Source organism: Caretta caretta, chromosome 26 (genome assembly GCF_965140235.1).
Source record: "Caretta caretta isolate rCarCar2 chromosome 26, rCarCar1.hap1, whole genome shotgun sequence".
In the NCBI taxonomy this organism is placed as follows: domain Eukaryota; kingdom Metazoa; phylum Chordata; order Testudines; family Cheloniidae; genus Caretta; species Caretta caretta.
Window position 1 is genome coordinate 16,082,946 of NC_134231.1, and position 58,825 is coordinate 16,141,770.

The 58,825-nt window shown below is 57.6% G+C and overlaps 1 protein-coding gene across 7 annotated transcripts; it reads right to left on the bottom strand.

Moving 5' to 3' along the window:
• Positions 1-498: 498 nt before the first annotated feature.
• PSD4 (pleckstrin and Sec7 domain containing 4) lies at positions 499-39,992 on the bottom strand. 7 transcript variants are annotated; one of them, XM_048829603.2, is made up of 16 exons: positions 39,692-39,992; positions 26,179-27,335; positions 19,328-19,406; positions 17,403-17,856; positions 10,877-11,056; positions 10,522-10,602; positions 9,895-10,007; positions 9,070-9,128; positions 7,236-7,325; positions 6,400-6,443; positions 5,968-6,134; positions 5,282-5,352; positions 4,703-4,848; positions 3,905-4,049; positions 2,803-2,946; positions 499-1,198 (listed from the first exon to the last, which is right to left on the bottom strand). In XM_048829603.2, the coding sequence occupies exons 2-16, from the start codon at positions 27,175-27,177 to the stop codon at positions 947-949; spliced, it is 3,024 nt and encodes a 1,007-aa protein (XP_048685560.2). In that variant the 5' UTR covers positions 27,178-27,335; positions 39,692-39,992; the 3' UTR covers positions 499-946. The 7 variants fall into 7 exon arrangements, with proteins under 7 accessions (XP_048685560.2, XP_048685559.2, XP_074979583.1 ...); XM_048829602.2 differs by lacking the exon at positions 39,692-39,992 and adding an exon at positions 35,740-35,911; XM_075123482.1 differs by lacking the exon at positions 39,692-39,992 and adding an exon at positions 32,811-32,939.
• Between the last annotated feature and the right edge of the window lie 18,833 nt (positions 39,993-58,825).

Here is a 58,825-nt window from a genome sequence, read left to right on the forward strand (position 1 = left end):
CCTGGCTGCAGCTGGTTCAGCCCAGATGCCCAGGAACCTCCGAATTCCCAGCGGGGCTCTTCAGTCCATTAGTAGCTGGCCCCACCCCCCTTCACACTGCCCCTGCCCCCGCAGCTCGGCTCCGCCCTGCTGATCACTGGAGGGCTCTCCAGCCGGGGAGGGGCCCAGGCACCCGGCTCCGGCCCAGTGGGGGCAGAGTGGGGCGAGGGTGGGGAGTCCGTATCCATCTGGCACACATCACCAGGGCATCGCAGCACCCATAGGCCCATCGCCCATCAGTGTGACGTGCTGCCCAGCCCTCGCTGCAGGACTGGGTCCATGGCAATGGAGCAGCGTGGGAGTTTGCCAAGGCAGGTCCATGGGCTGACCAAGCTCCTCCAGAGCGCTGGCTGTCCCCTCGCTCCTCCCCAGCCCCGCTGCCCTGCATTATGTGGGGCATGCTGCCCAAGGAGGGAACAGCCCCGTGTCCCCGCCCCTCCCCATGCAGCCTGGGCACGGTTCCATGGCTCGCTCTGGTTTATTGCTCTGGCGGCTGCCAGTCTCTGAGAACAGGAATCAGGAGACGGTGTGGGGGGTGCAGTGCCCTGGGGGGGGCCCCAGAGCCCAGCTCAGCCGGCGGAATGGACCGTCCTGCACCAGGCGCCCCCCAGTCCAGTCCAGGTCCATCGAGCAGCGCTGCCTCCTGGAGGGGACACATGGACAGAGCCCGGTGCCCTTCCCTTTCCAAGGGCAGGGTGGCTCAGAGTCCTGGGCTGGGACCCCCGGGGGTGCACCCACCCTTGGTGCCTTCATCACGCCCCCATTGTTGAGATGCTGGCGCCACCTGGGGGCTCCGTGCTGTTGGTGCCATCGTGTCCCTTGAGCCATGGGTTCAAGTCCGGGCGACAGCTCGTACCTTGTGCTGCGGCGAGTGCCCGGGGGGTGTCCCTGGGCGCCCTGGCGGGGGTCACAGCAGCTGCTTGTTGCGCTTGGGGATGATCTTCCGGACCGTCCTGCGCTCCGAGATGTTGCGTTTGACCTTCACGCCGGCAGGCGGCGGGTCCAGGTTGAGCGAGGGGCTGGAGTGCGACTTGATGAGGCCGAGCCCCTCGTCAGCCGAGTCGGAGCCCCCGAGCCGTGCCTCCCACTGCTCCAGCTCCTCGGAGCCCCCGCACAGCCGCGCCTCCAGCAGCTTCACGTAGGTCTCATAGCGGCGCTTCTGCAAGGGCGAGCGCAGCGTGAGCCCTGCCTGCAGCCAGCTCTGGGGGGCAACACGCCAGGCAGGGGAACAGCCACACAGCATGGCGGGGGTGGGGCACAGGTCCCCAGCCTGGGGTGCCCTGAGATCTTCCCTTTAGTGCTAGTCCCCTCCCCTGCAGCACAGTGCACCCTGCTGAGCCCCTACCTCACCCCCTTCCACCCAGCACCCCCTGCTGAGCCTGCCCCCCCGCAGCCCGGTGCCCCCTGCTAAGGCCCCATCCCACACCCTGCTGAACTCCTGCCCTTCCCCCAGCAGCACAGCGCCCCCTGCTGAGCCCCCACCCTGCCCCCTGAAGCCCAGTGCCCCCTGCTGAGCCCCCACTCTGCCCCCTGCTGAGCCGCCCACTCCAAACCCTGCAGCACAGCACTCCCCTGCTGAGCCCCCGCCCACTGCTCCCCGCAGCACAGCAGCCCGGTCGAGCCCCCTGGCTCTGAGCTGTCCCTACTGAGGACACTATAAGGTGGATAGAAAGCTGGCTAAATCATCGGGCTCAACGGGTAGTGATCAATGGCTCCATGTCTAGTTGGCAGCCGGTGTCAAGTGGAGTGTCCCAAGGGTCGGTCCTGGGGCCGGTTTTGTTCAGTATCTTCATAAATGATCTGGAGGATGGTGTGGATTGCACCCTCAGCAAGTTTGCAGATGACACTAAACTGGGAGGAGTGGTAGATACGCTGGAGGGGAGGGATAGGATACAGAGGGACCTAGACAAATTGGAGGATTGAGCCAAAAGAAATCTGATGAGGTTCAACAAGGACAAGTGCAGAGGCCTGCACTTAGGACGGAAGAATCCCATGCACCGCTACAGCCTAGGGACCGAATGGCTAGGCAGCAGTTCTGCAGAAAAGGACCTAGGGGTTATAGGGGAGGAGAAGCTGGATAGGAGTCAACAGTGGGCCCTTGTTGCCAAGAAGGCTAACGGCATTTTGGGCTGTATAAGTAGGGGCATTGCCAGCAGATCGAGGGACGTGATCGTTCCCCTCTATTCGACATTGGTGAGTCCTCAACTGGAGTACTGTGTCCAGTTTTGGGCCCCACACTACAAGAAGGATGTGGAAACATTGGAAAGAGTCCAGTGGAGGGCAACAAAAATGATTAGGGGACTGGAGCACATGACTTATGAGGAGAGGCTGAGGGAGCTGGGATTGTTTAGTCTGCGGAAGAGAAGGGTGAGGGGGGATTTGATAGCTGCTTTCAACTACCTGAGAGGGGGTTACAAAGAGGATGGCTCTAGACTGTTCTCAGTGGTACCAGATGACAGAACGAGGAGTAATGGTCTCAAGTTGCAGTGGGGAAGGTTTAGGTTGGATATTAGGAAAAACTTTTTCACTAGGAGGGTTGTGAAGTGCTGGAATGGGTTACCTAGGGAGGTGGTGGAATCTCCTTCCTTAGAGGTTTTTGAAGTCAGGCTTGACAAAGCCCTGGCTGGGATGATTTAGTTGGGGATTGATCCTGCGTTGAGCAGGGGGTTGGACTAGATGACCTCCTGAGGTCCCTTCCAACCCTGATATTCTGTGATTCTATGACACAGCGACCTCTGTGCCCGCCCCCAGGGCAGTGCCCACCTCATAGAGCAGATACTCCTTCTTGAGCCGATACTCCTCCAGGTCGCGACCCCGGCCCCGCTTGTCGGGCAGGTTCCGCTGGTGCTCACCCAGCTCGTCGGAGAACTTGTCCATCCACCCCTCGTGGGCCTGGTGCTGCTCCTCCTGCCGGGACACGGGCTCAGTCAAGGGGTCCCCCACACACGCCAGGAACCCTCCATGGGAACCACAGCCACTGAGGTGGAGGGGATGCCACGACAAGCAGCCAATCGATGGGGCACAGGGCCGCCATGGGCTGAGCCGGGAAGCTGATCAAGCCACCACCTATGGTGCTCTGATGGGCCCACAAATCCACGAAGGGGCAGAGCCCATGGGGGGTACTTGGGGGGGGGGGCACCAGGGGGCAAAACTGAGCCAAGGAAGATGCCCCTGTCAGTGAGCCCCTCAGGCTGGGGAGAAAACCACCAGAGGGCCTGGGGTCCCATGGCTGGGAGTCGCTGAGGGCCCTGGGGGTCCCATCACTGGGAGTGGTTGAGGGGCCTGGGGGTCCCGGTGCTGGGGAATCAGTGAGGGACCCTGGGGGTCCCATCATTGGGGGATCCTGTGGCTGGCAGTCGCTGAGGGCTCTGGGGGTCCTTTCACTGGGGAATCGCTGAGGGCCCTGGGGGTCCCATGGCTGGCAGACGCTGATGGGTCTGGGGGTCCCATCACTGGGGGGTCCCATGGCTGGGAGTCGCAGAGGGGCCCTGGGGGTCCCGTGGCTGGGGGGTCCCATGGCTGGCAGTCACTGAGGGCCCTGGGGGTCCTGTGGCTGGCGGGTCACGTGGCTGGCAGTTGCTGAGGGCTCTGGGGGTCCTTTCACTGGGGAATTGCTGACAGCCCTCGGGGTCCCATGGCTGTCAGTCGCTGATGGGTCTGGGGAGTCCCGTGGCAGGGAGTCGCTGAGGGCCCTGGGGGTCCCGTCACTGAGGGTTCCATGGCTGGCAGTTGCTGGGGGTCTGGGGGTCCCATGGCTGGGGGTCCTGTGGCTGGCAGTCGCGGAGGAGCCCTGGGGGTCCCGTCACTGGCAGTCACTCGGGCAGCCCTGCCCCATACCCACGGGTGTCGGCACCGGGGAGCTCACCAGGGAGCTGCGGCTCTGTGCTGTGGGCAGGATGGGCCGGATGAACTTGCGCTGGGAGCCCACAGCCGCCGGGAAGGGCGGAGACGAGAACATGGCGGCCACCAGGTTGATGCGGGAGATCCAGGAGCTCATCTCCTCGGCGCTTCTGGGGAGGAGAGAGGGAGAGACTGGGGTGTGGGTTCTGGGAGGAGGCCACGCCCTGGGCCTGAGCGGGAGCAGAGACTCTCAGGGGTGAAGGCTCCAACTGGCTGCCCCTGGCTGGGTCCCAGTCTGTGGTCAGCTCCCAGGGCAGATGCAGTGGGGGCTGTGGGTCGGGAGTGAGGGGCATGGGCAGAGCTCCCGCTAGGAAGGCAGAGCCATGCAACATGCAGTGCTCCCGGGGTGGCATGGGCAGCAGGCCCCAGGACAGGGGGGACTGAGGTAAAGGAGCAGGGAGAGTGTGCCTCAGAGTGTGGGGGAGCGGGGGCAGCATGTCCAGGACAGGGTGGGGGGCAGTGTGCCCTGGCCAGGGAAGAAGGACAGGGCGGGGGGGCATCATGCCCAGGGCGGGGCAGGGGGCAGCTTCCCCAGGGCAGGGGGATGGGGCTGCATGCCCAGGATGGGGGCAGTGTACTCAGGTGGGGAGGATAGTGTGCCCAGGTGGGGGGGGCAGTGTGCCCTGACCCAGGGGAGAAGGGCAGGACGGGGAGCATCGTGCCCAAGGCAGGGAAGAGGGCAGCATCCCCTGGTTGGGGGGATGAGCCCGGGATGGGGACAGTGTACCCAGGGCGGGAGATCCCATGCCTGGGGGGCACTCACAGCGCCTGGAAGAGGAAGATGCGCCAGTCGGCCGTCTGGAGGCGGAAGACATGTGGCCGCTTGTTGTACTTGGAGGCTCTCTCGGCTAGTGCATGGTGCACCCCGATCGGCTCCTCCATGCCTGGCACGTCAACCCGGGTCTCATCCTGTGAGGAAGGGGCACATGGAGCATGAGCCAAGAGGCGGGAGCAGACAGCCCTGCCCAGAGCCCTAGCCCCCGCCTGGCACAGCCCGTCTGCCCCCACTGCCTGCCCCTTGTGCCCCCATGCCAGGGACCTGCTCCCAGGGCGCTCCTGCTCCGTGGGTTGGGCCAGGGGTGCTGGGCCTGGCTGGTGTCTGCCGGGGGCTCCCACTGGCCATCAGGGAGACACAGATCTGAGCCACAAAGAGCCCCCAAAGCCACATTAGATATGGTATCCTCCAGGCACGGGATGGGGCTGGGGATTAGACCCTTAAGGGCTGCTCTCCCCATGCCTCCAGCCCCATGGCGCTGCCCACCCCCCTCCCTGCACCCCCAACCCCATGGCACTGCCCACCGCTCCCCACACCCCCAGCCCCAAAGCAGGACCCCAGCATTACCTTGAGGAAGTAGAGCACCATCCCCTTGAGCACCGTGTAGAAGGTTTTCCAGCCTCGCTTCCCCCAGGGTGCTGGAAGGGCAAAGGTCATGCAGGGTGAGACCCCAGCCCCTCCCGCCCCAGGGAGGGTGAGACCGCCACCCGCCCCAGCCCGTGATGGGTGTCACCCTCCAATGCTGGTTTCCCGGGGTGACAAGCGTCACATACACACGCGCACATGCTGGTTGCTGGGGCGACAGGCATCACCCCTCCCCCCTGCGCTGGTTGCCAGGTGATGGGTGTCACTGTCCCGCGCTGGTTGCTGGGGCGACAGGCATCACCCCTCCCCCCTGCGCTGGTTGCCAGGTGATGGGTGTCACTGTCCCGCGCTGGTTGCTGGGGCGACAGGCATCACCCCTCCCCCCTGCGCTGGTTGCCAGGTGATGGGTGTCACTGTCCCGCGCTGGTTGCTGGGGCGACAGGCATCACCCCTCCCCCCTGCGCTGGTTGCCAGGTGATGGGTGTCACTGTCCCGCGCTGGTTGCTGGGGCGACAGGCATCACCCCTCCCCCCTGCGCTGGTGGTGTCACTCCTGCCCCCATGCTGATTGCCAGGCAACGGATGTCACTCCCCCCCATCCTGGTTGCCAGGCAATGGGTGTCACTGCTCCGCCCCCTGCTGGTTGCCGGGGAGACGGATGACACTCACTCTTCTTGCCATCGGCTTCAGCGTGCACCTTGCGGGCGAGCTGCCCCTCCTTGTACGTGGTGGCCTTGGCGTCCTGGGTCAGCGTCAGGAAGGGGTTACTTTTCTTCCGGCTGGACGGGGTGCTGGGCGGCCGGGGTGTCAGGGCACTGACCAGCTCCTCCTCGTCCCTGCAGGGGGAGCCACAGTGCCCGGCATTACAGGCTGGGCTGGCAAGGTGCCCCCCCGGGGTCAGAAAGGAACAGGCCGGGGTTTGTGCCCCCCCCTCGCCTCCCCACGGTCAGAATGGAACAGGTTGTGGCTCCCCCCCATCAGCATGGAACATGCCATCGACCAGCGGGTGGAATGGGGGCTGGACCAGGCTGTACGGCTCCCGGGAGGGACCATTGCAGGCAGCGGGGGCAGTGGGAGGCTGGCGGGGCCCCGGGTACTCACATGGCCCACTCCAGCTTCTCGTTGCGGATGGAGTAATACAGGGCCTGCCAGGAGAGCAACAGGGCGTCAGAGCGGCCACGCCCCCCTGAGAGCCCCGCCCCCCTAGCAGCCACAGAGCCGGGGGTCCCTGCCTCCCTCTGGCGCTACCCTGGGCAGGGCTCTTCCTTCCGCAGCCAGGCTCTGCAGGGACAGCCCTCGCCAGGACTGCTGGGCACCCCCATCGGAGGGGGTGTCACCCTTGCTGCAATCACCGCGACCCCACGTCCGTTCCCTGGGCTGTCTCCCCAAGGGCATGGCAGGAATGGGCCTGGGCTCTGGGATTAGCCGGGTTCCTCCCCCACACAGGGCCACGCGGAGCCCTGTCACCCTCCCCACCCCATGCAGCACAGACACTGGGGGCAGGGTGCCAGGGATAGGTAGAGATAGCTAGAGGGGGTGTATGTGGATAGATAGATAAGATAGAGGGGGTCGATGGGGATAGCTAGATAGATTAGATAGAGGGGGTCGATGGGGATAGATAGCTAGAGGGGGTCGATGAGGATAGATAGCTGGATAGCTAGCTAGAGGGGATCGATGGGGATAGATAGATTAGATAGAGGGGGTCGATGGGGATAGATAGATAGATAGATAGAGGGAGTGTGTAGGGTAGATAGATACGGGGGTGGATGGACATATTTGTGGCAGGATGGACAGACAGACAGGTGACCAGATGGAGGGTGCAGTGGGTGGACACACAGCTGGGTAGGTATTGGGGCCCGCCAGGCCCTCAGCTGGCATGCAGGCCAGAAGCTCTTGACACCAGCAGCACCAGCTCGCCCGGCTGAGGGGTTCAGTACCTTGAGCTGATCTTTGGGGAAGTTCTGCCCGTCCCTCATACCATCAAGGTTGGTTACAAACTCGTGGCAGGTCATGCTGCGGCCGATGTTCTGCAGCCACAAGGGGGCGATGGTGCGACGCACACAGGGGTGGGAGACGCACACAGGGGTGGGAGAAACGTGGATCACAGTGAGAACAGGGCTGGGTTTGTGCCCGTGTGGCACTTCGTGCTGCCCAGCGCACATGGCTCCCACACATGTCCTCCCCACCCCAGGCCAGGGCCAGCACCAGGGCCAGGGGCACTGACCCCACACAGCCTGGATAATGGAGCCAAATGATCTTTCTAGCACTCAGAGCCTGCTGCTCCCAAAGCCCTGGAGGGGAGCTGCGCCGGGGCTATGACACACTGTTACATGGTGCTACATCCAGCCAGCAGAGGGCAGCTGTGCCATGTCTGGCCCCCTGTAGTGCTGGCCAGGGCCACAAACACAGGCTGACGGAGGAGGCGCCCATGGTTCCATCCTGCCGGCTGACAACTCAGCTGGGGGGTGGGCCCTGCGCCCCTCTCACTGCTAGCCTGCCAGTGACAACATGGCTATCCTAGTGACGGGCAGCCTCCCCTTAAATCACTCCTTGCCCCTAAGAATACAAAGCGAGGGGGGGTGGCAGGAAGGAGCAGAACCCAGGAGTCCGGGGGCCAGGTCTGTGCTGGAGCCTGCTTGGGCACATCCCTCCAAGCCCGTGTTTCTGCACACAGGCACTCCCCTGTTCACACACATGCTCGAGCTTGGGCAAACAACCTGTGTGGATTCACATGCGTGCATACCCAGGACCTTGTGCCCACACTCACACAGCATTTTGCCCTGGAGCTGCAGCATGGAGCCATGATGCATCTGGGCGGGGGTGCTGTTCTCAGGGGTGACCTTCCCCCTGCCCCAGGGTGAATCACGGGCACAGCTCCTCCTGGGTACGAGGCCTGGGGTCCCACACAGAACAGCTGCCGGGGCACAGCTGGGCACGGTCAGGCACCAGGGGTGACTCCCAGAGCAGCAGGAGAAGGGGAGTTTGCAGGACCAGTCGCTGCACTACCCAACCCCCCAGATCAGCCAAAGGCTAATGGGACCCTTGAGCAGTGCTGGGATTAGAGTGGGTGTCCCTGGGGCACCCACAGTGTGACCAGGGACAGCTAGGTGAGGGCCAAGGAGACCCACCCAGTAAAGTGAAATGCCAGCCAAAACCAGTGGGCAGCCCCAGCTCCAAGGATTTCCCTCCCGCGTGACACGGGCATACTCTAGCATGCACAAACCCATGAGCAACGGCTGGGCACACGAGTATGTGTGAGATCACGGAGCCTGTGTCCACGCATGTGCGCGCTAACTGGAGGCCTGTCCCGCCCCGGACTGAGCCTGCCGATTTGCTAACAAGCTTTTTAGCCTTGCTTTTTCATGCAATCGGTTCCCTTAGTGACTGGCGCTGGCGAAAAGGGCCAGATGGACGGACCATCACTTCCCCCCGCTGCTGAATCCCAGAACATGCACAGCCATCTGACCCCAGTCCTCACCCCGCCCTTCGAGGCGGAGCTCTGTCTCCATGGCCCAGGACCTTGTGAGCCCTCCCTGCTGGAGATGGGCTGAGCCCCCCATCTCATTGCACACTCGCACCAAAGCACTCACCGATGGGAACCACCGGGGAGAGGGCACGTCCTGCTACCAACCCCATTCCCCTTCTGTGCCCAACTGCACGAAACAGCCCAGCTCTGGACACCGCCTTGGCATGGCCAGTCGGGCCACACTCTGGGCTTGGTTGGTGAGATCCCCATTGAACCCCCCCACCCCTCCGTGCCCCTGGGCTTACCTGCCCATGCAGGTCCGTATTGAGCAGCATGACGGCGCAGGTCAAGGTGTGCACAGCATCTAGGGGCAGAGAGGGAGCGTGTTTGGCATGGAGCCGGCCTGGGGGTCCATGGCAGGAGAGATCTGCAGAGCCCACTGGGTGTGGACAGCAGGGGTCCCACACCCCTCCAGAGCACAGATCGCCCCACCCGGCACCTCTCCCAGGCAGGCACTGTGGCAACCTCCCGGCAAGCGATCCCAGCTCTCAGTGGCACAGCTCCTCCCCCGCCATCTACTGAGTGCTGGGGTGGAGGTAGGGCAGGGCAATCATGGGCATTTGTGTGGGGGCAGTGGGGAATCCCAAAACACCTTCATCCCGGGGCTCCGAAGAAAACCTGGGCATCCCAGCCAAACTCCAGCTCCATTCATCCCCACCACCCCTAACCCTAACCCTCACCCCTCCCTCACAGCTTCCTGTGAGCGGCACTCTTCACTTCCTGTCTTAAACTGGCCTGCAGCCTTGTGGTACCGTTAAACAGCTGCCTGGTTCCAGCCCATAGGTGGCAGGTGCTGTGAGCACTCTGAATGGCCCAGGAGCTGGGAGGGTTCATGGCTGCCAGGCGCTGGCCTGGGTGCATTGCCGCTCTTTAGAAGCATGGTGGTCCTGCCTCTCAAGCACCCTGTAGAGGAGGGATGGGAATCACTGCCTCCTAGTGGGGTGGGGAAACTGAGGCACAGAGCAGCAGCGGTCCCGTGGGGAGTGAGTGACAGTGTCAGGTCCAGCATACGTCAGACCCTAGGGTGCCTGTGAGCCGGGGCGGGGATGTGGGGGGCCCGGGGAGCTCACCTGCCGAGGGGAAGGCGTCGGGGTTGCTGAGGTGATAGCGCTTAGAGAAGTGTCTGAGGATCCGCTCCCGCTCCTGCGTCTCCCCAGTCAGCACGAAGGCCTTGAGGAAGGACCTGCCCAGCACACAGGAGACACCACCCGGGGAGACTTGCAGCTGGCACCTAGACTGGCTGGATCCTCTCCTCTCCCCACCCTGAGCATGCCGCTCGTCTGCTGCTCTGCAGCCCCAGGTATGTTTGTACAGCCCCTGGCCCCCTGTGGCCCCAGGCCCGTGCAACAGGGACTCTGTCTCCCCGGACCCAGAGATGTGTAGCCTGGGGGCTCTCTCTGCCTGGGGCTGATCAGCTGTTTGCTCCAATCCCCACCCCCCCTCCCCACATCTGCCCTATTTAGCTTGTCAGCTCTTTGGGGTGGGAACTGTCCAGTACGCTGTGTGTCCAGGGCCTGGCACCACGGGGCCCTCTCTGGCTGGCCTTAGGTCCGGTCATCAGCAGCATGGTCCGATGCTGAGATGAGGAATTAATAGCACTGCCCTGAGCGTCCCCTCCCTCTGCCCCCCTCCCTGCAGGCTTTCGTCCCACGCTGCTCCCCTGGGAAACGCTCTGGACGGGTCTGTGGTGCCCTTACCTGAGGGCCCGGTCCAGAGTCTGCCCGCTGAACTGGAAGAAGGCGAGGTACTCCTCCGCCACCTGCCGGCTGAACTCGTTGCTGGGAACCAACACATGCAGATCAGAGCAGTGCAGAGCTGAGCTCCGGGCTACTCCAGCCCCAGCCTCTCCCAGCAGGGGGCGCTGTGGGGGGGGGCGGGGCAGGGCACTGGCTGTGGGGGAAGCTCCCAGCTACTCCAGCCCCAGCCTTGGGCACTGTGGGGAGTGGGGCAGGGCACTGGCTGTGGGGGGAGCTCCTGGCTACTCCAGCCCTCCCAGTAGGGGGCACTCCAGAACACCATCCATCTTGCCCGAAACGTCACTTAAGTCCTTACTTCTTCCTGAGGTAGGAGGCCACCTGCGACCTCTTGAAGCCGTCCAGGTGGTAAAGCCTTGCTGCCAGCCGCTGAGCTGCCCCCTGGTCCCCAGAGGCCCCGTTGGCAAGGAGGGCCCCGTCGGGCTGCAACACTTCCGGGTCTCCTGGCTTCTCCCCTGCGTCCTCCTCCTTGGGAAACCTGAGGGGGCGGACGGCGGTGTCAACAGCAAGGGGAGGCCCCTCCCATCACTGCCCTCCCCATGGCTGAGTCTAGCCCTCTCCTGCAGCAGCCTGCTGGGAGGGGAGGCACTGGCTGCGAGGCCCAGCTCTGCCCCCCGGCTGGGCAGTGTAAGTGGCGCGTGGGGCCTTGTGATCTGCCCCTCTGTGCGCGGCGCTCAGACACGGGTCTGTGGATAAGTGAGGTTAAGAGTCCTACTACGGCGGCTGCTGCCTCTGAGCTCTCTTTGTTAGCTCATGGGGCCAAGGCCGCGGTTTGGAAGCTGGGTTCTCATCCTGCTTCCCCATTAGGGGTGAGCAAATCCTATATCAGCTCATGTGTGCATCAAAGAGCTGTCAGGGAGTAGGGCTGGGAGGAGCGCACACCTGCAGTCTGTGAAAGGAAGGCTGGTCAAGTGGTTAGCCTGAAACCTGGGTTCAATTCCCCATGTGACCTTACTTAGACCCAGATCCTCCATGTTAGGCTCCTAATTCCCCTTGGCAATCAGGAGCCTAAATATCTCTGAGGATCTGGGCCTCAGGCCCCACTAGGGTTGCCAACTTTCTAATTGCACAAAATCAAACACAAAACACAAAAAAGAGGCTTACAAGAAGTGGAAGATTGGACAAATGACCAGGGATGAGTATATAAATATTGCTCGGGCATGTAGGAATGAAATCAGGAAGGCTAAATCACACCTGGAGTTGCAGCTAGCGAGGGATGTTAAGAGTAACAAGAAGGGTTTCTTCAGGTATGTTAGCAACAAGAAGAAAGCCAAGGAAAGTGTGGGCCCCTTACTAAATGAGGGAGGCAACCTAGTGAGAGAGGATGTGGAAAAAGCTAATGTACTCAATGCTTTTTTTGCCTCTGTCTTCACGAACAAGGTCAGCTCCCAGACTACTGCACTGGGCAGCACAGCATGGGGAGGAGGTGACCAGCCCTCGGTGGAGAAAGAAGTGGTTCGGGACTATTTAGAAAAGCTGGACGTGCACAAGTCCATGGGGCCAGATGCGTTGCATCCAAGAGTGCTAAAGGAATTGGCGGCTGTGATTGCAGAGCCATTGGCCATTATCTTTGAAAACTCATGGCGATCCGGAGAAGTCCCGGAAGACTGGAAAAAGACTAATGTAGTGCCCATCTTTAAAAAAGGGAAGAAGGAGGATCCTGGGAACTACAGGCCAGTCAGCCTCACCTCAGTCCCTGGAAAAATCATGGAGCAGGTCCTCAAGGAATCAATTCTGAAGCACTTAGAGGAGAGGAAAGTGATCAGGAACAGTCAGCATGGATTCACTAAGGGAAAGTCATGCCTGACTAACCTAATTGCCTTCTATGACGAGATAACTGGCTCTGTGGATGAAGGGAAAGCAGTGGACGTGTTATTCCTCAACTTTAGCAAAGCTTTTTGACACGGTCTCCCATAGTATTCTTGCCAGCAAGTTAAAGAAGTATGGGCTGGATGGATGCACTACAAGGTGGGTAGAAAGTTGGCTAGATTGTCGGGCTGAACAGGTAGTGATCAATGGCTCCCTGTCTAGTTGGCAGCCGGTATCTAGCGGAGTGCCCCAAGGGTCGGTCTTGGGGCCGGTTTTGTTCAATATCTTCATTAATGATCTGGAGGATGGTGTGGATTGCACCCTCAGCAAGTTTGCGGATGACACTAAACTGGGAGGAGTGGTAGATACGCTGGAGGGTAGGGATAGGATACAGAGGGACCTAGACAAATTGGAGGATTGGGCCAAAAGAAATCTGATGAGGTTCAACAAGGACAAGTGCAGAGTCCTGCACTTAGGACGGAAGAATCCCATGCACCGCTACAGACTAGGGACCAAATGGCTCGGCAGCAGTTCTGCAGAGAAGGACCTAGTGGACGAGAAGCTGGATATGAGTCAGCAGTGTGCCCTTGTTGCCAAGAAGGCCAATGGCATTTTGGGATGTATAAGTAGGGGCATTGCTAGCAGATCGAGGGACGTGATCGTTCCCCTCTATTCGACGTTGGTGAGTCCTCATCTGGAGTACTGTGTCCAGTTCTGGGCCCCACACTACAAGAAGGATATGGATAAATTGGAGAGAGTCCAGCAAAGGGCAACAAAAATGATTAGGGGTCTGGAGCACATGACTTATGAGGAGAGGCTGAGGGAACTGGGATTGTTCAGTCTACAGAAGAGAAGAATGAGGGGGGATTGGATAGCTGCTTTTAACTACCTGAAAGGTGGATCCAAAGAGGATGGATCTAGACTATTCCCAGTGATAGCAGATGACAGGACAAGGAGTAATGGTCTCAAGTTGCAGTGGGGGAGATTTAGGTTGGATATTAGGAAAACCTTTTTCACTAGGAGGGTGGTGAAACACCTAGGGAGGTGGTGGAATCCCCTTAGAAGTTTTTAAGGTCAGGCTTGAGAAAGCCCTGGCTGGGATGATTTAGTTGGGATTGGTCCTGCTCTGGGCAGGGAGTTGGACTAGATGACCTCCTGAGGTCCTTTCCAGCCCTGATGGTCTGTGATTCTATGATTCTGTGAAACACCCCTGCCCCGAAGCCCTGCCTCCATCCCTCCTCCCTCCTTCAGTCGCTCTCCCTGACCCTCACTCACTTTCACCGGGCTGGGGCATGGGGGTTGGGGTGCGGGCTCTAGGATGGGGGTGCAGGCTTTGGGTGGGGCCAGAAATGAGGGGTTCAGGGTAAAGGTGATGGCTCTGGCTGGGGGTGCGGGCTCTGGGTGAGGCTGGGGAGGAGGGGTTTGGGGTGCAGGAGGGGACTCAAGGCCTGGGGCAGGGACAGTGGCGAATTAATGATTTTGCTGCCCCTAGACCCTGTAATAATTGGTGCCCCCCCGCCCCACCCCAGCTCACCTCCGCTCCGCCTCCACCCCTGAGCACGCCACCGGGTCCTGCTTCTCCCCGCTCCCTGCCAGGGCTTATGCGGGAAACAGGTTTGCGAAGGGGGGGAAGGCAGCGCACTCAGGAGCAAAGGTGGGGCCGGGGTGGGGATCTGGGGAAGGGGACCAATAGGGGCAGGGACGGGGTGGGGAATGGGGGCGGGGAAGGGGTGGAGTTGGGGTGGGGCCGGGGGCGCAAACCGGTGCCAGGGGAAGCAGCCTCTGGCTGCTCTTATAAATTTGCTGCCCCTGCAAATTTGCAAGCCTAGGCGTTAATAAGCCGCTGGGCAGGGGGTTCGGGTGTTGGGGGGTGTGGACTCCGGAGGCAGTTTGGGTGTGGGAGGGGACTCTGGGCTGGGCTGGGGGTTCGGGGTGCAGGTCCTGGCAGCACTTACCGCGGCTCCCAGAAAGCGGCCGCCAGGTCCCTGCAGTGCAGCCCTAGGCGCATGGGCAGCAGGGAGGCTCTGCTTGCTGCCCTTGTGCCTGCAGGCACCGCCCCTGCAGCCCTAGAGCCCTTTTTAAAATTTGGCGTCACATTAGCTAGCCTCCAGGCATCTGGTCCAGAAGCTGATTTAAATGATAGGTCACAGACCACAGTTAGTAGTTCTGCAATTTCACATCTGAGTTCCTTCCGAACTCTTGGGTGATACCATCTGGTCCTGGTGACTTACTCATGTTTAATTTATCAATTTGTTCCAAAACCTCTTCTAATGATACCTCCATCTGGGACAGTTCCTCGGATCTGTCACCTAAAAGGAATGGCTCAGGTTTGGGAATCTCCCTCACATCCTCAGCTGTGAAGACCGATGCAAAGAATTCATTTAGTTTCTCTGCAATGGCCTTATCGTCCTTGAGTGCTCCTTTAGCATCAAGATCATCCAGTGGCCCCACTGGTTGTTAAGCAGCTTCCTGCTTCTGATGGATTTTAAAAAAAACCTGCTTTTACTTTTTGAGTCTTTGGCTAACAGAGAGAGCTGTCTTGCATCCACCCTCACAGCCCTAGCCTGGCTTTGTGCTCAGCCCTGGTGTTCTGCCTTGAGCTGCCCTGAGAAGGAACTCACAGCGATGTCACCTGGTGTTAATCTCCCCTCTCCACCCAGCTCAGCTTGTGAGCCAAGTAAAACTGGGGAGGGCAGGGGACAAAGTCCTGCCTGGGAGAATAATCCTAACAGCAGCAAAGCCCCTTCCCCCGGCGCCCTTCTGAACCAGCACCATGCGGTTACACTCTGGGGCGTAACCAGGGATTAGAGCGGCAGCCAACAGAGGGCTGGCACCGGCTGGGGTGGATATCCCAGAGAGAAAGCAAAGCTGCTTGGGTCACCCGGCGCTGACTCAGGGATCTGGCTGACTGGTTTGGACGTTAACCCTTGCAGCGCATGCGTAGGGCTGCTGGGGGCGCTCTGTGCCCTGCTGGACCCGGTGGGAGCTCTTGGCATCGAAGGGAGGAGATGCGGGCTACCCACTTTGCCAGGATGCATGGGCATCCCCCACAGCCTGGGCTAAACCCACATGGCCCGCAGCTGGGTTCTTGGGCTGGAAGGCCCCAGGACACTGCATGGGGGCCAGCTGTGGGGCGGGGGCTGGACCCTCTTGAGGGAACGTGGGGGTGAAGAGGTGGGCAAATGGCTGGGAGCAGGGGAGGGGTTGAGTGTGCGGATTTGTCAGCAGCTAGATCAGCAGCGTGGCTGGGGGCTGCGTGTGGGGTGATGGCCAGAGGCAGGCTGGTGAGGGAGAAGAGGGAGCCCAGCCCTGGGGTGGGAGCATGGCAACCCTACGCACCATGCTCTCTACGCCCCACTTCCAAGGTGCACCAGCTCCAAAGGGTTAACAGTCCAGGGCCGCAGGGCTGGGCAATGCACTGGGCAATACACCGGGCTCTGGGGAGGAGCATGGCCCCACAGGCAGGGGGTAGCAGCACTGCTGGGAAAGGGCTGGGTGCTGCCCCGCTTCACAACTCTAGTTGCCCCTCGGCCTGGCCTGGAGGGCCGGGCTCCCCACACACCATCCAGCCCGGGGGGGCTCATGGGACCGGCTCCCCTCCTGGCATTCCCAGAACTCTGCACAGCACTCTGGATGGGTCCTGTGCACCATAGCGCAGGGCCTGTCAGCTCTCAGGGCGGGGACCGTCTCTGCTCTGGGTCTGTTCAGCGCCCGGCGCCATGGGGGCCTGGCCTGTGACCAGGGCTGCTAGGCACTACCTAATACACCTAACAATGTACAGTGCCAGGGGCCACGGGGGACCTGGCCTGGGCACTGCCGTAATACACCTAATAAATCACCTACAGTGCTTAGCACCATGGGGGCATGGCCTGGGGCTTAGACACCTGGGCACTACCGTAATACACCTAATAAATCACATGTGTGGGGCTGCTAGGCACTACCATCATACACCTAATAAATCAGATACAGTCCTTGATCTATGGGGGCCTGGCCCTTGACTGAGGTGCCTAGGTGCTACCCTAATACACTTAGTAAATAAGAACAATAACCTCACTGGTGCCAGGGGCAAGGTGCTGAGCATGATGCCAGCCCAGTGAGTGACCTGTCCGTACCAGTCTGGCTGGTGGCTGACAGCCCCCCAGCTGAGGGGATTTGCACTACAGACAGCGATGCAGTGGCTGGGAGCGTGGGGGCTGGCTGGGTGCCCTGCAGCACCCTACGAAGTCAATGCTTGAGGCTGGAGTCAGTGAGGCATCGTCTGGCAAAGCCCACAGGGTCAATGTCTCCTGGGAGCCCACAGCTCAGATTCACTGCCCTGGAAGGGCTTGGCCAGGACAGCCTGCACCCGCCCACAGCCCAGCCCAGCAGGGACCAGCAGCCAGCCCGGAGGTTGCATCAGGCTGGTCAGATGTGAGGGTGAGACAGAGCCAGGGAGAGAGAAAGAGCAGCAGAAGGTGAGAGAAAGCAGAGAGCTGGTCATAGTGAGAGGCAGCAGGGCTGGAGCCCAGAGGCCCCGGGGATGGGCACCTCATTAGAGAAAGACAGATGCATTGGATAGCTAGTAACATAGAATCATAGAATATCAGGGTTGGAAGGGACCTCAGGAGGTCATCTAGTCCAACCCCCTGCTCAAAGCAGGACCAATCCCCAATTTTTGCCCCAGATCTCTAAATAGCCTTCTCAAGGATTGAACTCACAACCCTGGGTTTAGCAGGCCAATGCTCAAACCACTGAGCTATCCCTCCCCCATGTGATAGCTAGATCGAGGGGCGCGGGGTCTGGGGATGGCTGGATAGACAGATGGATGGACGGATGGGTAGCAAGTTCCTTTAGCTCTCAGCTATCTCTACCCTCTTGGAGCGCTCGCCAAATGGCTGCTAGCTCTCATCTCAGCCCTCACAGTGCAAAGCTCAGCTCAGCCCCGGTGCCTAACCACAGCCGGAGGATGTCGTGGCTGCCAGAGCCCCACAACCTCCCGCCTGGTTCCCCGTGGCCAGACTCGCGAGCTGGCTTACCCCAAGGTGGGCTCCGGCCTGCCCTCCTCCTCCAGCACAGGCTCATCTCCAAGCGCGGGGGATAGTTCCTCCATCTCCTGCCCCTGTGCCGCGCCGCCCGGCTTCCCCTCCGCTGCGTCAAGCGTCTCAGCCGGGGACTCAGTCTCAGTGACTTCCCCTCGCGGGCAGGAAGTGCTCTGGGATGCCTTCGCCACCAGGCAGGGGGGAGCCGGGCTGCCACAGCCAGGGGCTGGCAGCCCCAAATCCACCTCCTGGCACTGAGCAGGTTCCATGGTGTGCTGCTGGGAGACCTGGGGGCTCCGGCTGCCTCCGCCCGCAGGGGGACTCGGGGGCCGGAGCTTGCAGGGGCTGGGGTGGTCCCAGTCTTCCTCGTGCAGCAGGGCCGATATCACAGAGGTGCCAGAAGCTGAAAACAGCAAGCCACCCTCAGGTGGGTCCAGAGCACCACTGAGACCTGCGGGAAGAGTCCACTTACCAATGATCCCAGCACAGCCCCTGCACCCCCACTACTGTGGCCCCAGCCAGCCTCCCACCCGCCATACGGGGCCAGACCCCTCCTGCCGTGGCCCCAGCCAGCCTCCCGCCCGCGATACGGGGCCAGACCCCTCCTGCCGTGGCCCCAGCCAGCCTCCTACCCGTGATACAGGGCCAGACTCCTCCTGCCGTGGCCCCAGCCAGCCTCCCGCCCGCCATACGGGGCCAGACCCCTCCTGCCGTGGCCCCAGCCAGCCTCCTACCCGTGATACAGGGCCAGACTCCTCCTGCCGTGGCTCCAGCCAGCCTCCCGCCCGCCATACGGGGCCAGACCCCTCCTGCCGTGGCCCCAGCCAGCCTCCCGCCCGCCATACGGGGCCAGACCCCCCTCACTGGCGTAGCCACAGCCAGCCTCCCGCCTGCCATACGGGGCCAGACCCCCCTCACTGGCGTAGCCACAGCCAGCCTCCCGCCTGCGAAATGAGCCAGACCCCCAGCTGGCGTGGCCCCAGCCAGCTTCCTGCTTGCGATATGGGCCAGATCCCTAGTGGGTGTGGCCCCAGCCAGCCTCTCGCCTGCAATACGGGGCCAGACCCCCAGCTGCTGTGACCCCAGCCATCCTCCCGCCTGAGATATGGGGCCAGACCCCCAGCTGCCATGGCCCCAGCCAGCCTCCCGCCTGCGATACAGGGCCAATCCCTAGCGGGTGTGGCACCATGCAGGAGGGTATGGGTCCAGCCGGAGAGCAGTGGCTAGGCCAGAGGGGTCAGATCAGGCTGCAGGGATCCAGCCCCCGTCTCTCCACTAGCCCCACCCCAGCCATGGAGCTGTCAGGGCAGGGAGCAGCCAGGGGCTGGGCTCACGGAGCCATAGACCGCACAGCTACATCCCTGCAACTCCAGCCAGCTGAGCCCATGCCAGCCCTGCCCGGGGACACTCGGACTGGCTGCTTTCCCCTCAGTACTGACTCCTCCACAAGAGCAGCCAATAGAAATCTGGCAAAGCTCTTCCCCCCGCCCCCCAGGAGCTGACACCATTCTCATATAAGGGCAGGGGGCAGCTAAAGAGCCCTGCAACCCTTCCCCAAAGTGGGGGGGCAGAACAGATGAGGTGGAGGCAGGACAGAGGGGAAGTAGGGAGGCAGGCAGATGTGATGTCCCTTTCTTTTCCGTAGAATATGACAGACCCCCCACTTTAAGCACGGCATACAGGCCTGGCCCGACTGGCTCAGACCCATGGCCCACCCAGCCTAGTGTCGTCTGGGACAGGGGCTGCACCAGCTGCTGCAGAGAGGCCAGGAACCAGCAGCAGCAGGTGGGGTACAGTCTCCCCCCACATTCGGTCTCACAGCCAGCCCCCCACCCCCTGTAGGCCAGGTAAGAGCCATCGCGGAACAGCTGGGTTTCACCCGTGAGTCAGCCGGCTCGTCCCCGAATGGTCCCAGGACTCACCCGACTCCACACTGCACAGGAGAACCGGGGGGCGGCAGACGGCTCCATCTGCCAGCTGGTCGGGGGAGCGGGGCGGGGCCTGGAGAACAAGGAAAGATGCATTAGAAGATCTGCAGGAGCCCAAGAACTGCCGGGAACAGAGCAGGGGCCAGGGAGTTGGCTGGTAAGGCCGGGTGCGGCTTCTCTGATCCAGCCTGGCCTCCTGCACAACGCAGGTGGACAATCCAGCCCAGGGCACCCAGATTTTAGAAAGAGACGCCCAAGCTCCATTGGAAAACACTGTGGGGGGATCCATCCCATCCCCACGCCTGCTTAACCCTCCTGCCCGGGAACGACGTGCACTGGGCCTCCCAGCCCACGCTCCTGGCCCCGACCATGGCTGGCACCAGCGAAACTTCCACAATAACCGACTCTGAAATCACCAACCCGGAGGGGAAGTTTCTGCCAGGCCCTGATGCAGGAGGGTTTATAACATGACTGAAGGTAACCAAGCCTGATTTGCTGCTGAGCCTCTTTTGTTTGTGATCTCTTGTGGCAGGGAATTCCACAGGTTAACTAGGCAGTGTGTGTGTTTTTCATTCGCTGCCTTTAACACTCATTGATTGTCTCCTGGCAGGGGCATTACGCAAAAGGGCAGGTCCTGCTGTTCTCCCCATCTCTCTCTCTCACTCTGTTTTACAGCCCTCTGCCATCTCCCTCCTTCTTCTCCTCTCTAAAGCAACAGCCCAGCCCTTGCCTGTCTCTGTTTCTGCTCTGTACTCTTTGGCGACAGGCTGACCTGACCCACAAGGCTGGATGGGAGCTGAGCAGAAATCCCAGTATCCTGGTATTTCGACATCGGTTTTGCTCCTGAATTGGGATAGAAGGCGAAAATGCTGACGTTTTTTGCAGACTGAAAAGGTCAGAAAAATGTCAATTTGGAAATGCTGAAACATTTCGGGTCGGTTCAACATTCAACCACATCTGTCTATGGAGCCATGGTGCCTCATGGGAATTATAGTTCTGGTACCTCTTGTTCAATTGTGCTGGATGGGCGGGGCTCCCTGGCTGGACTACATCACCCAGCATGCACCTGAACTCATATGATTCCCATGAGACAGCATGTGGTTCAGTCAGAGGTGAAACCATGATGAATCATGGGAGATGTAGTTCATCCAGGGAGAATCATAGAATCATAGAATATCAGGGTTGGAAGGGACCTCAGGAGGTCATCTAGTCCAACCCCCTGCTCAAAAGCAGGACCCATCCCCAATTAAATCATCCCAGCCAGGGCTTTGTCAAGCCTGACCTTCAAAACTTCTAAGGAAGGAGATTCCACCACCTCCCTAGGTAACGCATTCCAGTGTTTCACCACCATCCTACTGAAAAAGTTTTTCCTAATATCCAACCTAAACCTCCCCCACTACAACTTGAGACCAGTACTCCTTGTCCTGTCCTCTTCCACCACTGAGAATAGTCTAGAACCATCCTCTCTGGAACCACCTCTCAGGTAGTTGAAAGCAGGTATCAAATCCCCCCTCATTCTTCTCTTCCGCAGACTAAACAATCCCAGTTCCCTCAGCCTCTCCTCATAAGTCATGTGTTCCAGACCCCTAATCATTTTTGTTGCCCTTCGCTGGACTCTCTCCAATTTATCCACATCCTTCTTGTAGTGTGGGGCCCAAAACTGGACACAGTACTCCAGATGAGGCCTCACCAATGTCGAATAGAGGGGGACGATCACATCCCTTGATCTGCTCGCTATGCCCCTACTTATACATCCCAAAATGCCATTGGCCTTCTTGGCAACAAGGGCACACTGCTGACTCATATCCAGCTTCTCGTCCACTGTCACCCCTAGGTCCTTTTCCGCAGAACTGCTGCCTAGCCATTCTGTCCCTAGTCTGTAGCTGTGCATTGGGTTCTTCCGTCCTAAGTGCAGGACCCTGCACTTATCCTTATTGAACCTCATCAGATTTCTTTTGGCCCAATCCTCCAATTTGTCTAGGTCCCTCTGTATCCTATCCCTGCCCCCCAGCGTATCTACCACTCCTCCCAGTTTAGTATCATCTGCAAATTTGCTGAGAGTGCAATCCACACCATCCTCCAGATCATTTATGAAGATATTGAGCCTGGCACATGGGGAAAATGGAACATACAACGGGGGCCTGGTCTGTGACTGGGGCGCCTAAGCACTACCATAATACCTCTAATAGCAATAGAAAAGTACAGCGCCTAGCATAGAGGGGTGCTGGTCTGTGACTGGGGCCCCGAAGGGTAATGGTAATACAAACATGACCAGTCCTGGTGGGAGTGGTGAGAACCAGCTCTGAGGAACTCCTCCCCCCACTAGCAATCCTGGGTCAGTAGCAGCTCGGGGGATATGTCTGGTTTCGACACCCTCGGGTTTTACCCAGCAGCATCCCTGTAGACTGACAGACGATGGGCAGCATCATCTCAGCCTCATGCTGGGGCCTGAGCTCCAGAGGCGCTCAGTGCCCGCTGCTCCTCTTGGTTGAGAACCAGGCCCCTGAACCAAGCGACCCATCACTCCAGCCTCAGCACCCCAACCTGGTCATCCCCCTCCCCCGGTCACTGCAATGGCAGGAAAGCCAACACTGGAGCTATCCCAAGCTCCTCCTGGTGCTGCTCCCGGGAAATAGTCCAGAAATGTGTCACCCTGCCCCTGACGCCCCCCTGCCCCGGCAGGATGGCTGACACTCCACCCCCACGGCAAAGCCTGACGCACGAGGCCGGCTGCCTCATCCCCAGCCCCACGCCGGAGACTGGCCAGACGCCAAGCCACCGGCTGCAAACAATCCACAGGAAGGTTAAAAAAGGGAAGAAGGAGGATCCTGGGAACTACAGGCCAGTCAGCCTCACCTCAGTCCCTGGAAAAATCATGGAGCAGGTCCTCAAAGAATCAATCCTGAAGCACTTGCATGAGAGGAAAGTGATCAGGAACAGCCAGCATGGATTCACCAAGAGAAGATCATGCCTGACTAATCTAATCGCCTTTTATGATGAGATTACTGGTTCTGTGGATGAAGGGAAAGCAGTGGATGTATTGTTTCTTGACTTTAGCAAAGCTTTTGACACTGTCTCCCACAGTATTCTTGTCAGCAAATTAAGGAAGTATGGGCTGGAAGAATGCACTATAAGGTGGGTAGAAAGCTGGCTAGATTGTCGGGCTCAACAGGTAGTGATCAATGGCTCCATGTCTAGTTGGCAGCCGGTATCAAGTGGAGTGCCCCAAGGGTCAGTCCTGGGGCCGGTTTTGTTCAATATCTTCATAAATGATCTGGAGGATGGTGTGGATTGCACTCTCAGCAAATTTGTGGATGATACTAAACTGGGAGGAGTGGTAGATACGCTGGAGGGGAGGGATAGGATACAGAAGGACCTAGACAAATTGGAGGATTGGGCCAAAAGAAATCTGATGAGGTTCAATAAGGATAAGTGCAGGGTCCTGCACTTAGGACGGAAGAACCCAATGCACAGCTACAGACTAGGGACCGAATGGCTAGGCAGCAGTTCTGCGGAAAAGGACCTAGGGGTGACAGTGGACGAGAAGCTGGATATGAATCAGCAGTGTGCCCTTGTTGCCAAGAAGGCCAATGGCATTTTGGGATGTATAAGTAGGGGCATTGCCAGCAGATCGAGGGACGTGATCGTTCCCCTCTATTTGACATTGGTGAGGCCTCATCTGGAGTACTGTGTCCAGTTTTGGGCCCCACACTTCAAGAAGGATGTGGATAAATTGGAGAGAGTCCAGCGAAGGGCAACAAAAATGATTAGGGGTCTGGAACACATGACTTATGAGGAGAGGCTGAGGGAGCTGGGATTGTTTAGCCTGCAGAAGAGAAGAATGAGGGGGGATTTGATAGCTGCTTTCAACTACCTGAAAGGGGGTTCCAAAGAGGATGACTCTAGACTGTTCTCAATGGTAGCAGATGACAGAACGAGGAGTAATGGTCTCAAGTTGCAGTGGGGGAGGTTTAGATTGGATATTAGGAAAAACTTTTTCACTAGGAGGGTGGTGAAACACTGGAATGCGTTACCTAGGGAGGTGGTAGAATCTCCTTCCTTAGAGGTTTTTAAGGTCAGGCTTGACAAAGCCCTGGCTGGGATGATTTAACTGGGAATTGGTCCTGCTTCGAGCAGGGGGTTGGACTAGATGACCTTCTGGGGTCCCTTCCAACCCTGATATTCTATGATTCTAAGGTGGATGCTGGGCAGTGCCCTGTTGGAGCCAGGCTCCAGCCACACCGGCCACCTTTAAACTTAGAGCCCTGGCCAGAGGGGTTGCGGAGGGGCAGGGCACCCCGGCCCTCAGGGAGGGCCGAGCACGCAGCCCGACAGGCACGGCGATCTGGGCCCTCCATGGAGCTGAGGTCAGAATTCAGCCCAGGCAAGCCGCGCGTCAGGGGCTGCCCTACGGTGCCGGTGCTGAGGGGCTGGCCCAAACCCCATTCCCTGGCCCGGTTTCCCCTCGCACTGGTTTGACACACTAAACAGGCCTTAGGGTGGGTGTAAATGGCCCCCTCGGGCTCCCACCTCTGTAGGGGCCTCCCCAGCTGGTGTGGAGCCCTGCCCCTAGGGCCATAGGGGGCGGATCAGGGTCATGGCTGGGGCACCCTGCGCTGTGGCTATTCCCTGCCCCCCAGGGCCCATAGGGGGTGGGTCGGGGGAATGGCCAGAGCACCCTGTGCTGTAGCTGTTCTCTGCCCCCCAGGGCCCATAAGGGGCGGATCAGGGGTGTGACTGGGGGGCACTGCACTGTGGCTGTTCTCTGCCCCCTAGGGCCTATAGGGGGTGAATGGGGGCATGGCCAGTGTGGCCTGCACTGTAGCTATTCTCTGCTCCCCAGGGCTCATGGGGGTGGATTGGGGATATGGCCGAGGCACCTGCACTGTATCTGTTCTTGAGCCCCCAGGATCCCTAGGGGGGCAGATCGGGGGGGAAGGGGGGCACACTGCACTGAGGCTGTTCTCTACCCCGAGGGCTCATTGGATGCTATGAAAAACAGATCATGAGTTGGAGCAGCCTGGAGGTTTCTCTAACCGACCCCAGGGGCTGGGCAGGTCCCTGCATGGCCCCAGAACCTGGGGGTTACAGTGACCGAGAAGCTGGATATGAGTCAGCAGTGGGCCCTTGCTGCTGAGAAGGCCACCGGCACATTGGGCTGCATTCGTGGGGGCATTGCCAGCAGATCGAGGGACGGGATCGTTCCCCTCTATTCGGCCCTGGCGAGGCCTCATCTGGAGTGCGGCGTCCAGCTTTGAGCCCCCTGCTACAGAAAAAACATGGACAAATTGGAGAGAGTCCAGCGGAGGGCAATGGAAATGATCAGGGGCTGGGGCACACGGCTGGCGAGGAGAGGTGGAGGGACCTGGGCTTGTCTAGTCTGCAGAAGAGAAGCGGGGAGGGGTGACAGCAGCCTTCACCCTACCCTCCGCCCCGCATGTGGCCAAGCAGAGCCCAGGCCCCCGGCAAGAGCTGGGGGGCAGCAGCACAGCAGCCCGTTTGATTGGTCCTGCAGAACCCAGCAGGAAGGTGCCTGCTCCAGAGCACCCCCTGCTGGCACCTTCTCTATTCACCATTTACCTGTACATGGCCCCAGAATGCCCCTGTAATGTGGCAAAGAAAGCCACTGACAGGAGGGGAGGTAAGGGTGGGTGGGCTGAAGTGGTCTGCCCTCCACGTTACTCATACCGAGCTCTCATCTAGCTTCTCCCAGCAGTTGATCTCCAAGGAGGTCAGCGGCATCAGCTTCACTTCACAAGTGGGGAATTGAGGCACAGCGAGGGGCCATAAAAGTTATGCAGCAGCAGAGCTGGGGCTCCCAAGTCCCAGTGTAGTACTCTGTCCGCTAGGCCACGCTACTTTCCACCTTCTCAGCAGGGACATTACTCCAGCCTGCCTCCCTTGCATGCTGGTGAGCCTGTGTGCACCCGAGGGAGTTTGGACCTACGGTGTAGTTTTACACGCAGTGTATATCCCCATTCCCCAGAGCCCGTCCTCTCTCTTCCACCAATGTCAATCAGGAGTCACTCCACAGAAAGCAAGGGAGTGACACCAGTGCAAGCGAGAGGGGATGCAACCCCCAAGGCATCCACACCCCACAGCAGCACTGCAGTGTCTGCATGGATGCTGCCGTTCACACCCCTCATGAGCACGAGTGTGAGGGCAATGCCATGGTCTGGTCTGTGAACACAATCGTGGAAGATGCACGAGCGAATCCATGTGCAAAGTGGCTGCTCCTATCCCAGGGGCCAGGCCCTGGAGCTGGTCCCAGAACATGCTTTGACTGCGCTGGCCCCTGTCCAGGGTGCCCTGGAGCACTGCATCTTGGGACATGTAGTTCCCACGGGCCACGCCTCCAAATTACTGAAGCTGTCTACACCCAAGATGCAGCATGCTGCCTACGCCAAGGGGAGGGCTTTTCCCACTGCTGGAGGTAATTCACCTCCCACCAGACCCCGGCAGCCTGGTTTGCGAGGCTTATGCAGAGCAGGGAAGAATAATTCCCTCTGGCAACGTTCCCCGGCCAGGGTTATGCAGCCGGTCGGATGGGATGGGCTGGTGGGGGTCAATACTGCAGCTCAGTACGGACCTAGGCGGGCACAGCCAGTGCCCCTTCGTGCCCCCCATCTCATAGCTCCGCAGTGCCGGGAGTGGCCGGGCAGGCCAAGGGGGCTTTCTCCAAACTGCGATCACTCAGTTTGGCCTGAGCGGGCAGGGTAAAGGGGGAGACATGGGCCATCCTTCCGCTAAGCCGCTCCCTCCAGCCTGGCCACCAGAGACGGTCCCCCCCAGGCTGGCCTCCAGAAGGAGGTTGACAAAAGGCGAATGGGCTGCTCGCTGCTTACCTCCAGGTCCTCGGCCATCGAGCAGGACCCGTCGATGTCCCGTTCCGTGATCACCAAGGGGGTCCAGGTGCTGCAGTGCGTCGTGTAGGCGGGGACGTCGCACGGCACCTCGTCCTCAGCTCCTGGTTCATCCGCCTCGGCCAATGGGCACCAGAGCACTTCCTCCCGCTGGCTGCCCGACACCGGCTCGTCCTGGGGAGCCCTGTGGGTCTCATCGCTGGACCCAGCGTGATACCCCTCAGCAGTGCTCCACAAGGCAGGGCTGTCAGAGGGGCTGGGCCCTGTGGGGCACGGGCTCTCCTGGAAGAGTGGGTTGTTGTAGAAGAGGCACTGTTCTTCCTCCTCCTCCTCCTCGGATGACAAGCTCTCCTCCTCCTGCCTCCCCGGGCCAGCCTCTTGCCCATCATCGCTGTCACTGGCCGCGGCGGCTCTTTCGTCCAGCGGCTCCCAGGAGATGGGCAAGCCCTGTGCAGTTGGGGCGCATCTCTGTGCATTCTCAGGGCCCCGGGACCAGCTGCTTAGCTCCGCGACAGGCTCTTCTTGCTTCTCCAGCTCCCCTTGCAGGTCCAGCACACACAGCTGAGCTTGGAGGATCCCAGCCCAGAACAGTGCTTGGGCAGCGTCATTCTTCTCCTCGTCCTGGGCATTCAGGTTCTCTGCTGGAGGGGGTGGAGATTCCACAGCGGGGATCTCCGAACCAAGTGCATTCCCCACGGCGCCCGGCGTCCCTCCACCTCCAAGGCCAGCAAATTCTTCCAGAGAGGTCTCGCAGGCCCCGGCAACGACTTCCAAGGAGGAGCTGCCAGCACTGTGGCCCTCCGGGCCCTCAGGGCACTGGGCGTATAAGGCACTGCCCGGGTCTGTGTAATTATCAGAGAACACAATTGCATCTTGAATCCTAAAGAGGCTTTCTCCAGGCCTACAGTCTGGAGCTTCTGCGGCATAAGGAGCCAGGAGGTCCACGGGCTCCATGTGGCTGGAAGGGCCGGCCGCATCCATGTCACCATCCACCAGGAAGCACACACTGGGGTTCCCGATACGCCTGCCTTTGCTTTGAAAGGTTCAGTTAAGCCAAGGTGGGCTCTTCTCCCATCTTGTTTGCTAAGCAGTGAGCAGCCGGCTCTCTAGAGAGGCTCCCCATGGCACTCGGGTCTACCCTGGAGCAGAGGAGGGCAAGCAAACAAAACCACAAGTTAACGTTCAACGAAATGGGCTGGAAATGGGCACGTTAGACAACCCCAGGAAAGGACAACACAAGCCACTGGGGGCAAGAGACGCTGCAACCTGGATCAGGAATTACAAGCAATACCAAAAGTAGGGAAATCCATCTGGAGGTCACAGGGTTTGTACAGTACAAACGGTGGTGACGATTTATTTATCACACCAGGCACCCAGACACGTGGGGGCACAGCAGACAAACGGGGGCAGAACAGAGGGGTTTTTTCTGTTTGGTTAGCAGTGTCTGCTGATGTCAAGGGCTGCGTGGGAAATTCATTTTTAAAGGAAGCGGTTCAATTCCTAGCTGAGCCACTGGCCTGGGTGACCTTGGATAGGTCACAGCCCCACTTCTCGCCTCAGTTTCCCCATTTGGACATTGATACTGAGCTCTTTGGAATCCAATGAGGAAAAGAGCTAGGAATTGGCGGCACTCAGAGTGTAGGCTAGTGAGTGGGGCACACACTTGGAAGACTTGAGTTCTAATCCCAGCTCTGCAACTGACTCTCTGGGTGACCATGGCCCTGCTCTGTGCCTCAGTTTCCCCATCTGTAAAAGGGGGATAATGACAACGGCCTGCGTTGAAGTGCTCAGACGAGGAGTGTTATCTGGCATGCTTCTGGCATGCACAGTGTGCTTGGTGCTGTACCACACAGGGAGAAAGGACCGCCCCTAAGAGTGTAGAAGCTACATACAAATGTGCAGTAACTTGGAGGGGAAATGCCTGGCATCTGGGCCAAGGATGGAGATCACCCTGGTGCAGGACTGCACAAAGCCTAGATGCTACTTAGCATGACTTGAATCCCGCCAATCTTGATTTAAAAATTGTCAGTGATGGAGAATCCACCATGACCCTGGGTAAAGTGTTCCCATGGTTAATTACTCTCACCATTAAAAATTTACACCTTATTTCCAGTCTGTATTTGTCTAGCTTCAACTTCCAACCCTTGCATCATGTTACATCTTCCTCTGCTAGACTGAAGAGTCCAGTATTAAATATTTGTTCCCTGATAGACAGTGATCAAGTCCCCTTAACTTTCTTTGTTAAGCTAAATGGATGGAGCTCCTTGGATCTCTCCCTCTCAGGCAGGTTTTCTAATCCTTTAATCATTCTCATGGCTCTTCTCTCACCCCTCTCCAATTTATCAACATCCTTCCTGAATTGGGGACACCAGAACTGGACACAGGATCCCAGCAGCAGTCACATGAGGGTGAAATACAGAAGGAAAATAAGTGCTCTGCTCCTACCTAAGATTCCTCTACACATCCCGGGATCACATTTGCCCTTTTGGCCCCTGCATCGCACCTGCAGGCCTGAGTCCCTGAAGTCCACAGAGTTCTCCCATCCCTGAAGCTGGCCATACACGACAACCTGCGGACACACAGATGCCTCTGACCTAGCATCCGTGGGCTCCATTTCTGCTCGCCCCATTATCACTGAGAGCTAGCTAGAGACTAGACCACAGAGGGGCCCGCCCGCACACACTCAGATGCTGGGAGAGTGACCACAATTGCAAAGCCCGAGCCAGAAGAGTGTTACACTCAGCCACAGTATTTCCGGTGTCTGCTTGATGCATGTGAAGTCACAGCTTACGCAACTGACCAGAGACATATAGGACTGACGCAGTCACATGGAAAAGATCCCCATAACTGACTGATCAGGCTTGCTAATCTATATGTTGCTCATTAAAAATCACTACCCAAGAAATTCTGTTATTAGCACTTGTGTACTCGTCATCTGTATTAGGGTAGCACCCAGAGCCCCCTCGTGGCACATGGCCCCGGTGTGCCGGGTGCTGTACAAAGAGAGAGCGCTTGGAGCCCCTAGCCAAGGTTGCAGTGCTGCTCAAGCCAGGCTTGTGATTTTCAGGGTGTCTCTAGAGCCGGGGGGCGGGGGGAATGGTTTTTCCAGTCCCATGAAAAATGTCCAGACTGTATATATTTCTCCCATTCTGGATGAACATGAGACCTTTCCCAGAAAACTAGCATGGTTAGGGGGCCCTCCCCTGCGGGGTGGGAAAGCTGGGTTCAAACCCCTGCTCACGGGGAACGGACAGCTGAACCCGCATCTCCCACCTGAGCATCCTAAGCACCAGGGTCCAGAATCTGTCCATCACTGAAGTTCCATAACAAATACTCACTGGGCCAAAGAGAGACTCTACAGCCCCGGGCTTCAGGCATCCACCCCGTGTCTCTGACCTGCCTGGTGAGTGCCACGAGCACTGGGCTGCTGGCTCTTCTGGGGCTCGCTCACTGCTGTGACCTGACCAGAAATTCCATCCTGGGTCTGAGAAGTGGCACGACCAAAGTGTAATCAAACCCGTTACATTCCTGCGAAAAGTCTGGGTGCTGGCAAAGAGCCCGTTCTCCTGCAGGCTCACTGCTCCATAAAGCCCCAGCTCCTGGAGTCACGGGAGCACATCAGAATCGCAGCGTTTGTGAAACTAGCGCGGGTTGGGCAGGCCTAGCTGCACAGCTAACGAGACAGAGCAGCACAGGGAGAGAGTCACCTCTGGATGCTGGCACTTCACTTGGGGCTGCTGCCCCCCACCCCAGCTCTGGAAGGGGAACGTCATGGATTCGGCAAGGCTGAGGGCGTATGGGGATAGCTAGAGGGGGTGGATGGGGATGGATAGATAGGTAAATCGATCTCCCAGAAGTGGTCAGTATGGGCTCGATGGTTTGATAAGAGGCAGCGTGGTCCAATAACTAGAGTACTGATTGGGGAGTCAGGATTCCTGGGTTACTTTCCTGGCTCTATCACTGACTCCCTTTGTCACCTCAGTGCAGTCCTTGTCACTCTCTGTGCCTCAGGTTCCCCACCAGCACAATGCGGGCATTGAGTATGAAGGGGTGAGGCTGGGTGGAAAGCCAGAGTTCACTGTCACTGGTGGGAGCGAACCAACCCCCCCGAGCAGCCAGACCAAAAATGTCTGGCTTCCCCTCTCTGTATCTGTCTGTCTGTCTGCTTCTGGGGACTGTCGTCCAGGTGCCCCTGAGCCCGATTTCCAGGGCGCTGGCTCTTGCTAATATCCATGGGTGTCATGAGTGCCCAGCCTTGCTGTGTGTGTCCATGTCTGTCTGCGGAGGTGCCCATGGGTGTCTGTGTGCATCTGTCTGTCTGCAGAGGTGTCTGTCTCTGTCGGCCTGCAGAGGGGGGTGTCTGTGTGTGTGTCTGTCTGCGGAGGGGGGCGTCTGTCTGTGCGTGTGTGTGTCTGTCTGAGGAAGGGGCATGTAAGTGTCTTTGTGTCTGTCTGCGTGTCTGTCTGCGGAGGGGTCTGTGTGTCTGGATCTCAGTTTGCATGGTCTGCACGGGCGCTGGCTTGGGCAGCATGGCCGTTGCGGCAGGGGTGATGGCAGGGGCTAGCCACCCGAGCACAGATCCGGGGGGCAGGCGGGCTGGACCTTGAGTGGCTAACCCAAGCCACCCCCCGCTTTGTTAGCTGAGCTAGCGTGCAGCTGGTTCCCCAGGTGGGCAGCTCACTGCCAGCCGGACTGTGACAGCCCCAGCCAGCCCTGGGCCTGGGTATGTCGGGGGGCGGGCTGTCTGTCTGTCTGTCCGTCTCTTTGCCCCGTGTGAGTCTTGTCCGGCCCCACGCCCGGCTGGGCAGGGCCAGCAGAGGAACAGACGCCCCATTCATAGACAGGGACACGGCTCCCCCAGCCTCCTCCCGTCCTTCCTGAGTCGTGTCACAGCCGTAAGCTCCGGGGAGGGGGGGCAAGCAGCGCCGGGGTGCATGTGCCACCCCCTGGATCCCACCCCCTTCTGGGGTCCCCACAACTCGCTCCAAGCTCCCCCCACGCTCCTGCCAGGGCTTTCCCCTCCAAGCCAAGCGGCCCGGCGCCTTCCCCAGCCCACTCCCACTGGCTCCCGGCCCAGCAGCCCCCGCCAGAGGCACCTACCCGGGGCTCCTCTCTGCGCCGGGGAGCGGGCCAGCCCCTGCCCGAGGGGGGGAGCCTGGGGACACCCCGCCATCCTTGCTGGTCCGGACGGCTGGGACTCTCTCCTCCCGCCCCCCCGCATTCGCTCTGCTGCTGTCACTTGCCTGCACACTTCCTGCCCACAGGGTTTAGAAACGGGGGGGAGCGCCCCCCCCCGCAGCCAGGCCCAGGCCCTCCTGGCCTCCCACTGCTGGCTAAGCTAAGGGCATGCAAACAGCTGCACAGATGGGGGGGCATGACCCCCCCCTTCCGCCACAGCCAAGCCCGCAGCCCTGGGGCAGGGCCGGGGGGGGGGGGCACGGGGCTGGGGAGTTCTGCTTCACTTCCCTCCCCCACTCGCTGACACACTCCTCTCGGCAGTTTCCGGCGCGTTTGGTTGCAGCTCCGCAGCAGCGGGGCGCTGAGAGGTGCCGAGGCGGGGGGGGTCCCTCTCCCAGGGTTGGCGCTGGCCCCCGCCCCAGGGGCGTGTCCCAGGGTGGAAGCGGGGCCTGCTGTTTGGCCAAGACCCATGGCTCAATCCCCCCCTCCCCCCTCCAAAAAATTGCACCATGAAAAAGAAATCCAGGCAGGGTTTGCGGCGGGGCTAATTCCTCCCGCCCCGCCCCGCCCCGCGCGCCGGCGTCCCTTCTCACAAGCACCGGGCGCGCGAGGGGATTTCGGGCTCCGCCGCGGCAGAATGGGGCGGGGCGGAGCGGGGCCCCGCCGCGGTCAGGCGCTGTACAGACACCGGGGCGCGGGACCCTGCCCAGCTGAGCGCCACGCGCGGGGCGTTTGGCACCTGGGCCGCTCACAGAGGGGCCCCGGGGAGGGAGAGGGAGAGGGAGAGGGAGAGGGGCCCCGGGGAGGGAGGGGGGCCACTGGCCATGCGAAGCCCGGCTGCGTTCAGCCAGGGGCCTGCGGGAAAACGGCTCCAGCCCCCGGAACCGCCAGTGCACCGCGGCTGCTGCCTGGGGCGAGCTGGTTACATTCTCTCCGGGCGCCCCCAGGCAGGGTCTCCCCGCAGCTCCGGCCCCAGCTCGCCCTGCAATCCCGCGCCCCACCTGGCTCGGAGGGGGACAACTCCTGGCAATGAAAGAGCAGCAGCAAAGCCCGCCCTGCGCCGGGCCCGAAGTCCGCCCAGGCCGCCGCCGGGCCTTGCCCGGGCGCTATTTTTACCGCGAGATTGGCTCCCAGGCGGGGGAAGCCGGCCGGTCCCCTGCACGCCCGGGACGGGATGGACACGTGCGCCCGGCTGGGCTCCCCAAGCGTGGCCCGTGGTGCCACCCCGGGTGGGGACCGATCGCGGGACTCAGCCGCTCGCTCACGAGCTGCCCTGGCACCGAGCAGCAGCCGAGTCCTAGCCGCGGCAGGGGGGCTGCGTTACTGTGGGCTAGGCAAGCACCGAGTGCGATGCCTCCCTTCTGCAGGGCAGGGTGTCCTGCCGGGCTCGGCCCTGCTCTCGCAGCAGTGCCGCTCCCTGTCCGTGCCTGGCTCACCTGGGGAAGGTGCCCGCTGCCCCCCAGGCCTCAAACCTCCATTGCTGGTGATGCGTGAAGCCCAGAGCCGTACCAGCTGCCAGCATCAATTCTCAGGGCCGAATCTAGCCTGAGCCCCTCACACCACCCCTCCCAGGGCCTGGACTTCATCCCTGTTCGAACTCCAGCAGATCCGCAAGAAAACATCCCAGCCTGGTTTGAAATGGTCAGTGAGGGAGACTCTGCTCTGACCCTTGGGAAATTGCTCCCATGGTAATTCCCCTCCCTGTTAAACATTTACGCCTCGTTCCCAGTCGGAATTTGTCTAGCTTTGACTTCCAGCCTTTGGTTGGTGGCCTGCTAGACTGAACAGCCCTTTATTAGACAGTACCCGGTGGAGTAACCGAGAACACCGACCAGGGAAATAACCCACTTCCTTCCCTGATGAAGGGAGGGACGCACCCCACCCATGCACTTATTCTCTACACCGGTACTGACTTGGACTCTTAATACATTCCATGGGTGGCGTACCCGAGCCCATTTATCCACTGATGCTTTAAAAACTCCCACACCTCAATTTGGATCTGTGCTGGTTATGTGATATGTATGTACCTCGTGAACCTTGCAACCGATATTTGCAATTCCCCGTAACCCAAGCCCGACACCAGATGTACAGTACCTTCCCTCTTAACTTGTGTAAATTTGATTTTAAACATCAACTTTCTGTTCCCCACCTGTAGACACTGCTTCTCCGTCTCTGTGCTAGGCTAAAGAGATTGAGCTCTTCGGGTCTATCTACACAGCACCTAGACACCCATGGCTGGCCTGTACCAGCCGGCTCAGGCTCATGGGGCTCGGGCTGTAGGTCTGGTTCATTGCTGTGTAGACAGCCAGGCTCTAGGACCTGCAAGATGGCAGGGTCCCAGAGCTTGGGCACAAGCCCGACCCCGAAGTGTACACAGCGATGAAACAGCCCCGTGAGCCCGAGTCTGCTGGTTTCCCTTTGCTGTGCAGACAGGCCCTCAGAGCCTATCACTACAAGGCAGATTTTCCAACCTTTTAATCCTTCCCATGGCTCTTCTCTGACCCCTCCCAGGCACCAGGACTGCAGCCGTGCCAAATCCAGAGGGCAAATCACCTCTCTGCTCCTACTCGAGATGCCCCTTTATACCCCACATCAGCCCTTTGGCCACAGCATCGCACTGGGATCCCATGACACATTTGTGACCGATGCCAACCGGGGGTCTGTCGGTGTCCATCCACAAGGGTGTTGCTCAGCCACCCGCCACCTGGGCTCAAACCCCAAACCCTCCCATGGGGGGGGCAGCATGAGCAGCCCCCACCTGCCCCCACAGGAAGGAGAGGAGCAGCGGCACTGTGCCACCCTCCTGAGCACCCAGGGGCACCCCCAGCCCTAGTGCTTCGGAGGGATGAGTGTGGGGGTGAGGGTCTCCACTGTGGACGTGCTGATTTCCAGGCTGAAATCTCCTGGGGGACTGATCCCTGGCAGAGCTGACAGCTCCTGTGGGCAGAGGCCCCCCACGGGAAGGGTGAGGGCACAGTGTCTCCCGACAGAGGGACTGATGACAGTTCCCTGCCGCTGTGCTGTGCCCTGGGGATGCAGCCGGGTCTCACCACACAAGCACTTGTGCTTTGCCCCCATCCCTCCTGCTTGGCTTCTTTGCCCCCCTCCAGCGTGCTGTGACACCCCCTCACGCTCTCGTTGGGGTACGGGCCTGCACCCATCGGGGTTCCTGGGCCCTGCCCTGCCCACAAACAGCTCTCAAACTGCTCCCGCTCCCAGGCCTCCCCAGGGATGGTGATGGAGACGCTGCTGGGTCCAGGGAGAGAAACTCAGAGGGAAGCCAGAGGAAGCCTCGGGGGCAGCCTGGCCCACACTAGCCCCCAACATTTTCCCTCCAGGCCCAGCTGCTTGGTCGTGTGTTCACAACTTCCCTCCCCTCGGTGCTAAAACAGACAGGCTGCCCTGTCCGGGGCGTCCACTCCCATCCCCGGCACCGTTCAGTGATGTCGGGGGAGTGGGGTGGCTGTGATCCCCTGGCCTGTGGCCATGACCCCGCTTGGGGTCACCAGCCCAAGGCTGAGAGGCCAGATTCTAGGCCATAGCCCGCCTGGGATGCTTTACAGAGCAAGCGCCATTCCCACCCCCACAGGGCTTTTTCAGCCCACCCGGCTTGCTTCCCCCCATCAGTACCAGGCTGACACCGCCTCTCCCTGCCATGGAGCAGGCCAGGCCGCCCCACTTGCACTTCCATGGCCAGCCAGCCTGGGCCACCAGCCCACTGACAGCACACAGTGCTGGGCCCCTGGAGGCTGCGTGACCAACCCCACCTGGGCCAGCAGCGGGGGAACGAACCTGGGACCACCTTCACTAAAAGCCTGAGTCTCTCCCACTGGAGCCAAAGGACTGGCTCCACTAGCTAGCGCTTACAGTAGATCCTTATCCTTTTGCCAGCCACTGGAAGGAGACAAAGAGCCCCTGCCGCCGGGCATGGGAGCAGTACAAAGAGCTGAATGGGGAGAAGACACAGAACAACACGCACACCTTAGGGGGCTGGGACTAGAACCTCAGCCCAAGAGCGCGACAGAGAGGGGCTCCCCTGCCCGTGGCTAGCAACGGGCTGGGCCATGAGCAGCCACCACCCTGCCTGGCTCACCCCTGCTGAGCCAGCCCTGGCCCGTGGCTGGGGTGGAGAGATTCTCTTGGCTGGGCCGCTCGCACTAGCCCTCCCAAGGCCACAGCACGCAGGGCGTGCAGACGGGGCCTACCCCCCCCGGGGCCTCTGCGCCAGAGCTCGGCCATGGGTCCCGCCAACCCCAGCCCCAGCCCGCTGCCAGCGGCAGGCATGGGGGAGAGGAAGCGAACGTGCTGGTTCAATCCCACCCGGGCCCCTGAGAGAAGAGCTTGGGAAGTGTCACAGCAACTCACCCAGCACAGCCCTGCAGCCGCCCGGCCTTCACCTGCTTCCGGTGCCATGGGGCAGCCAGCGGCTTCCTGTTTGCTGCACAGCGCGAGCCGGCTCCTCCCGCAGTGGCAGGAAACGCGCAGGCAGGTGCAGCGTTCCCCAGGGGCTGCAATCTCTGGGCACACAGCAAGGCCCTGGGGAACAGCCCTCCTGCTCCCAACGCTGCCACGATGCCACGGCTACCGCCACGCGCCAGCAGGGACAGGAGGCTGGCTGAGCTGCTGGTAGACGGCCGCAGAGTGGAGAAGAGGGGAAATTGCCTAAGGAGGCAGGTCTCTGATTTGCTGCCCCCTGGACACGCACAGATATGGACACGCACACGCTGAGCCGGGCACACACGGACACACACGCACAGACATGGACACACACACGCTGAGCCGGGCACACACAGACACACACGTACAGACATGGACACGCACACGCTGAGCTGGGCACACACAGTCACACACACGCACAGACATGGACACACACACACTGAGCCGGGCACACACAGTCACACGCACAGACATGGACACACACACGCTGAGCCGGGCACACACAGAGACACACACAGACACGGACACACACACTCTGAGCCGGGCACACACAGTCACACACACACACAGACATGGACACACACACGCTGAGCCGGGCACACACAGTCACACACACACAGACATGGACACGCACACGCTGAGCCGGGCACACACAGTCACACGCACAGACATGGACACGCACACGCTGAGCCGGGCACACACAGTCACACGCACAGACATGGACACACACACGCTGAGCCGGGCACACATGGGCACACACGCACAGACATGGACACGCACACGCTGAGCCGGGCACACACAGACACACGCACAGACATGGACACGCACACGCTGAGCCGGGCACACACAGACACACACGTACAGACACGGACACGCACACGCTGAGCTGTGCCTGGATCCCACCCACCTGCGCTATTCCCCTGCTCCGACACATCTGTGCCGTCATCCTGACACAGACGGGAACCGCCCTGACTGCTCTTCTCTGGCCCCGGAGCAGCTCTCCTGGGTCCCCACCAGCCGCGCACCCACCTCTCCGCCTTGCGAAAGCCGGCTAGCTGTCCTGTGGCAGAAGGCTGGTCCTGGACTAGGCATTCAGTCCCTGGGTCTGCCACTGAGCTTCTGCATGACCTTGGACAACTCTCTTGGTTGCTACTCCATGGGGCTGGGGGGGGCGGGGGAGAGCTGTCTTCATGGGGTGGGGGGCTGAGAGAAGGAGTAATCCTGGGGAGGCAGGGGAAGCTCACAGAAACATGCTCCCGCAGATGATGCCCCTTGGTCACAGCCACCCCAATTTTCCCTCCAGCCCCGCCCCTGAGCAGAGCCCAGCTAACCCTTTCCCTCCACTCCAGGTAGGGCAAGCACCTGCCCCACCAGCCTCCCAGCTAACCACTGGGACACACAGCCTGGCTCCTGGGGGTGGCCTGTGCCCAAGGGCTGCAGGACCTGCTAACATGCTCTCTCTGCACTGGTTTATTCTGGTGCCATTTGGGGTTTGAAGGGTTCAGGTTCGGGGATCTCTCCCCGCCTGGATCCCCTCCCGCCACCCAGCATGCCTAGTTCCTCGGCGTCTCTGGCTGCAGCCCCCTGCAGACACCACCAGGGAGCTACAGACCCCCAGTGACGCCAAGGCTGCGTGCAGGGAGAGGCCTGGGGACCGATCCCCTGCCGCGCAGCTGCCACCGAGGAAACCCCACATGCCGCATCACCGACTCCTAGAGACAGACTCTGCCGGCTACTCTGGCCCTGCACTGGCATGAGGCTACTTGGGGGGGGGAGGGATCGCTCAGTGGTTTGAGCATTGGCCTGCTAAACCCAGGATTGTGAGTTCAATCCTTGAGGGGGCCATTTAGGGATCTGGGGCAAAAATTGGGGACTGGCCCTGCTTTGCGCAGGGGGTTGGACTAGATGACCTCCTGAGGTCCCTTCCCACCCTGAGAGTCTATGATTCTATGGTCCTGCTGGTGCCCCAGAGGGGGTGAGATACCCCCCAAGCCCCCCCCCCCCGCCACATGTGCCTAGATCCTGACTGTGAGCAGGGCCAGGGGGCACCTGGCTGGATGAAGCCAGCCGGCTTTTGCCTCCCCAGCCAGCTACTAGGCTGGTGTGGGTGGCAGCGAGGATCCATGCCAACAGTAACACACCCAGGGACGCTGTGTGGCCAGGCTCGGCGGCTGCAGACCCAGACAGGCCAGGCATTAGCAAGTCCCAGCACAAATAAAGAGACCCACAGAACCACCCTCGCCCAGCCCTCTGTGCCACAAGACAGCTGCGTGCCCGGCCTGCCATGCCAGCACCGTGGGCAGGGACCAGGGCTCCAGGCCAGGTCCCCCAACCCCTTCCTCTGCCATGACCCCAACTGGCATCCGTGGGAGTTTTGCATTGGTCCAGGCTCCGGCCCATGGATGGTGAACGCCCCAGCTGGGGCTGTGGCTGCTTCGGCCGGTCTACTGCCAGGCATGGTGCCAGCACTCAACACAGGCACTTGTCCCTAGCTCACCCCAGCCTCTTCTGAGACAGGCTCCGTGTGTCTCCAGCCCAGACTTTCACTCCCTGCTCTGAGGCAGGGCAGGATCTTGCAACACCAGACCCACGGGGCCCCACGCTGCCACAGGAAGGGAGCATGGCCCAATGACTGGCGCCAGCTTAGTGCTTGGGACATCAGGGTTCCTGGCTCTGCTACCGACCCCATGTGAGCACAGGCCGGTCCTGCCCCCTCTCTGTGCCTGTTTGTAACAATGCTTGGTCCGTACAGACTGGGAGATCCTTGGGCAGGAGCTGCACATGGTATGTCTGGGCAGTGCCCGGCACGTCAGGGCTCTGAACTCGGGCGGAGTCTGGACAGTGCCCGGCACGACAGGGCCCTGATCTCGGGTGGGGGCTGGGCAGTGCCCGGCATGACAAAGCTTGACTTTGGTCGGGGCTTCCCCAAGCCTACCACCGAGAGCAGTTTCCCTATGGCGCCTGTGAGCGTCCGGGCCCCTGTGGTCCATGCGCGGCCAAACTCAAGGGGAAGTGCTTCCTGGCCCTGCCAGCTCCTCACAGCTTGCTGCAGGACCCCCCCTCCAGGTGTGGGCGGCGCGTCTCAGCCCCGGGGCCAGCGGGCGGAGGTGTCACCCTGTTGTTCTGATCACACTATTAACGCTCTTGCCCCATGGATGCCAGGGGCCTGGGCTGCAGTCGGAACAGGCTTGTCACAGCCTGGGCCAGGCTTGCCCCATGGGCATGGGGCTGGCATGGGCATGACAGACCCTGGGCAGCCCCAACCACGCTCACCTAGAGACCCCGTCACACTGACATGCACCCCCACAGACGCATTCTGAACCCACCCAGCACACAGCCTCATGCAGGTGGGGAGGGGGCAGAGATTTCATGCTCTATCTAGATTTAAATTCTCAGCGGTTGCCAGATACCCCGATGAGGGGCGCTGGGCGAGCCCCTCACACCCTCTAGCCTGTCCGGGACCCCGGCTGGGGGCCTCACGTGCCGGCCGGGCTCGAAAGGGAGGATGCGCCAAGTGGGTCTTTCCCAGCTCTGAGCCCCGGGGTCTGGGCCTCAGAGCAGAGTGGGGGGCCAACCAGGACCTCCCTCTCCAACCCCCCAACCACCCCCAGAACAGCTCCTCCCAGCACACAGGGGGCCCACCTGCATTCCCCACCCCCCCACCTCCCCTGCCATGTCAGGGCATGAGTGCTAGCAGGGCCTGGTGCTGTGGAAAGCCCCCTAAACCCTTCCTCCAAGGAACTAGGTGTTGGCGGGGGGTGGGGGGCTAGACTGGAGTCAGGGCCCTCAGCGCATGCTGGGAGGTTGTCCCACAATCCCTTTCACCCCTGCCAACCAGCCCGTCCCGTCCGTGCCGCGGGCAAAGCAGCTCTCTCCTTACCCATCTCGTGGCAGGGCTCGGTGCAGGTGCACAGGCCCGGGGCCGCTTGGTTCTGCCTCCCCTGGCCCGGCAGGCTCATGGCTCCTTCTCCAAGGGCAGGGGGCCTCAGGGCTGCTCTCCCCCAGGCCCAGGGGTGCAGGGCGCAGGTGTGTGGGGAGCACGACGGGACCTGCCGCCGGCTCCAGAAACGTGGGCCGGCGGAGCGGAAGAGCCTGAGCCCGGCTCTGGGACGAGGAGGAGCCAGCACAGGGCTGCCGGACAGGTTTGACAGCAGCAAGCCCAGACGGCCCCTGCGGCTCGGTGCCCACTCTGGAGCCCCGGCCCCTGTGTGCAGAGTGACTGACCTTTGGCCCCCAGGGCCGGAGAGCTGCGCTCCAGCCTGGGGAGCAGCAGGGGCAGGAGGGGTGCTGGAGACTGGGAGATCCGCGTCCCAGCCCCAGACCCCTGCCCCTCCCCACAGCACAGGGGAAGGAGCTGCTGCGGAGGGCCCCCAACTTGGCTCTCGCTGACCCCCATGAACGGGGCTGGCGGCCCAGCTCAGCCAGCGGCTGTCAGGAGCTGAGCCAGGCTGGGGATGGGCGTGTCTAGGCTTGGGTATGCGCTGGGCCCGATCCTTCGGCTCTGTGGGCCCGATCCTCCTCTGCATGGCTCTGTGGGCCCGATCCTCCCTTGTCCCAGCACCATGGGCCTGATCCTCCCCTGCCCTGGCTTGGTGGGCCCGATCCTCCCGGGGGGGGGGGGCGCGGGATAGCTCAGTGGTTTGAGAATTGACCTGCTAAACCCAGGGTTGTGAGTTCAATCCTTGAGGGGGCCATTTAGGGATCTGGGGCAAAAATTGGGGATTGGTCCTGCTTTGAGCAGGGGGTTGGACTAGATGACCTCCTGAGGTCCCTTCCAACCCTGATAGTCTATGATTCTATGACCCTGGCACTGTGGGCCTGATCCTCCCCTGTCGTGCCTCCATGGTCCCGATTCTCCTCGGCCCTGGCTTTCTGGTCTCAATCCTCCCCTCCCCTGGTTCTGTGGGCCCGATCCTCCCCTGCCACTCCACTGAGGACCCTATTCTCCCAGGTCCCAGCACCTGTTGTTGTTGCTGACACAGCTGCCCTGCCAGGGTTACAAGCTGTTAGCCTAGAAGGGGCAGCTCCCTGCACCCACTTTGCCCTGCTGCAGGCACCAGCAGCGAGGTGCAGGGTGAGGGGCAGGCGGCCTGCCCCACCCTGCAGCCAGTGACACTGGTGTAAATCAGGAGTGAGGCCATTACCCTCCCTAGGCTCCGCTGGCACCTGGGCCTGGCTCAGCAGGGCCTGCGCCTTGTTTTCGCCAGTTGGGACAGGTGGAGGGCTGGTCTCCAGGCCGGACCCAGGAGAGCAGACGGGGCTGGGCTGCACATAGGTGACTCCCCAGCTGGTGCTGCCTTCCCCTGTGCTCAGCCAGGCCAGAGCACAAGCGTGGGAGGCCATTGGGTCCAGAGCCTTAAAACTAGTTAGGTACCCAGCTCCCCTTAACCTCCATGTGCCCAAATACCTTTCACAAGATGGGCCAGCATAGCTCAGCCTGCTGTGACTACGTGTTCCTGGGGCCTGTGGGGCCCACAGCTGCCAGACGTTCCCTGGGCTGGCCAAGGCAGCAAAGCCACACCTGGGCCAGCCCCATCTCTGCACCTGACAGTACCGTCCTGCCGGGAACCCTGGCCAAGGCTCGGGGGCAGGGGCAGCTCCAGGGGCCCTGAGGCCAGGGGGCAGCGGTGAGGGGAGCCCCTGGCCAGGACACATGGTGGCCTTCTAGGGTGCCTCTGCCTGCTGCCTTGCCCGTCCCCGATGGGCTCCACCCGATCCCCCTGCCTCATCCCATTTCCAATGGGCTCTAGCCGATCCCCCTGCCTCGTCCCATCCCCAATGGGCTCTAGCCAATCCCCGCTGCCTCGTCCCATCCCCAATGGGCTCTACCCGATCCCCCTGCCTTGTCCCATCCCCAATGGGTTCTACCTGATCCCTGCTGCCTCTTCCCAACCCCGACCGGCTCTACCCAATGCCCCTGCCTCTTCCCATCCCCGATGGGCTCTACCTGATCCCCCTGCCTCGTCCCATCCCCAATGGGTTCTACCTGATCTCTGCTGTCTCTTCCCAACCCCGACAGGCTCTACCTGATCCCCCTGCCTCTTCCCATCCCCGATGGGCTCTGCCCGATGCCCCTGCCTCTTCCCATCCCCAATGGGCTCTACCCAATCCCCCTGCCTCTTCCCATCCCTGATTGGCTCTAGCCGATCCCCTTGTTGCCTCTCTGGTCAGTGAAGCTATGGCCCTGAGGCTGGGCGATTCTCCTGCACTGCCGCACACATTCAGCCTCTCTCCTAGCTGCAGCTCCCTACAGGGGCCCCTGCCGCCCTGACTCTGTCCCCTTTGCTGTCCCCTGCTTAACCCCAGGATCGCATGTCCCCCCAACAAGGCCGTGCTCTCATGGCTAGTGTGTGCAGAGCCCTCTGCTCCTTATTCACAGCCAGGGACAGGTCCCTGCGCTCCACTGGCCCCGGCCCCCATTGCAGACAGCAGCTGCATCAGCCTGGCCCCTGGCTCTGGCCCCTGCTGCCTGCGGTGACCTGGGGTCTCTAGGTCTGTGTTCGTCCTGTGGCTGTGGGGCCCCGTCTCCTGGGCAGGGCTGAGCCCCAGGAGCTGCAGTACCCAGGCCAGCGAAGAGCAACCCTCCAGGCTCTGCCCCCAAGCTCTGAGTCAGGACAGCTGCAGCCCTGGGGCCTGGGTGGCAGGGTGTAGTGCTGGGCACTGGCCTGTAGATGGCAGCAAAAGTAAGCACATGGCATGCTGGCAGGGGCATGGGAGCAGCCGGACAGAGGGATGTCAGCTGGACCAGCCATGGAGAGGGGTGGGGGAGGGAGGCAGATGGATGGTGGGGGCACGCAGGGGTTTCAGCTGGTCCAGCCAGGGGGCACAGGGAGGCAGCTGGGCTGACTGGGGTGGGGGGAGTCGGGGGGGCAGCTGGATCAGCCAGAGGGAGTGCAGGGGGCATATGGTCTGGCCAGGTGGGTATGAGGGGCAGCTGGACTGGCAGGGGCAGTGCGGGGGGGCAGCCGGATCAGCTAGGGGGCAGCTGGGGGGGGGTTGCAGGGGGCAGCTGGTCTGGCCAGGTGGGTATGGGGAGCAGGTGGACTGTCTGGGAGGGTGCAGGGGGGCAGCCGGATCAGCCAGGGGGAGCGCAGGGTCATCTGGGGGTACAGGGGGCAGCTGGGGGCACAGGGGGAAGCTGGACCGGCAGGGGAGGTTGAGGTGGGGGCAGCCAGATCAGCTGTGGGGCAGCTGGGGGGGAGCACAGGGGGCAACTGGATGGGCAGGGGAGGTGGGGGGGGCAGCCGGATCAGCGGCAGATGGGGGGGCGCAGGGGGCAGCTGGACTGGCGGGGAGCTCAGAGATGTCAGGCAAATACCTCCCAGCCTTTGCAGTGCCTGAAGCAGATCTCAGCACCCCCAGGTTTGCCCTGTCTGCCCTCTGCAGATGTAGACAGACCCAGTGCATGGGGTTGCACTTCACACAGATTTGGCCCAGTCACCCCTCTGCATCCTCCCCAAGGGAGTTAGGCACCAAAACACCTCTTGGATCTGGTGCTCCATCCCCTGTACACCTGGGTGGTGGGGATGGTTGCTGGGTTACCCCAGCTGAGGAGCTGAGAATGACCCAGAATCATTCACCACAGGAGAGATGCTAATAATAAGGGAAGCTGTCTTAGGTTGGGAGCCTAATTAGGCTCCAATTATGGTCTGGGTTTAAATAGCCAGCCCTGCCCCCAGCCTCCTCAATTGCAGGCTCACAGTTAGGTCCCACATGAGCCTCACAATTTGCATAGTGGATTCATTTTCATCCAGTGCCCGGATTCCAACACTCCGGGGGTGTGAACCCTAGAGTCCCTGCAGGCTTGCACCATGCCCACAGCTGGGCACGCCAGCCAGCCGGACCCCTGAAAGACCAGGTGTCTCACCCCTCAGTGCTACAGGATAAAATTCCCTCCCTAGGGCCTGCCCAATGCCTGGGCACTCCGGACGCTCGCTTAAGAGTGGAGAGCATTGGCAGGGGAGGTGGTGTTAGAGGATGCTGGGGGGTTGGTAGTAGGCTCATGTTCAGGTGCATGCGACCCAGGGGATGGTGCAGCAAGGGGGTGGGGAGCTGGGCGAGTGCCAGGGTTTGGGGGTGAAACAGGGAGTGGGGGTCCAGGCAGTGGAGAGCTCCCCCCAGGCTGATGCTGTCTGTTGGAGAGGCAGTTGGTGACCAGAGAACTCAGCATGGATCATAGAATCACAGAATATCAGGGTTTGAAGAGACCTCAAGGAGGTCATCTAGTCCAACCCCCTGCTCAAAGCAGGACCAACCCCTGTGATGTGTTGGAGCCCCCATCCGGAATGTCACCTGATGTACTGGAATTTCACTGAGCCTCTCCTGCTCAACCAGCCTCAGTTCCCTCTCCCTGCTTTGCTGAATTCGGCTCTCCGGCCTCTTGCAGCACACACACAGGTAGGGCCACACCCCGCTGCAGGCACAGACTGAAGTCAGCTCTGTGTGAGAGGACTCCCCCAGCATTCACATGCACACCCCAAAATAATACTGTCTTGCACTGTGTAGAAAAATCTGCACAGTGCAAGCTCATAAAAATCTACCCTCTTCCTCAATGTGAAGAATGGGAAAATAACATGAGGGGGAAAGGAGTCCAGAAGAGCTGGCTGTATTTTAAAGAATCCTTATTGAGGTTACAGGGACAAACCATCCCGATGTGTAGAAAGAATAGTAAATATGGCAGGCGACCAGCTTGGCTTAACAGTGAAATCCTTGCTGATCTTAAATACAAAAAAGAAGCTTACAAGAAGTGGAAGATCGGACAAATGACCAAGGATGAGCATAAAAATATTGCTCGGGCATGCAGGAGTGAAATCAGGAAGGCCAAATCACACCTGGAGTTGCAGCTAGCAAGAGATGTTAAGAGTAATAAGAAGGGTTTCTTCAGGTATGTTAGCAACAAGAAGAAAGTCAAGGAAAGCATGGACCCCTTACTGAATGAGGGAGGCAACCTAGTGAGAGAGGATGTGGAAAAAGCTAATGTACTCAATGCTTTTTTTGCCTCTGTCTTCACAAACAAGGTCAGCTCCCAGACTACTGCACTGGGCAGCACAGCATGGGGAGGAGGTGGCCAGCCCTCTGTGAAAGAAGAAGTGATTCAGGACTATTTAGAAAAGCTGGACGTGCACAAGTCCATGGGGCCGGATGCGTTGCATCCGAGAGTGCTAAAGGAGTTGGCGGGTGTGATTGCAGAGCCATTGGCCATTATCTTTGAAAACTCGTGGTGATCGGGGGAGGTCCCAGATGACTGGAAAAAGGCTAATGTAGTGCCCATCTTTAAAAAAGGGAAGGAGGAGGATCCTGGGAACTACAGGCCAGTCAGCCTCACCTCAGTCCCTGGAAAAATCATGGAGCAGGTCCTCAAGGAATCAATTCTGAAGCACTTAGAGGAGAGGAAAGTGATCAGGAACAGTCAGCATGGATTCACCAAAGGCAAGTCATGCCTGACTAATCTAATTGCCTTCTATGATGAGATTACTGGCTCTGTGGATGAGGGGAAAGCAGTGGACGTGTTGTTCTTTGACTTTAGCAAAGCTTTTGACACGGTCTCCCACAGTATTCTTGCCAGGAAGTTAAAGAAGTATGGGCTGGATGAATGCACTATAAGGTGGGTAGAAAGCTGGCTAGATTGTCGGGCTCAACGGGTAGTGATCAATGGCTCCATGTCTAGTTGGCAGCCGGTATCAAGTGGAGTGCCCCAGGGTTCGGTCCTGGGGCCGGTTTTGTTCAATATCTTCATAAATGATCTGGAGGATGGTGTGGATTGCACCCTCAGCAAGTTTGCAGATGACACTAAACTGGGAGGAGAGGTAGATACGCTGGAGGGTAGTGTGGAAGTATAACATTGTATAAGTATAACGTTGTATAAGGGAACATGCTGGATACATTGTATATGAGAGGGCATGCCAAAACATGTTACAAAGTATCTGAGGGAGCACACGTAGGGACAGTTAGCTTTTGAATGGAGAAGCAATTAAGATAGAGCCAGCACGTCTAAGAAGCAGGCATCAGAATGGAAGGTGTGAAGGGCAATTAGTTAAGTTAACTGGAAGCTGTTAAAGGAGATTGTTAAGGGTGGCAGGTAATTGAAGATACGTGACTGGTCTCAGGGATCTCGAAGGGTGGTGACTAAAATCTTTTTTCTTCTTTTGTCTGTAACTTCTCTGTAACTTGTTCTCCAAAAACTGTATAAATTAAGAGACACAAGCCCCACTCGGGGGGCTCACTTCTAAATGTATTAGCAGAGCAGCTTTGCTAATAAAACAGAGAGGTCTGATAAATTGTGAGTCTGAGTCAAACTTTGACAATTTGGAGGTTGCACCGAGATGGCAAGCGGCTTCACTGAGGCTGTGTGATCCCTGACTGCCTTGCAGGATGATCGTGGCAGCCGGTGCCTGGACGCTTAGTCCAAGCGATCCTCCACAAGACAGAAAGGTACACAGCAGCAGCGCAGTCTACGCCTTTGAACTTGTTGGTTCCCACTCTGTTCGGGTAGTGGTCTTTGGATCCAGCTTCTGGAATCAGACGTCTCAGGTAATTATTATTTTTGTGCTTTAACCGGTTTGAGGACTGTCTTGTCTTTGTGTCTATCCGTCTTCCCCGTGGTGTGTGTGTGAATCTGGGAGCCATCTCTGTCCGGAGACTGGTTGACCAAGGGGTCCCCGTCCCCACGGTCTGAATAAGTGGAATCTGCACCTGCAGCCGCACCACGCCTTGGGTATAACCCCTGGTGTGAAAGCAAGGGCAGTTGAGGCCATAGCCTGTGGGCTCCTTTCTGTGTGTTGCACCGGGCACCACTCTGCTGAGCCCGAATTTCCTTCTTGTGTGAGTGCTGTGTGAAGTCCTCCTGGATGGGTAATCAGAAGTCTAAGGTGGAACAGTTCCCTAAGGGAACTCCAGCTTATTTTGTGTATTTTAGGAGGGGTCCGGACTCTTGTAGGTTTCTTGAAAAATGGTCCAAATTAGCTCTAGAGAACCCCAAATTACAGTGGCCACTGTTAGGTTCTTGGGACAAGGATCGAGTGGATGCTTTAAAAAGCAAACTCGTCCTCCCAAAAACCAAATTGGAGAGAGGAGAAGTAGACTGCTTCATGCAGTGGTGGGAAGAGGCAAATCATAGATGGACTGAGTCAAAACTCACCTCTCTTAAAAATTCTATCAAAAAACTAACAGTTCAATTGGATGCAGTCTCTCCCACCACTAGTCCGAGCGCTCCCCTTTGCCCAGTCCTGTGCAATGATCCGGATCAAACCCGACCCCCACCATACTCCTGCGCAAATAAGAAATCAGAAAAGGAAAAATCTTCAGTGACTACAGATAATGAAAGTGAAGAAGATACCCTCATTGGCCTCGCAGCTCTGCAAAATATTATGAAGAAGAAATCCAAAGCAGACTGCAAAGATTCTCTTGACATCTCTTCTTGGAAAAGAGAACCTGATGGGAGGTTAATGAGAGACTCTGATCAACCTGTTGTGTGACACCCTTACGAGTCCTTAAGATGGGAGAAAGTGAGTCCATATGGGATTATAAGCCCTGGACTCATACGGAACTTTTATCTATAGTTAAAAGTTTTCCCAAACCACAGGAAAACTCTGTCAAATTTGCTGAGGAGTTTCTGTTAATCTGTGAAACCTATGAACCCTCTGAGACAGATCTCCTCCAACTGTGTAAATTGTTAGCTCCTGCCAGTTATTATGAAAAATGGTTGGCTGCCGCAGACTGGCCAGCTGAGGCACGCCACTCAACCATAAAAAGTACTGGCCCAGATTCGGCATACAGAGACCGGAGTATGGCTCTTTGGAAGCACCTGCATCAAGCCATTCCCAAAGTGTGGTCTCCTAAAACAGACTGGACAGCAATACGTTGCTGTAAGCAAGGGCAAGGAGAAGCCCAGGTGACTATAGGTCCCGGCTAACTGATATTTTCCTACAACATTCAGGAATACAAGAGCCCGATGTAAATGGGCAGGGGGCCTTGGCACATGCATCTGTTGATGGTCTTCTCCCTGCCACAGGCAGCATGTTAAAACGAATAAATGTGGGATGGGAGACTGAAACCATGGACAAATTGCTGGCAGTAGCAGAGCATTGCCACCGCACTTTAAAAGGAAAGGAGGAACAGTCCTCCCAAAAGTTAATGGCTCAGCAGATACAGCATTATTCAGGACTAAGCAGACCACAGCGGAGACAGGGACGGGGTTGCGGAAGGGGGCGGGGGGCTGGATTAACTGGGGTTTGTAACTACTGTAAACAGCCTGGACACTGGAAAAAAGAGTGTCCAAGACGACCTAATAATTGTATGGGAAATCAAGTGAACCCCCCGCTGGTTCCTCCAGCTGATCCCCAACCCTATTTTTCACCCCAACAATGACGGGATGCTGGGGAACCTCACAAAGTTTTAGCTCCCTTATTACCTCTGTCCCCTACTGGAGAATGTGTCCTGACTGTAAATGATCTCTCTCTCCCTTTCCTTGTTGATACTGGAGCTTCTCTTTCTACAATCCGCACCACTGACTTGCCTGAGGTTCCCCCATCTGGAAAATCTGTGTCTGCTGTTGGCATTACAGGGATCCCTACCTCTTTTCCCCTCTCAAAACCTTTGTCTGTTCAGGTCGGTCCCCTCTCTGAGGAGCATGCATTCCTCCTCTCTGATTCCACCCCTGCAAACCTTCTGGGACGGGACTTGCTATGCAAACTTGGCTGTTCTATTTACTGCTCACCTCTCCTCTGCTCGCCTCACTAGGTATGAACTTTTGCTGCTTTCAGCCTCACATATCACTATTAAGCGCTGCTCCCGGTTAAACCCTGCTACCCTCCTTCCTTTACCTAGTGATGGTGAACCCCATGACTGCCTTGCAACTGTCTCCGCTATCACTGTCCCGCGCCCCGCCCTTTCAGATGTACCTCTCCCTAACTCTGAGCTGGTATTATTCACTGATGGGTCCTGTTATAGAAATGACCAAGGCCACCTTCTTGCAGGGTACGCTGTGGTCTCTCTCTCTGAGACCATAGAAGCTGCGCCCTTACCCTCTGTGACCTCTGTCCAGGTGGCTGAACTGATTGCTCTAACCCGTGCCTGCTTTCTAGCCGAGGGGCTCTCTGCCACTATTTTTACTGATTCTCGGTATGCCTTTGGGGTTGTGCATGACTTTGGCACCCTCTGGCAGGCTCAAGGTTTTCTTACCTCTGCTGGTACCCCTATCAAGAATGGCCCCTACATTGCCGCCCTCCTGTATGCAGTTTTACTACCGTCTGCCTTGGCAATTGTTAAGTGTACTGGCCACTCAGCGGCAGACACCGAGGTGGCAAAAGGTAATGCACTTGCTGCTGCTGCTGCAAAACATGCCGCCACTATAAAATCTTCACCAGAAGTGTTTCTTGGTCCCCTCTCTGTCTCTGTAACGCCACCATCCCTGTCTCATCTCGCTCAGCTCCAGGATTCTGCCCCAGAAACAGAGAAAAACTCCTGGAGTGCTTTGGGTTGCTCTTTGCATTCTGATTCCCTTTGGCGATCGCCCACCGGTACCTTTGTAGCCCCCCTCTCACTCTACCCATCTCTAGCCGCCCTGCTACATGGTGTGTCGCATGTCGGCAAGGAGGGGATGGTCTCTGCTATGAGTAAGGCGGGTTGGTGGGCTCCCCATTTCAGCTCCTTTGCAACCGCCACTGTGCCACTTGTGTTACTTGTCAAAGCCACAATGTCGGCAAATCTGTAAAAGTAACACAAGGGTTCCGGGGTTTGCCTCAAGCACCTTTCCTACACTGGCAACTTGCTTTTGTACAAATGCCAAAGTGTCAGAAATATGAATTCATTTTAGTTATAATATGTCTGTTTTCGAGTTGGATTGAAGCCTTTCCCTGTTGCAAAGCTGATTCATTGTCCGTTGCAAAATGTCTGTTAAACCACATTATGCCTACCAAGGGAATTCCTGCCACTTTGTCTAGTGACCGGGGAACACATTTTACTGGAAAAATTGTTCAACATCTAAACCAGGTATTACATGTCACCCCCCTGTTGCACTGCCCTTACCATCCACAGAGTGCAGGGGCAGTTGAAAGGCGAAATGGTGTGCTTAAAAATAAGCTGGCAAAAATCTGTAGTTCCACAGGGTTAAACTGGCCAGCTGCTTTACCACTGGCCCTTATGGAAATTCGGTCATCCCCATCCCAGAGACACAAATTGAGTCCATTTGAAATCATCATGGGACGCCCTATGCGAACAATGGCTACTATTACCCCAGCCCCAGACCTAAACCTAACTCACAGCACGCTCCTCCAGTACTGCAAAGGGTTAATGCAAGCGGTGAGCTCCTTCCATTGGCAGGTGGGAGCAGCTTGGCCAAGGGAACCCACCTCCGCTGCCTGTCACACTCCTGAGCCTGGTGAGTGGGTCTGCCTGCGGCACCACCTTCGGAAGCCCGCCTTGGAACCCCGGTGGAAGGGTCCATACCAGGTACTGCTCACCACCCAGACACCAGTTAAATTATCTGGCATCGCTGCATGGAGCCACGCCTCACAGTGTAAGCCAGCGCCACCTCACGGGGACCCAGCACCTCTGCAAGACCACGCAGAACCAGCTTCAACCCCAGAAGACAAAGAGGAACAGCCTACAATACCTTACAATCTGCGCTCTCGTAACGGTTGCCAGAAGCAGAGGGTAAGCAGACAGCAGGACCCAACAAACAAGAAGCAGTAGTGAGCCTAGCGTCTGCTGCCTGGTGGACGTAGAACCATGACTGCGATTCCCTCAAAAGGGGTTGTCGGAACCAGAAAGGGTTCTGCTTCCAACATGTGTCCTTTGAGAAGCTTAATCCTCAGCTACTGTGTCCTGAGGATCTGGGGAATCCAGAGTGCTACTCTAATGTTGTTAAATGTCACCAGTGAAAGTAATGAAAAAGAACGATTGATGTATGGAATCCAGTAAGTCATTGGTCATGGGTGTAGCCTTGACCAAAAGGGGGGATTGTGGAAGTATAACATTGTATAAGGGAACATGCTGGATACATTGTATATGAGAGGGCATGCCAAAACATGTTACAAAGTATCTGAGGGAGCACACGTAGGGACAGTTAGCTTTTGAATGGAGAAGCAATTAAGATAGAGCCAGCACGTCTAAGAAGCAGGCATCAGAATGGAAGGTGTGAAGGGCAATTAGTTAAGTTAACTGGAAGCTGTTAAAGGAGATTGTTAAGGGTGGCAGGTAATTGAAGATACGTGACTGGTCTCAGGGATCTCGAAGGGTGGTGACTAAAATCTTTTTCTTCTTTTGTCTGTAACTTCTCTGTAACTTGTTCTCCAAAAAACTGTATAAATTAAAAGACACAAGCCCCACTCGGGGGGCTCACTTCTAAATGTATTAGCAGAGCAGCTTTGCTAATAAAACAGAGTGGTCTGATAAATTGTGAATCTGAGTCAAACTTTGACAATAGGGACAGGTTACAGAGGGACCTAGACAAACTGGAGGACTGGGCCAAGAGAAATCTGATGAGGTTCAACAAGGACAAGTGCAGAGTCCTGCACTTAGGCGGAAGAATCCCATGCACTGCTACAGACTAGAGACCGAATGGCTAGGCAGCAGTTCTGCAGAAAAGGACCTAGGGGTTACAGTGGACGAGAAGTTGGATGTGAGTCAGCAGTGTGCCCTTGTTGCCAAGAAGGCCAATGGCATTTTGGGATGTATAAGTAGGGGCATTGCCAGCAGATCGAGGGACGTGATCGTTCCCCTCTATTTGACATTGGTGAGGCCTCATCTGGAGTACTGTGTCCAGTTTTGGGCCCCACACTACAATAAGGATGTGGAAAAATTGGAAAGAGTCCAGCGGAGGGCAACAAAAATGATTAGGGGACTGGAACACATGACTTATGAGGAGAGGCTGGGGGAACTGGGGATGTTTAGTCTTCAGAAGAGAAGAATGAGGGGGGATTCGATAGCTGCTTTCAACTACCTGAAAGGGGGTTCCAAAGAGGATGGCTCTAGACTGTTCTCAGTCGTAGCAGATGACAGAACAAGGAGTAATGGTCTCAAGTTGCAGTGGGGGAGATTTAGGTTGGATATTAGGAAAACCTTTTTCACTAGGAGAGTGGTGAAACACTGGAATGCGTTATCTAGGGAGGTGGTGGAATCTCTTTCCCTAGAAGTTTTTAAGGTCAGGCTTGACAAAGCCCTGGCTGGGATGATTTAATTGGGGATCGGTCCTGCTTTGAGCAGGGGGTTGGACTAGGTGACCTCCTGAGGTCCCTTCCAACCCTGATATTCTATGATTCTAAGAGAGATGTGCATGACTTCTTGCCCTCCCCAGTTAGAAATGACATAAACTGGGTTGAATAATAAACAAAATACATTTATTAACTGCAAAAGGTAGATGTTAAGTGGTTAAAGGGAGAGCAAACCGAACAAAGCAGATTACTAAAAAAATGAAACAAAACATGCAAACGGAGCTTGACACACTCAATAGGCAGGATACAAATTAGCAAATTCTCACCCTGAGTGATAAACAGGCTGGCAGAGTCTTAAGGCACAAGCTGCCTTGGCTTTCCCAGGTTTTCATACACAGGCTAAAGATCTTAGTCTGGGACCAGCACTTCTCATAGTTCAGTCTTTGTTTCTCAGGTGTTTTCCGGTGTTTTGTTGTAGGGAGAGTGAGGCCACCTCATGTTGTCATTGTCCCTCTCTTATATCTTCCCCACAACTTGCTGGAAAGCTTTTTTGCTCTGACCTGGGTCAAACAGTTCCCATTGTGCAGGGCTATCTCTGAGAGGTTTCTAGTGTTTGCTGTTCCTGAGGTAATCCTTATGCTTGTGTGCATTTCCCCAGTAAGCCATTAACATTGTTTGGCCTCTTCCAATGTAGCACATTTGAAATACAGAGGCATGGTCAGATACAGAAACGATACATGCATACACATTGGATAATCACATTCAATAAATCAGAACCTTTCCAATGATACCTCACAGAAGCCATCTTGCATAAAGTACATCTCAGTTCTGTCATATCCATCTCATAAACATATTGCCATAAAGAACCTGGAGTGTAACATCACAACGCCAACTAAATCATCCCAGCCAGGGCTTTGTCAAGCCAGGCCTTAAAAACCTCTAAGGATGGAGATTCTACCACCTCCCTAGGTAACCCATTCCAGTGCTTCACCACCCTCCTAGTGAAACAGTGTTTCCTAATATCCAGCCTAGATGGATCCCCCAGCCTAGCAGCAGCACAAGGGAGAGCTGAGCCCTGGGCTTTGGGAAGCAAAGCCGCTCACAGAGCACCAGAGCAAATGACACAGCATCAGCTCCAGGGGCCTGCTGGCTGGGCATCTCCAACCTTGGGCACATGCCTGCTTTGTGCAGCTCCACCTTGGGCTGCGACCAGGGGGCCCTTTGCAGGACGGTGAGGAGCCTGCCCGACAGCTGTGATATAGCATTGTGTCACCACGGCACATGAGAGCACGAGCCATAGCCCAGGCGTTGTGCCAGGTGCGGTCCAAAGCAGAAGAGAGAGCTGGTCCTGCCCCACAGAGCTGCTAAGGTCACAGAAGCAGAGTGTCCCACAGCTATCACAGGCTCGTGCACCCAGGGTAGGGAAGGAACTTGCTGCCCTTGAGGGATCCCCTCCCTACAGATTGGTGCAAGGGTTGCCTGGAGACCCCCAGCTCTCTGCAGAGTGCCAAGGATGCCAAGTCTGGAGCCACAGGCAGGGCCTGTGGGGAAGGTCTCCTGGCCATGCCATGCAGAGGCCCAAAGAAGTGGTAAGCTGACCCCAGCAGGCCATTAAAGCAACGGGCCAAGCCAAGGTCAAGGAATTATGATGGTGATGGTCAAGGTCAAGGTCAAGTCAAGGAACTATGACGTGATTGGAATAACAGAGACATGGTGGGATAACTCACATGACTGGAGTACTGTCATGGATGGATATAAGCTGTTCAGGAAGGACAGGCAGGACAGAAAAAGTGGGGGAGTTGCACTGTATGTAAGGGAGCAGTATGACTGCTCAGAGCTCCGGTACGAAACTGCAGAAAAACCTGAGTGTCTCTGGATTAAGTTTAGAAGCCTGAGCAACAAGTGTGATGTCATGGTGGGAGTCTGCTATAGACCACCGGACCAGGGGGATGAGGTGGACGAGGCTTTCTTCTTGCAACTCGCAGAAGTTACTAGATTGCACGCCCTGGTTCTCATGGGAGACTTCAACCACCCTGATATCTGCTGGGAGAGCAATACAGCGGTGCATAGACAATCCAGGAAACTTTTGGAAAGTGTAGGGGACAATTTCCTGGTGCAAGTATTGGAGGAACCAACTAGGGGCAGAGCTTTTCTTGACCTGCTGCTCACAAACTGGGAAGAATTAGTAGGGGAAGCAAAAGTGGATGGGAACCTGGGAGGCAGTGACCATGAGATGGTCAAGTTCAGGATCCTGACACAAGGAAGAAAGGAAAGCAGCAGAATACGGACCCTGGACTTCAGAAAAGCAGACTTTGACTCCCTCAGGGAGCTCATGGGCAAGTGCCCCTGGGAGAACAACATGAGGGGGAAAAAGAAAAGGAGTACTTGTGGCACCTTAGAGACTAACCAATTTATTTGAGCATGAGCTTTCGTGAGCCACAGCTCACTTCATCAGATGTTTATGTGGAAACTGCAGCAGACTTTATATACACACAGAAATCATGAAACAATACCTCCTCCCACCCCACTGTCCTGCTGGTAATAGCTTATCTAAAGTGATCAACAGGTGGGCCATTTCCAGCACAAATCCAGGTTTTCTCACCCTCCACCCCCCCACACAAATTCACTCTCCTGCTGGTGCTAGCCCATCCAAAGTGACAACTCTTTACATAATCAAGTCGGGCTATTTCCTGCATAGATCAAGGTTTTCTCACATCCCCCCCACCCCCATACACACACAAACTCACTCTCCTGCTGGTAATAGCTCATCTAAACTGACCACTCTCCAGGTTTAAATCCAAGTTAAACCAGAACATCTGGGGGGGGGGGGTAGGAAAAAACAAGAGGAAACAGGCTACCTTGCATAATGACTTAGCCACTCCCAGTCTCTATTTAAGCCTAAATTAATAGTATCCAATTTGCAAATGAATTCCAATTCAGCAGTTTCTCGCTGGAGTCTGGATTTGAAGTTTTTTTGTTTTAAGATAGCGACCTTCATGTCTGTGATTGCGTGACCAGAGAGATTGAAGTGTTCTCCGACTGGTTTATGAATGTTATAATTCATTTATTTATCAATGTTATAATTCTTTCCATAAACCTGGAAATCCTGGGCGCCCCATCATCTCAGGCATTGGCACCCTGACAGCAGGATTGTCTGGCTATGTAGACTCCCTCCTCAGGCCCTACGCTACCAGCACTCCCAGCTACCTTCGAGACACCACTGACTTCCTGAGGAAACTTCAATCCATCGGTGATCTTCCTGATAACACCATCCTGGCTACTATGGATGTAGAAGCCCTCTACACCAACATTCCACACAAAGATGGACTACAGGCCGTCAAGAACACTATCCCCGATAATGTCACGGCTAACCTGGTGGCTGAACTTTGTGACTTTGTCCTTACCCATAACTATTTCACATTTGGGGACAATGTATACCTTCAGATCAGCGGCACTGCTATGGGTACCCGCATGGCCCCACAGTATGCCAACATTTTTATGGCTGATTTAGAACAACGCTTCCTCAGCTCTCGTCCCCTAAAGCCCCTACTCTACTTGCGCTATATTGATGACATCTTCATCATCTGGACCCATGGAAAAGAAGCCCTTGAGGAATTCCACCATGATTTCAACAATTTCCATCCCACCACCAACCTCAGCCTGGTCCAGTCCACACAAGAGATCCACTTCCTGGACACTACAGTGCTAATAAACAATGGCCACATAAACACCACCCTATACCGGAAACCTACTGACCGCTATTCCTACCTGCATGCCTCCAGCTTTCACCCTGACCACACCACACGATCCATCGTCTACAGCCAAGCTCTGCGATACAACCGCATTTGCTCCAACCCCTCAGACAGAGACAAACACCTACAAGATCTCTGTCAAGCTTTCTTACAACTACAATACCCACCTGCAGAAGTAAAGAAACAGATTGATAGAGCCAGAAGAGTTCCCAGAAGTTACCTACTACAGGACAGGCCTAACAAAGAAAATAACAGAACGCCACTAGCGGTCACCTTCAGCCCCCAACTAAAACCCCTCCAACGCATTATTAAGGATCTACAACCTATCCTAAAGGATGACCCAACACTCTCACAAGTCTTGGGAGACAGGCCAGTCCTTGCCTACAGACAGCCCCGCAACCTGAAGCAAATACTCACCAACAACCACATACCACACAACAGAACCACTAACCCAGGAACTTATCCTTGCAACAAAGCCCGTTGCCAATTGTGCCCACATATCTATTCAGGGGACACCATCACAGGGCCTAATAACATCAGCCACACTATCAGAGGCTCATTCACCTGCACATCCACCAATGTGATATATGTCATCATGTGCCAGCAATGCCCCTCTGCCATGTACATTGGTCAAACTGGACAGTCTCTACGTAAAAGAATAAATGGACACAAATCAGATGTCAAGAATTATAACATTCATAAACCAGTCGGAGAACACTTCAATCTCTCTGGTCACGCAATCACAGACATGAAGGTCGCTATCTTAAAACAAAAAAACTTCAAATCCAGACTCCAGCGAGAAACTGCTGAATTGGAATTCATTTGCAAATTGGATACTATTAATTTAGGCTTAAATAGAGACTGGGAGTGGCTAAGTCATTATGCAAGGTAGCCTGTTTCCTCTTGTTTTTTCCTACCCCCTCCCCCAGATGTTCTGGTTTAACTTGGATTTAAACCTGGAGAGTGGTCAGTTTAGATGAGCTATTACCAGCAGGAGAGTGAGTTTGTGTGTGTATGGGGGTGGGGGGGATGTGAGAAAACCTTGATCTATGCAGGAAATAGCCCGACTTGATTATGTAAAGAGTTGTCACTTTGGATGGGCTAGCACCAGCAGGAGAGTGAATTTGTGTGGGGGGGTGGAGGGTGAGAAAACCTGGATTTGTGCTGGAAATGGCCCACCTGTTGATCACTTTAGATAAGCTATTACCAGCAGGACAGTGGGGTGGGAGGAGGTATTGTTTCATGATTTCTGTGTGTATATAAAGTCTGCTGCAGTTTCCACATAAACATCTGATGAAGTGAGCTGTGGCTCACGAAAGCTCATGCTCAAATAAATTGGTTAGTCTCTAAGGTGCCACAAGTACTCCTTTTCTTTTTGCGAATACAGACTAACACGGCTGTTCCTCTGAAACCTGTCATGAGGGGGAAAGGAGTCCAGGAGAGCTGGCTGTATTTTAAAGAATCATTATTGAGGTTACAGGGACAAACCATCCCAATGTGTAGAAAGAATAGTAAATATGGCAGACGACCAGCTTGGCTTAACAGTGAAATCCTTGCTGATCTTAAACACAAAAAAGAAGCTTACAAGAAGTGGAAGATTGGACAGATGACCAGGGATGAGTATAAAAATATTGCTCAGGCATGCAGGAGTGAAATCAGGAAGGCCAAATCACAATTGGAGTTGCAGTTAGCAAGGGATGTTAAGAGTAACAAGAAGGGTTTCTTCAGGTATGTTAGCAACAAGAAGAAAGTCAAGGAAAGTGTGGGCCCCTTACTGAATGAGGGAGGCAACCTAGTGAGAGAGGATGTGGAAAAAGCTAATGTACTCAATGCTTTTTTTGCCTCTGTCTTCACGAACAAGGTCAGCTCCCAGACTGCTGCACTGGGCAGCACAGCATGGGGAGGAGGTGACCAGCCCCCTGTGGAGAAAGAAGTGGTTAGGGACTATTTAGAAAAGCTGCACGTGCACAAGTCCATGGGGTCAGATGCGTTGCATTGGAGAGTGCTAAAGGAGTTGGCGGATGTGATTGCAGAGCCATTGGCCATTATCTTTGAAAACTCATGGCAATCTGGGGAAGTCCCAGATGACTGGAAAAAGGCTAATGTAGTGCCCATCTTTAAAAAAGGGAAGAAGGAGGATCCTGGGAACTACAGGCCAGTCAGCCTCACCTCAGTCCCTGGAAAAATCATGGAGCAGGTCCTCAAGGAATCAATTCTGAAGCACTTAGAGGAGAGGAAAGTGATCAGGAACAGTCAGCATGGATTCACCAAAGGCAAGTCATGCCTGACTAATCTAATTGCCTTCTATGACGAGATAACTGGCTCTGTGGATGAAGGGAAAGTGATGGACGTGTTGTTCCTTGACTTTAGCAAAGCTTGTGACACGGTTTCCCACAGTATTCTTGCTAGGAAGTTAAAGAAGTATGGGCTGGATGGATGCACTACAAGGTGGGTAGAAAGTTGGCTAGATTGTTGGGCTGAACAGGTAGTGATCAATGGCTCCATGTCTAGTTGGCAGCCGGTATCTAGCGGAGTGCCCCAAGGGTCGGTCTTGGAGCCGGTTTTGTTCAATATCTTCATAAATGATCTGGAGGACGGTGTGGATTGCACCCTCAGCAAGTTTGCGGATGACACTAAACTGGGAGGAGAGGTAGATACGCTGGAGGGTAGGGACAGAATACAGGGGGACCTAGACAAATTGGAGGATTGGACCAAAGGAAATCTGATGAGGTTCAACAAGGACAAGTGCAGAGTCCTGCACTTAGGATGGAAGAATCCCATGCACTGCTACAGACTAGGGACCAAATGGCTCAGCAGCAAAGGACCTAGGGGTTATAGGGGACGAGAAGCTGGATAGGAGTCAACAGTGTGCCCTTGTTGCCAAGAAGGCCAATGGCATTTTTGGGAGGCAGCCTGGGAGGGCACCGCTCAGTGGGGCGGATGCTCATTGACCTGAAGAGCTGGAGGCCCAGACCCTGGCCGAGGGAAGCCCACGTCTTGGTGTTCAGGAAATCAAAGCTGGGGGAGACACAGCCTGGGGCAGAGGGACACAGGCAGCACCTCCAGCCAGGGCCACAGTCTGGCCCATTGGTCTGGCCCCAGAGCCTGGGA

Coding starts and splice junctions, on each gene's coding strand:
- PSD4 (XM_048829603.2), bottom strand. CDS start 27,177: ATGGATGCGGCCGGCCCTTCCAGCCACATGGAGCCCGTGGACCTCCTG. Junction 11,057..17,402: donor AGGCCGGAGCCCACCTTGGG/GTAAGCCAGCTC, acceptor CCGCCCCCTCAG/GTTTCCCAAGGAGGAGGACG. Junction 6,444..7,235: donor TCCCCAAAGATCAGCTCAAG/GTACTGAACCCC, acceptor CTCTCCTGGCAG/GCCCTGTATTACTCCATCCG.